The following is a 72,089-nucleotide window of genomic DNA, read 5'->3' as shown; positions in this document are numbered from 1 at the left end:
TGAATTGAAACTAATAAAGTCTGAAAAGCCTTTATGTAAAAAGCTTGATAAGATGACTGCCACTATTTAAGACTATTTCTTTAGAAGGGCAAAATCAATTAACTGTTCTATGACGGCAGGCTGAAGTCACATAGAAGTAACAGAATATAAGAAATTCAGAGAAAACGTGTACAGTCTATTGGGTCCAGGCATCAGAAGACTTATTTAAATGCTTGGGCACAGAAGCTTCAAATGGCCTTTTAAAATCTATGTTATCACATTGATCAGTCTAATTTCCCACCAATGTATATAACTTTCAGCAGTAAGACGGAGACCATTGATGCTGTAGTCTTTTCCTTTTGGTAATGAGGGATGAAACTCTGCAGCCAGAATGCATTTTCTTGAGTGAAAATGACGACACAGTTCGGACACAGCAGAGTCTAGTAGGTAGTGGAAAAAAAAAAATTAAGGATAAGGAGTCAAGACTGTTCTAGTGATCTAACTCATCATATGCATAATTCATGTCTATACCAATTGCGATGGCAAAACAAAATGGTTTAACAATCCAGGAACATATTGATTATACAGAGCTCTGCCTGCTCTTTAACACTTTCAGAGGACCACTGCCTTGATGAATTGTGATAGCGTGTTGCTCAGGCAGAGACTCTAAGAACCGAGTACTACTGCAACTTGAGCAGCGCTGTGTGGGCATCCAGCAGCACACCGCTGTACCGGCAGAAACCTGAGTGCTGGCAGGCTTCAGGTTTCACTGGGGAGTTTCTGAAAAATGGCAGTGATTAAATACGAACATAACCCTCCCTGGTTTACTTCCCCAGGTACAGAATGGGAACAGTAACTAATACTAGTTTCACAGGATTGTTATTTGCATTAGCAATGGAGAAGTTTTCAGACATTAATGTAGTGAAACCATAGCAATAGCCAAGAGAAATCTATTTCTATTTAGCCTTTTAAAACAACTTTTAGAGAGAATTTAAATGGTCAACTTCATTTCTAGCTGTTAACACATGGAAACACAGCTCTCCTGTTGTTTGCCCACATAACAGTGAGGTAAGAGACCTAAATTGTTTCCAACTTTGCCATAGACTCAGTCACTCAAGGTATTTCATTTTTTGCATCTTTGTTTCCCTCCCCCATAAAACTGGGATAACAGTATTTATGAGAATGTGGTTGTGAGTCTTTGTTCATCAATATCTCCATGTAGTTTGAAAACCTGGAAGTATTACGTAAAATGCAAAGTGGTACTTAATCCCACTTCATTCTTCAGTCTGCTGCCACAACTTCCACCAGCAGTAATGAAAAAAGCTCTCCATGCCTTAGCGCACTCACGTGCTTATTGAAAAAGCCACCTAGAATTTTTCCCCACCCCAGCAGTGATTCTCTTATCCTCCATCCATACACTACCAGAGATTTGTTTTGCATAGTTTTCCTCACAGATATGTTTTCTGCTTTTGAGGCGCTCTCTGTATTTCGGAGACATTTTGAAACTGCAACTACAAAGACACATTTTTAATAAGAAATTCTTATTTTTTAACTTAAAAAAGAAAATCAGTTCCATATCTTGCTAGGTTCCTAGTTAGGTTGTATATTTGTCTTTAAAACGTACTGTCTGATGAGTTTATTCTTGATGACAGTGAAACACATATGTTTTTAGTCTAATAAGAGATTGAATTCATTTGCTTTTTAGGAGTTATTGATTTGAGTAGCAACTATTAAAGCAGTAAATATGTACTGCCAATCTAAAAATGTTGCATAAGTTAGATACTTTATTTTTAAAATAAAAAAATTAAAAATTTAAAAATTAGGCATAATAAGCCAATTTTGCAGATTAACAAGCCAGCAAAAAACTTAGGTGTTGATATTCATTTTCATGTCTTTGCAAAAGCTCTCCTACAGATTTATATCTACAGTACACAATTTTGCTTCATCAATACATTTTAAATCTGAACTTGTGGAATTACACCCACTCTTTCTGAGTCATCTTTAAATCTAAGCAGTATTAATTTCAGCTAACTTGAGGAGGACTTGTGCTTACTAATGAGGCCCAAATGCTGGCACTAAGTAAACAAGTTAGCAAGAAACTTCATTCATTCCAAAAGCTCTGGGTTCCTGGTAGGCATTTCCTGCATATTCAGTTAGTAACAAAATCTTCAATTAGCACTAGAGGGCATTGGAAAAGAAAATAGAGAGTTAGTGTGCACTGAGAGGCAGATGCTTTTAGCAGTGAAAAGGAACAATTTCATGCCAGCCTGCACCAACAACAAGCTGCTTTTTTTTTTTTTCCCCACTGTTAAAGATTTACATTTTAAGTGAAGGCTTGAAATGTTAGCAACAGGGTTACATTATTTATTTTCACTAATGGATCTGCCTATAGCACTGATCATCATCATCTCACCAGTAACAAGAACATTCATATTTTACATTTACCTGTCTTTTATTCTTCCCAAAATAATTCTCAGCCTGTATGCATTTTAGATCTGGAGTCAAACGTCAAAGACCTTTTTTTTTTAAAAAAAAAAAAAAAAAAGAAGCTTCTGATTAAATCAATGATCAGTGTATTAGCTTTCCCTTTAGTCAAAAATGTGCTGACTTCTCAATAGAACTTGCAAAATACGCATATTCTGGCTTTTATGCATAATTTAGGCCATGAAGGAAGAAAAGAATAGAACAGAATAAAGTTTACAGAAGCAAGATCAGCTGGGTATGCTCGGTAAAGAAGCTCTCATATTGAATTAGCTTAGATGTATATTTGTCCTAATTCACTTGCTGAGGTTAGGATGAACTGTGCGAGATTTCCGGTTCAAGTTTGGAGGAGTTGCCTGAACAAGGCGCTAACTTCTGTACCTTAAACATACTACCTGGCAACCACACAGGCTTGTGACCTGAGGGTGTGCAGAGACTAACAGCAGGTTTTTCGAAGGGATGAGCTGTATGAATATTTACTCATGTTGTAACCAGAAAGTTGGGGCATTGATACTGAAAACCTTGGCTCTGCAGGACAAACGCAGGCCCTGCTTCTACTGACTTTAAAGTCAGTTGCAAGTCCTCATCACTTTACAGAAGTGACCCACCAATTGGATGGATGGCAGAAAAATGTACCAAATACATCAAAGTAGAAAAAACAAATGGGAAAATAGCTTGAAATAGATTATGACCAATACAGGTTTTAATACATGCACAATGTTGACATACTCAGATGAGTGACTTTTTTCCATATTTGTACTACTCATACTACAGTTTCATACTATTGCATCCTTCTTAATGTGTACAGCAAGAAACTGTAGTAAAAAATGTGGTAAAACAATGTCAAGTCTCAAGCTAGGTCCTTAGTTCTTATAATTTATCTTTATATCCCCCAGAGGTAGTCTCTACAGCCATCTCTTCACATTTTTTTTAACCATGATGCAGAGCTTGATAAGGATCTTTGCAAAACCAAAATTATAATCATAACTGATGCTTCTTTTTACATATTGGGTAGGTGAAATGTTTTTTAAAGTAAAATTATAGTTGTTTAAATTCAAATGAGAATGTTTTTGAGAATTTTGAGTTAATTTCCTTTAGTTTTGAATTGCAGTCTTATCTGGCTGATTCAGTGACATAAATGATATTTTATTTCAGAGCTAGAGCTGGACTAAAAAGGTTTCCAGGAGAGTTAGTGACTCACAGGATGCATCTACAATAAATTAATTGGTTTAACAACCAAGACAAAGCTTTACAAAAATTAATTTCCATTTGGTCATGATGTATCCTGTTAGTAGGTTACAAAGTGTGCAAGTGGGAAGCAAGCTATCCATTCGAGGATTAATGAATCATATGGTAGTAATGCATAACAGTACTTAAGCAGTAATAACATTTGCAAACCACTCACATATTTTTACTTTCCATCATAACACTTACATACAGTAAATGTGGGTCGAATACCACTCCCACATTACGGAATGAAAGAGCAAGAGAGAAAGACTCCTGTGGTTTGTCAGGCAGTTCAACTGCATTTAAAACTCAGTCTCACATGTTCTAGCCATATCTGCTTGCGCTGCGACATGAAATGCTAAATTTCTTTTAACGATGAGTCCACTGATGGATTTCTTTGGAGAAAATAAGACAGCAATTTTCATTCAATATAAACCTATGTATTTGTCACTGCCTAGCTAGCTTAATCTACATGAGGTGCAGCAAACTTATTTTAACAAGATATGACTTTTGATATTAAGAGCATCTGGAGTGCTCTTCCTATTTATGTTCTTAAACGGTAAGCTTATCGGATACAGCCCTTTGTATTTAGACATGAATTATTTCATTGTGGCACCCCAGGAACAGATGGGGGGTATGTTCTGACCATTCTCATTCAGGCAAAACTTTCACTGTGTGTAGCGTATTTTCAGAAAGCATGTGGGAATTGGAAAATTTAGGAAAGTTGATACTTGTTAATCTTTAAACTGTTCAATATTTTTTAATGAAAGCAGTCAGTGTGCTTTAACAGGTTTTGAGTGAGTTCCATATCCAAGTAAAGAAAAAAATGTACTTTTATTTCATAGTTTGATGCAAATAACTGATTTCCAAGAAACTATGAGAGATCAATTACTGGAAAGATCTTATGCTGAAACTCAAAATAAACATTACGCTTGCATCAAAAATAGCATAGTTGGGCTAACCAATGATTTTTTTTTCTAATGAATAGTAAAACAATTCAGACCTCAAGATAAAGTTAAATAGATCTTACAAATAAAACATGGAGTTTATTACTTTGGTTCAGTCACTCCATTTCAAGACTGAATAAGGAAGAAAGAGATTGGAAAGTTGTGGTAGTGACATTTCTAATTTATGCCTGCAGGTTCAAGTCATTCACTTTATACTGGTATGTCTTTTGTTGTAAGCTGAGTGATTTTATGATTTAAACAAACTACCTGCAAAATATGATTGGTTAAAAAAATAGAAATAGCTAGGCTGCATATAGAGCCAGACTGAAATAACTGTTGGTCATTAGTCAAAGAATTTGTTTGCATGGTTAAAAAAAGCAAATATTTGGTAAAGCAATTAGCCAGAGCAGCACTCCTTCAAGCCCGTTCCTTGTCATGGCTGGCTTTGGATTTTGTTCCCCATGGATGAACTCCAGAAAGCCCCTGTACATATCGCTTGTGCTTCAACATACTGATTGCAAAGAAAGCCAGAGGACTACACTGTTGGAGCTGCAGAGGGGCCTGTATTTTCTACTGTGGCTCAAGGTTTTGGGGCCAATTGTTTCCAGTGTGAATAAAACTGGTGTAGGGGAGAAGTAAATTCTCTGAGGTTTCTCTTACATGCACAAAGTTGGTGCTTAATTATTCTCTTAGGAGCTACTTTACCTGGCACAGAGAAAGTGACCCCTGAGATAGACACAACCCAGATCTCTCTCCTGAGTCCAGTTATGGAGCACAGGAACTTTGAAGAAGGAAAAGTTTTACTATATGTACTGGAAAGCACTTACTTACATAAATATCACAACCATACAAATACAAATAATAACATTGCTAACATATATCATGATCTTGAAAGAGCTTGGTAACCTCCACGTGTCATGGTTTAACCCCAGTCGGCAACCAAGCACCATGCAACCACCCGCTCACCCTCTCCCTCGGTGGAATGGGGGAGAGAATCAGAAGAGTAAAAGTGAGAAAACTAGTGGATTGAGATAAGAATAATTTAATAATAAAAATAATAATAATAATAGTAGTAGTAATAGTAATGAAAAGGAAGACAACGAGAGAGAGACAGAGAGAGAAACAAAACCCAGGAAAAACAAGCGATGCAACAACTCACCACCTGCTGACTGATACCCAGCCCATCCCCAAGCAGCAATTGCTGCCCCCAGGCCAGCTCCCTACAGTTTATATGCTGACCATATGGTATGGAACATCCCTTTGGCCAATTTGGGTCAGCTGTCCTGGCTGTGCCCCCTCCCAGCTTCTTGTGCACCTGGCAGAGCATGGGAAGCTGAGAAGTCCTTGACTTAGTGTAAGCACTACTTAGCAATAGCAACTAAAACATCAGTGTGTTATTAACATAATTCTAATACTAAATCCAAAACATTATAGCACTATATAGCACTATAACACTATACCAGCTACTAGAAAGAAAATTGACTCTATCCCAGCCAAAACCAGGACACCGTGCAATCTTCTGTATATCTTGAATCCTCCGGCTCCCACCTACTGACAGCTTTTATAGGTGCCAGAAAGCAAAGACACGTTCCCCTTCTTACAGTAACTCATTAGTTACACTTTTTTTCCTCCAAAGCCCATGTTCTACCCTTTTCTTTTTCTGAGAAGACCATACACCTACACTGCATTGCTGGAGACACCACTAGAGTGACAGTGTCAGTGTGTCCAAAGTGCCTCAGCCTTGGAGGGCGCTCAGGAGGCTGGTGCGGAAGAGCAGTAAGAACATCTATTCTATCAGAGTTTTCTCAGAGTAGAGGAGTGTCAGTGAGACATCCACACAAAAGTTTTCACATGTGGACACAGCTACAGGAAAAACCATCCCACAGGTGATGGCCTTCTGCCTTGAGTAGACTAGTAAGTGTATCATCATAGATAGTGTACTCTACTGCCTGGACATCTGATTCAGCATTTCCAGGCAAATATTGATTCTGTCATTTCCACATGACTAAAACCTGCTTAGCAGATTAGCATTAAAACCTGAGGTTTTACCATCCAATTATAATGTGCTTGGATGACCAACAATTGCATTCAGGAGAACCTATACTTTTCCCTCAGCAGCCACGGCAACCTGTGACACTTCAGGCACATCCTGAAGCTGCTCTTGCTTGACATCTTATTTCTTACGACCATGAGTATTGCTCAGGACCAGACAAATGGCCAAGAAAAAATGGACAAAACAGACTTCAGCTACAAACAGGAACACATCCTTTTGGCTCAACCTTCCTCCCTGCACTCATTGCACTGGTATAGTCAGCTCTAGTGTCACATAAAGCCCTCACTCTTAATGCCTGCAGATCATCCCTGTGCGGGTGGTTTATGGGTGATCCAGTGTGCCTTAAAGGAAGAGTCTGGAGAACCTGGAGGCCACCAGAGATCCACTCAGTGTTTCACCCTCCACCCCCCCCCCCCCCATCCTTGTGCTACAAGGTTCTGAGGAGCAATGGTGTGAGGCAGGCAGGTCCCTAAAACCCAGGCCACATGTGGTCACAGGTTGTGTGTGTAATGGTTTAACCTCAGCCGGCAACTCAGCACCACACAGCCACTTACTCACTCCCCCCACAATTGGATGGGGGAGAGAACAGGAAGGGTAAAAGTGAGAAAACCTGTGGGCTGAGATAAAGACAGTTTAATAGGTAAAGCAGAAGCCACGCACACAAGCAAAGCAAAACAAGGAATTAATTCACACCTTCCCATCAGCAGTCAGGTGTTCGGCCATCTCCAGGAAAGCAAGGCTCCATCACACATAATGGTACTTGAGAAGATAAATGCCATCACTCTGAATGTCCTCCCCTTTCTCCTTCTTCCCCCAGCTTTATATGCTGAGCATGACGTTGTATGCTGTGGAATATCCCTTTGGTCAGCTGGGGTCAGCTGTCCTGGCTGTGTCCCCTCCCAGCTTCTTGTGCACCCTCAGCCTGCTCGCTGGTGGGGTGGGGTGAGAGGCAGAAAAGTCCTTGACTCTGTGTAAGCGCTGCTTAGCAGTAACGAAAACATCTCTGTATTATGAACACTGTTTTCAGCACAAATCTAAAACACAGCCCCATACTAGCTACTATGAAGAAAATTAACTCTATCCCAGCCCAGTGTGGTACACAGCACAGTGTGGTACACACTGTGTGGTACACACAGCACAGTGTGGTACACACATAGGCCATGCATGGTACACACACACTTCAGTTGTTAGTGCCTGGGAGGAAGCACTGGAAGGGCCTTGCTGAGATAGCTCTAATAACCATGATGACCCGTGGGGAAGGGGTCAAGTTGTTACCATCTGTGGGAGGAGGAATATGGGGATATAATGACTTTGATTATACATCTGCTTGAAGGCCAGATGCCGAAGGGCCCTTGAAGTGCCTGTCCCTCAGGAAGGGCTACTTCATCTTCACTAAAGCATCCTCGCAGAGCAAACTGAGTGGAAGGAATTTCCTCTAACAGAGCAGCTTTCAAAAACCCCAAGCCAAACAGGCAAGATGGATAGAAAAAACTCCCTGATAGGTTTATTTTGCTGACCTTCCTCTGAGGATACCTTTGCTCATTTTTACTTACATGGAAAAAATATCTTTCTATATTAGATGAGGCAGGTATAAAAACACATGTATTATTTATACATAAATCTTCTTTACTGAAACCTGTGGTTTATGCAGCTTATTTGTTTCCCTGGCATTTTCCTTAACTTGTTTTTTTTATTTTGTCTTTAGAAAGAAAACCAATACTATGTTTACTGAATTTTAGTCTGTATGAGATTAGCACATGACATTTTGCTACGTTAGGGAAAACAGGTAAAAGCCTACTTAGTAATTTACAGTTTAAATAGATAAATAAATAAATAAAAGCACATTGCCTCTACTAAAATGCAAATGCAAATTGCCAGCAGAACCAAACATCTCTGGTGTTAGACTGTCTTTGAGGGAAACATATGTGACAATACAAATAGAAATTATGTGCTAGCATAACTGAAGGTTTCATATAGGAGAACTGAAAAATGTGCAGATTTGCTGACCACACCTCTGTTTTCAGCTGGCTGTCCCCACAGTACACTCCTAACACAGCTAAATATGTGTGTTGCAGACAGCCTGGCCTCCCAGTTTTTTGAATGCAGATTGTCTACATGTCTTTGCTTCCCAGTCCTGTGGAAACCTGGCCTAAGGTCCTAATACTGTGTATTCATCAGGCATCAAATATCAGGGTCTGCTTTTTTCACATTGCCAAAAAACACTCAATTCAGTGTTAATAATAGATACTGCTTGGGTAAGAAACTCTAATAAATTAAGTCTGTATGTTCAATCTCAAGTGCTTTGTGAGATGAGTCCCCTTAACTTAGATATAAAATTAACTAAGCCCAAATTTCTTTTCTTGCTAAGATTACATTTGAATTTAGTCAAAACAGCCTTTGACATCAATAAACATTTATGTCTATAGAATGTGAATGTGAAATGTGCGCAATAAATAAAAAGGGAGCCTTATAAATTCACAAAGTATTAATTTAATTGGCTGTTAAGATTTTACACAAAGAAGGTAAAAGTCAGTCCCTTTAATTTATCATATTAAAGGAAAAGCCCCTGCACAGAGCATTGAGACATGTCCTAAAGTTCAAAATCAGACTCTCAAACCAGTTTTTGGAATAAATTTTCAATTTATGGCTTTTAGTAAGCTCTGCATTTAGTTTAAATTTGGAGATTGTTTATTCATATCAAAACTGACGCTGACATGCTAGAGCATAAGGAAATAGCTAAAACCAAAGACATGTGGCTTTCATAAAAAACACCATTTTAGCCGTGATTTTCCTACATTATTGAGAATCAGAAGCAATTGTTGATATGGATTTTTTTTTTTCTGAATTTGGAAATAAGTTAGAGGCTAGTACAAATGACAAATTACTGTCATAAGCTACTAGAAAGGAATATTGCTGTGTGTGCATCCAGCTACATACTACAATAGCTTAAGTTTTCATTGGTGCTTACATATTCAAACCCCAGAAGAGTACTTTGCATCAGTACTTCTACCTTCAGACAGTGTGAAAAGTTGCAGAAACCTCAAGCTGAATGAAAAGTGGCTGTAGAAATATGCTTGAACGTACGTTTGTTGTTTGCTTGGTTGGGTTTTTTCCCATGGGCTAAAGAAATCTGCAAATTAGGGAAAGACAGAAATACCTTACACAACTACATGTTCATTTGTACAGGTCAGATTCTATTGAAAGGATCTTCAAAAAGAATAGTAGAGAGCAAGCACTATTGATGAGAGAGAAAAGTAGATAACCAAGCTTGTGCATCACCATGAACAATGTTTGTTTTTAAGCTTCTTAGCTGTAAATAAATGGACATGATCTTGCAGCCTCTGTCGTCTTCATCACAGTATTATAAAAAACTGCTAGATCACAACATCCCAGAACAGGAGAAGATTTTTTGTTTAGAATTTGTGAGCTGTCAGACTTATTAACACTCATGTCTGTGTGTGTGTTTTTTTCTTCAGGCTGAGCAACATATCATTGTCTTAATAAAAACGCAGTGACATTCAGTTTAAAAGTGGTTGTTTACAAAGTAGACACTTTATTAAACACTAAAGTATGAAACGTCCTTCCAACAGAGGCAAAAAACTTAAGTTGTTTTAATCTGATGCAAGGTGGCACTGCGATGGTTTGAGCAGGCAGGGTGGAGCGCAGGCTTGGTACCAAAGAATAGGTTAAATAGCCATGTCCCGGACTTCTGTCTTCAGTGTTTGAGAGAAACAGAGATGTTTTAAATCATTCCTGATCCTGGGTTTACCTCAAACGACCTTCCTAGGGGTAACAATCAGGACAAGATCAATCTCAGCATGTTGTGACTGGCTCCAGTTGACTAGAGGAAAAAAGCACAGTATTTTTAGGATGCCTCACTCATACAGTAACTGAAAGCTTTTCTTCCTGATAAAACACGAACAGCTTTTCCTAGGCCTCTAATTCCATCTCTTTAAAATGTTAATTTACAGTAATTTTTCTTAATATAGGGCTATAATGGTGGCTGTAACGACGGCTTCATGTTTCAGTGAATACCAGCTTTGTCTTGTTCCATATTCAATCTCTCTGGATGATAAGTTTTATTATGCACATTGACAGAAGTCAATGTCTGTTTGTTATTTCAGTTTTATATGTTACCAAGCCTGAACACAGAGAAATTAAGTTGTTAGCTCTATTATGATGCAGTTTGGATTTGAAAAAGAAAAGAGAGGAAAGTAAAATGGGCCAAAAAACCACAACAAAAATACATAGCAACAAGCATTAGGAGACTGACTGTAGCTCAAAGAATGAACAAAATTTGCAACACAATAGAAATGGGAGGAAGCTTTATAGGGGCATTGAATTTAGAAGAAAACATTTGCAGGAGAAGGAATTAAATGTTCTGAAGAACTTCTGGGACAAAATAAAGAGAAACACTGAGTGCAAACCCTTGTCAGATTCAGAGATATATTCCAACAAGTATTCATATTAAATGCTCGGGGAAAGAACTCAGGGAGAATTTAGGTCAGAACAGTCAGGGGTGAGCCAGGCACGAGTAGCTTGTGGAAGGACGGCACCTGGGAAATGCAGTGGAAGAGGAAAGTGTATCGCAGAGCTGGCATGCATCATTGTAAGTCCCGCAAAGTAGCTCTGTCTTTCCAAAATAAAGGAGATTTTACACTGCGAAAAATTTAAAAGATGCCTAAGACAAACAGGTGAGGAACTATTGCAGCTGAACAGTACTAAATATTGTGAGGTATACCTTAATAGGAAAAGATTGGACAAGAAAATGTTATCATTATGATTACTTGTGTTGTGAACATAACACATCCCTTGCAATCTACACAACAAATATATAAACCTATATATAAACCTAACTCTATTTTCAATGTCCATGGCCTGCAGGGAAACCTGAATAGACTCCTGAATCAGTGATTCAATGTCTCTTTTCAGTTCTTTTTAATTATTTTTTCTCTGCAAATAATATAAAGGTTCTTTAGTATAGTATAGCCATATTGTATATTTCTTATAATAATAGTTTGATCAAGCTATTTATATTATTTAGATTATTAGATGTAATTAGTATCAAAACCACCAATAATGAATATCTGTGTATGCCTGCTATCTTGAGGCAGGGAACATAAGCTTCTGTTTCAAATGAAGGTTGATGATGGCAAATGAGGCAGCACCAGCTCAGAAAAGAGAGCAGAAGATGGCCAGTGGTTAGAGCTTAAAGCCCATGGTACAGAAATGCAGGAATTAGTGCATTTCATTTTTAGGTTTGCATGGTATTAAGAGTGAAATCAAAGCTGGAAAACACAATCTTCTGTTTATTCCTCTATAGGTACTAAACTCTAAAAAGCCGGGCATTCAGGTAGTCTCTCAATGACACTTACAACCCTGGAAGTCATTAATTGGGGAATACAACCTGCAAGTGGCTCTTTGAGAACTGGCATGGCCAGGTGCTGAGCCATGGAGAATGAGGTTGCCCCCCATCAGCAAGGTGAAGAAAAGGCTACACATGACTTCAGCATCCCCAAATTTTCACAGTTGGTCAACTAAATACTACTAGGTAGCAGACAGGATCACTCCAGGCTGTATGATAGCATTGAAATAGTTTGTTTTCCTGTTTAAGAGAAGGTTACTCACTAAATTCTAGGGCACCAAGTAACTTGTTGTACAATTAGGGTGCTTGTGGACACAGGCACTTTTAAAGCAAGCTAACTACAGTTGTCCCTGTATAGCCTCCTTAAGGAAGGAATAGAATGGTTTCTCTCAGTTAATCCACTTCTTACTTTCTGGTTTTTGACTGCAAGGGAAAACACTTGCTAAATTGGCTTAGATTATATTGCATTTTATTGTACTTTTAAAATATTACTTCAATAAACGCTTCATCTGAAAACTGGTAATCGCTTCTGCAACATCATCTGAAGTGAGTGAGGAGACAGTGCTATCAGTATTAATTATTTTCTCTCCAAAGCACCCTGAATTTTTAAGTGCACTTCAAACAGAAAAGTTACTGCCCAGAGTACTGGCAAGCTAGTGAAGGAGCCCAATCCCTAAGAAAGTGGCAACACAAGCAAGACACAGTATTTCAAGGCACAGTATTTGCTGGTGTTTAGCTGCCCGGGCATCCACATTCTGCTCCCATTAGATTGTACCTTAGTTATTTAGTTTTATGGAAGATGTGTACCCATTCTTAGTCAGAAAACTTGTCTGCTTATATGTATCATGCAAACAGAACAGTTATAAGTAATAAAGATGGAGTGTTAAGTACTAGTTTGTATATGGTTTGCAGAGATTTAGCTATTGACTGAAGGACAGTGGAGGCTTCTTGATAACCTAAGTTCCCTACTAAGTTGAGTAACTTTGTTACAGTGTTGGGGAATAAAAGGAAGAAGGGAAATACTATGCTGTTTGCTGAAAGACTTATTAATAATATTCATGAATACAGAACGCAATAACCCATGATTTAAACATTTAAAAATGCAGCTGTGAAGCTAGGGTCCATTTTTTATTCTAACTGGTGCTTTATCAGGAAGAGGATGCAGAGGATTTGAAAACATGCCACCAATAATTCAGTACCTGATAAAGAAGAAAAGCCCTCAGAAAGTGTAGATCTCTCAGGTTTCAACCAAATTTTAGCAGACATTGAGATTTGCTGTTATAATCCACCCCCTATACTTCTGGTAAATGAACTGTTGCAGAAGATGATACAAAAATATCAGCTGTCAGCTAGCTATGGCATTCAAACACTACATTTACTTTTATAAAATCCATTCTGTAAAATACTCTCCGTTCAGTGCAGTCACTAAGGTATAAAAGATATGAATATTACTTATGCACCAATGGAATCACATTTGGAAATTAAAATTCTGCTGTGTGACAAAGACAAGCTACGAAAAAAAACAGATTTATGAAGGACAAATAAACAGAGAGCAAAAAATAACATTGCTCCAAAGATTTACAAGTATCATATATTCAGTAAAGTATGTTATAAAATAAAATGATCCAACATCAACAAAAACCAACTAAGCTGTGTTAGTTTTACACAAATCTTTCTTCTCTTAGGCCTTGCAGTTTGATTTTGCTACACATTTTAACCTCACTGCTTTCTCCTGTTGAACCACTCATTGAGCAAATATTTCAAAGAGCCTTGCACTAGCCCTCACGGGAAGAGAATGAGCAATAGGAGCATTTTTGTGAACCACCGCCTTTTTTTAATAAGCACCTACAGTGGTTGCTATGCTTTTCCTGGAGATAAATACAAAATGTCTGGAAAGGTGGAGCATAGGTGGGAAGCATTTTATTCAATAGATGAATGTTTTTTCCAATTCTGATGACCGCTATACCAATATGTGAATTAAAGCATCTATAAAGCATGCAGTGAAAACTGATTTAGGCATGCGAGTAAAAGAATGGCACAGAACTGTAGTCGCTGGAGCGAGAGGCAGGTCACAATGTGTATTTATAACCCATTCCTAGCCAAATAATTTTTACTGTGTGGGTGCAGAACTCAGTGTATGACCCAAGGTTGAGAATGGTCAGCCACCCCTGCTCTGATAGGGTCTGTGTTAGTAAGAATTCTGAGATACTTTGTCTTGCCAAGCACCTTTCCCAAACCTAATGTTCTCAGACTAGTATCTAATATTTATTGCTGAGGAGAGACCATTGGCCGAGCTATCTGCACTTGTTCTGCAGGAAGAACAAAGCAACACCTTCCTTTGGCTCCCCATTTTTGATGCTATAAGAAAAGCAAAAAGATAAAGCTAAGATGACCTTTCCAGAATTTTTTTCTTCCTTTAACCTGGCTGGATGGGTATCTTATACCATATAATGCATCCATTGAGACCATTCCGGCAACCAGTGACAGGGAAGATGTGCTGCCCATTTAATTTCCAAATTGTAAAAATCCAGTGCTATGTGAAGGCACCACACATCTTCCAGTGTTTTCAGGCACCAACTAATTGTCAAATAAGAAAATTGCCAAAACAGGATACATTTGGGCCCGTGCATGCCTTCACTTGGGGTACAGCCAAACTACACTCCAGATCACTGAATAGCCCTGCAGCCATGCTGGTTATAACTCCAACCATTTTCATATTTTCAACTATAATCTGCCCTATTTTCCCTCTAATCCCTCTCTGTAGGAAAACAGATCTCCCATGGATACGTTTTAAATGTCGTATGACTAACAGATTACTAGAAAATTACTAGAAAATTAAATGCTGCTGTTATCCATAAAAGTTTTGCTTAGCAACAATCAGATAATTATTTAATTTATTTTCAAACTATATTGAAAAATATCCAAATCCAAACCTGAATTTATAAATTCATTATGAAATTTATCTATGTGTCTATTATTTTTTCTCCACTTGTCTTCAATCTTCATAGAATCATAGCATCATAGAATCATTTAGGTTGGAAAAGACCTTTAAGATCATCAAGTCCAACCGTGAACCTCGCACTGCCAAGTCCACCGCTAAACCATGTCCCCAGGCACCACATCTACCCTTCTTTTAAATACCTCCAGGGATGGAGACTCAACCACTTCCCTGGGCAGCCTGGTCCAATGCCTGACTACCCTTTCGGTGAAGAAGTTTTTCCTAATATCCAACCTAAACTTCCCCTGGCGCAGCTTGAGGCCATTTCCTCTCATCCTATCGCTTGCTACTAGGGAGAAGAGACCAACCCCCACCTTGCTACAACCTCCTTTCAGGTAGTTGTAGAGAGCAATAAGGTCTCCCCTCAGCCTATTCTTCTCCAGGCTAAACAAACCCAACTCCCTCAGCTGCTCCTCATAAGACTTGTGCTCTAGACCCTTCACCAACTTTGTTGCCCTCCTCTGGACACACTCCAGCACCTCGGTGTCCTTCTTGTAGTGAGGGGCCCAAAACTGAATACAGTATTTTGAGGTGTGCCCTCACCAGTGCTGAGTACAGGGGCACTATCACCTCCTTGGTCCTGCTGGCCACACTATTCCTGATAGAAGCCAGGATGCCATTGGCCCTCTTGGCCACCTGAACACACTGCTGGCTCCTGTTCAGGCAGCTGTCAACCAACACCCCCAGGTCCTTTTCCGCCAGGCAGCTCTCCAGCCACTCCTCCCCAAGCCTGTAGCGTTGCATGGGGTTGTTGTGACCCAAGTGCAGGACCTGGCACTGAGCCTTGTTGAACCTCATACAGTTGGCCCCGGCCCAACGATCCAGCCTGTCCAGGTCCCTCTGTAGGGCCTTCCTACCCTCCAGCAGATCAACACTCCCACCCAACTTGGTGTCATCTGCAAACTTACTGAGGGTGCACTCAATCCCCTCATCCAGATCATCAATGAAGATATTGAACAGGACCGGCCCCAACACTGAGTCCTGGGGAACACCACTCATGACCGGCCGCCAACTGGATTTGACCCCATTCAAGACCACTCTCTGGGCTCGGCCATCCAGCCAGTTTTTAACCCAGGGCAGAGTGCACTTATCCAAGCTGTGAGCAGCCACCTTCTCCAGGAGAATGCTGTGGGAGACTGTGTCAAAGGCCTTACTAAAGTCCAAGTAGACAACATCCACAGCCTTCCCCTCATCCACTAAGCGGGTCACCTTGTCATAGAAGGAGACCAGGTTAGTGAAACAGGACCTCCCTTTCATGCACCCATGCTGGCTGAGCCTGATCCCCCAGTTGTCCCGCATGTGCCGCGTAATGGCACTCAAGATGATCTGCTCCACGACCTTTCCCAGCACCGAGGTCAGGCTGACAGGCCTGTAGTTCCCCAGATCCTCCTTCCAACCCTTCTTGTAGAGGGGCATCACATTTGCTAACTTCCAGTCATCCGGGACCTCCCCGGTTGACCAGGACTGCTGATAAATGATGGAGAGTGGCTTGGCAAGCCCCTCTGCCAGCTCCCTCAGTATCCTTGGGTGGATCCCATCTGGCCCCATGGACTTGTGAGCATCCAAGTGGAGGAGCAGGTCAGTGACTGCCACCTCTTTGACAACTGGGGCTTCATTCTGCATCCTATCTCCATCTCCCAGCTCAGGGGCCTGAAAGCCCCAAGGATGACCAGTCTGACTATTAAAGACTGAGGCAAAGAAGGCATTAAGTACCTCAGCCTTCTCCTCATCCTTTGTGGCAAAGTTTCCCTCCACATCCAACAAAGGAGGGAGATTCTCCCTGGCCCTCCTTTTGTCGCTGATATATTCGTAAAAACATTTTTTGTTATCTTTAACAGCAGTGGCCAGCTTAAGTTCTATCTGGGCCTTCGCCTTTCTAATCTTCTCCCTGCATAACCTCACAACATCCTTGTAGTCCTCCTGAGTCGCCTGCCCCTTCTTCCAAAGGTGGTAGGCTCTCCTCTTTTTCCTGAGTTCCAGCCAAAGCTCTCTGTTCAGCCAGGCCGGTCTTCTCCCCCGCCTGCTCAACTTACGGCACGTGGGGACGCCCTGCTCCTGTGCCTTTAAGACTTCTTTCTTGAATAACATCCAGCCTTCCTGGACTCCTTTGCCCTTCAGGACTGCCTCCCAAGGGACATTTAGTTCTGGTTTTTTGTTTGTTTGTTTTGTTAAAGGTCAGTAATAGCCTTTATCAATCTATACATAAAATACTAATTTGGTTGAATAAGTTAGCACTGACCAACAGCACTAATTATATTATAATTAGTTATAATTAGCTACAGTATTGGTAAATTGTGTTTTATACTTCCTTCACCTGGATAGTGATAGAAGAATATGGTTGTAACCAATGCAAAGATCCTGTTGAAGCCTATGAAAATCAAAAGTAAAATTTGATAAATTCTATTTTTGTGTGTATTTCATTATAAGATATTGATTCCAAATGTATGATTGATATTTTGACAAAGAGAATGCAGCGCAATCATAGAGATTTTCACATAGTTGTAACTTTCCATGGGGTTTCCCTGAAAAAGAAACAGTAATTAAAATAATAGCAGTATGTTCTTAGTGATACTCACACATTATTGCAAGCATAGAAGCATCAAAGCCTTCCAATCTCTCTTTCAGCAGCAGTAAACCAAAAGGAGATTGCTATACATTTATCAGGTGAGGCAAGCTTTTTAAAGGTCTGATGAAATTTAAGAGCTTATCTAAAAAAAAAAACCCAGACTTCATAGTTCACTACAGTGCCAATTTTAAAATAAAATTTTTCTATTCCCACACAACACCCACAACTTGTCTTCATCATACATCAAGCTTTTTATATAAATCTGTTCTCAATTGCTTTTCCTCCCCCCCCCCCCCTTTAATTTTAAGCAACTCCTGTCCTAGGTTTCTGATGTGATGCTATTTTTCTGCCAGGTAGAAGTCCAAAGAGAAGTCTGAGTATTTGGTAAATCTTAATAAAGGTGGAATATTGATACTGTGTTGTTCAACCCAGTCTTCCTTCAGGGCTTTTATTGTGGATTTCTTTCATCATACAGGAACAACAAAACAGATGTGTCTGAGGATTGGTGTCAGAGAAGTTTGCATCACCAGACCCTCTTCAAATGTCTGAAGAAATCCTAAGAGCCAGAAATGGAGGTCTGCTCTCAGAGGACGGAGTATTCACAGTCTATTTTCATGAATGATGGTGAGTTGATCACACGGGAAGAAGTGCAAAAACTCAGCAAAAGGGTAAAACAAAAAGCAGAAAAGTCAGACACCACAGGAAAAGGGAAAGTTTATGATGATATTTAAATTTTTCAAAGAACATACCAAAGAAAAACAAAGACTACTTTTAGAAGTCCAGTTATCTGAGTATCACAATTGCAATGAGTTGTAAATAGCACATAGGTGTCCAGCAAAAATTTGGATTAGCAGTTGTGCTGAAGTATACAATGTAACTGCTGCAGCCTGATCTTCGGCACCCTCTATGTCAGTCATTCATAATGGTTAAAAAACCAGAGCATTCAGAAGTGGCTGCCTTCAGATCAAAATACTATACTAACTGTAGAGTGTGTACGATGATTTGCATATGGTTATTGAGAGATAAATATCATACATCAATTTACAACATAATTGGAGTTGTACCTGCGGTAATCAGACAACAGCTATGGGATAAATAAACAAAGGAAGACTGACAAAGCAAATTTTGTAGAAATTGATAGAGACTTGTAGAAGCTAATATCTATTTCCTCACTTAGAACCCTTGATTAAAGAGTGGGAAGAGGTTACATAAATTAATCAGAGGATACGGTACAGCTTTCACAGGTCCTGAGCTGCAGAAGACTACTGACCTGTAGCTACAGTGCATTATGTTTATTACTCCTTGCAGTATTCCTTTTTGGTGTTTTGGATGTTCAGAATAGATGGATCTGGGCACAGAAGTCGTTACAAAATTGACCATGTGGAAATCCACCATCATTTCAGCTGCAGGTACTGTAGGAAACAGCAACCTGCTGTTTGGAGCAGATTTTCAAAGTCTGTGGAACAGTTCTTACAGAACTGTTGACAGTTCATAAAGAAATAAATGCCAGCAGAAGAACAAAAGAAATTATGATGAGAGCCATAAGTGACACTGCAAAGAGATGGATTTCTTTTGACATTTAGAGTTACCTGGCAGTGTGGTATAAGACAAAAGCATCTGCATGACTCAAAAGAATTTCAGGATTCTGTAAATGTATGGATTACTACTTTGGGAAGTTTGGGAGGGAGAAGATGCTGGGAAATAAGAACATGTGTAAAATATTCCTGAGGACTATGTTTAAAAACTTTTGGTTTTAATTTATGATGGTCTGTATCCTATATCCTGCTTTTAGTTTCTCTGGTAGGAAATCTAGAGAAAATCTATGGATTCTGAAGTGGTAGTTCTGGGTTTGTCTTGGTGTAAAATGAGAGCAGAATTTTGTCCTCTGCCTTCAGTCATATGACTATATCTTCATACTTTTATTTTCCATCCCCATAATACTCCATGAAAGCCATATGGAATGGCTTGAAGCTTTGTGAACTGGTTAACAATACAAAAAAAGAAGATAAATATAAGTGCGAGAAAATGGTTTCCTTTCCTTTATATTTCTAGTTGTGTTTCACAGTAGAAAGAAATTTCCTTCTACCAGGAGGGAAATTGCTTTGTGACTAAAATGGCATTAGCCAGTCTCCTCTGAATTTTCTGAAAGCACAGAAGAGTAACAGCAAAAAAGAGCAAACAAATACTGCTGTATGAATAGATTTGAAAAATAAAACATGTTTTACAATATAGATTACAAAAGTTCTGAAGCCAGAAGGAGTTGTTAGATCTCCTGCATAACAACAGGCCTTACACCTTTCTTTAATTAATTCCTGTTTAATTAAAACTTAATAACAACAACAACCCAGTCTTGACTTAAAGTAAAAACAGTTTTGTAGAACCTGCTGCACTATTTCATAAATGGTTCCAAAGGCAATTACCATCATTATCAAAACTCCTCACTTGATTTCTAGCTTGAATTGATCTAGGGTCAACTTCCAGCTAGTGGATTTTTTTATATCTTCATCTGCTGTATTGGGAAGCCTCCTATTATCAAATACATTCCCCGAGGCACTTACAGACACTAAAAAAAAATGACAATTTATCCACCATAAACATATTTGTTTATGGATGGAGGATGAAAGACTCCATCTGTGAAGCTTATCAAAGAGAAGGTTAAGTCATTACTTTGAATAATATTTGAACCTAACATAATAACTTGGAGGAGAAAGGTTTTTATTCATGTGAGCTGAAGAACGATTTTTGAAGTACTGGTAACACGTAGAGGTTCAGATGAGTTTCAGACTGCCATTTTTTCTTTAAGTGACAGCAGCCACAACTTGTTTCTTGGAAGCAGAGATGAGTCAGACTGCAGCTCTGGAGAGAGGGAGCTGGAAGACAGTGAAGGCAATGAAAATACCTTGACCCTGTGCATGTGTTCTGATCCATGCTTCAGCCAATGGATAATGTGTGGACTGAGCCCTCTGCACATTTCTGGCATGTTTTTGGCAAAGGGTACAAAACCAACTGCCATTCACCTTTCTGACAGAGGTAGTAACATAAAGGAGAATCTGTCCACCACCTCATCCTGCCACCTCCTATGTACTTGCTTACTTGTCCCTAGCATAAGAGATGCAATGGAATAATATACAATGGAAAAAAGGGCTGAAAGGAACTGGAAAAGGAGTGGGGTTTGGATTTCTCCATTTTTATTCCTACAAGTTCTGCAGACAATAAAATCAGACTGAGTACAAGCCCCTTAGCTGTATCTTACATCCCATTAGAAAGGTGATTTCACTAAGGGTAATATGTGCATCCGTAAAGGGCTTAGCTGGAAGGAGTACCCAAGACTTCAGAAGTACTAGTGTGATTGATGGTTATGTATTTGGCCATGTTTTATTCCTAATTACTACAAAAACAAATTTATATGTACAGCAAGGTTATTATACACCTTCCAAGGGTCACTGTACCCCAGGAAATACCTTTTCACAGATCAGAGCACTCTTGGCTACTAAAGATACCTTGTTTTGGCCCATGGAATGAAGGAGCTAAGACGCACATTCTGAGCCCTTTGATACAAGAGCGTTATACATATCTGTCTCTTCTGATGCTGCCAGCACTTATCATAAAATAAGAAGTATATAACTCTGTTAAGACAGGATGCTGTCTATATTACAGCAATAAATATGTGAACTCATAGATAAAGAATCTTTGTGCAAAACCTTTGGCTGTTTTTAGTGGAAGACAGAATAGGGAGCAGATTTTTCAAAAAATAAAGGAATATTAATTTCCAGGATGGTAAAACAAACAAAAAATAAAAAGTGAAGCAGAGCATGTAAGATGGACATAGTACTTATCACTAAAATCCTGACAGTTTTCTTCAAAGCTTGTTGTAGATGATAAATGTCATATACTTTAATATGTAATAAATATCATCTCCTTCCTGCACCATCATATACATACTAATAAAATAAAAGCACCACAATAATGGCAATCCTGGACATTGTAAGTGAAAACAATAAAGCAGGGTAGAATTCAAACACAGCATCCTACGTTTGTAGAGAATATAGAAGGCCTACATGATCTGTATATAAAATTTTCTAAAAGACACAATTAATTTTTTAAGTACACAATATAAGCAGAGGATAGAATGTTTTTTCAAGGATGCCCTTGCACACAGTATGTGAGTAATGCATGATGAGGGAATCGGTTGTCTCTGCAAATGCCCAGACTGGAGCTTCCTGCAAAGGCTAGTGTTAACAAGGGGAAAATTAAGATTAATATCGCTTAAAGCAGAGTATTTGACCACAGTAGATAGCTAAATCTGCCCTTGTCTGTACTGATAAAGGTCCCCTGGACTTTAAAGGTTCCATACAGTCAAGTTCAAAGTGGATGCCGATGCAAATAAGGATTGTAGACTCCACATCTGGGTGTCCATATACATGTCCATGACAACACAAACAAACTCATTAATGGCTTTCTGGTTTTTGAGTAGAAAAATGTATTTTAAAGGAAATTCTGATCTGTGGTTTTTAGCTTGCCCTCTGCGTGACTGTGATGAAGAACTGTATACTCAAGCTGATATAAATTTGATTCTATCATGATCCTTAAATCCCTTTCCTAATTTTATTAGAAACAAGTGTTTCAGAAAACTGTACCTGCTTTCTTGACCAAAATGCAAAATCTGAACAAGGAGTTATGTAAGTTACTTAAGCTTTCTCTAAAATGGAATAACTCTTTGGAAGTCATTCTACCCAGTTCAGTCAGCAACTATTTATGTGCTCTATATGTCGTCATAAAAAGAGTAGTATTATTATAACAAAGTACAGTATTAGTATAATAAAAATGAAAATATTCAGGTCTTAGCATATGCTATCTGTACCAGAGGTGAATGCATACTTTAAACTACAGATATGAAATAAAAGACTAAGATGGGTACCGAGTTCCACAATAGACTATTCCCAGACCTTCTGTTTAATTCTCTGCTGAGGCAACAGTCTGTTAGGAAGATATAATCACAGCTGGCGCTCTAGGGCTATGTTATTAAGAAAATCTTGTCCCAGGCAAAAGCTGACCTAGGGCAAATATGAAAAAGGGGACATGGAGAATAATAACCACAACTGCAACAAGAGTCAGTATAATCAGGCGTAGTAAATACTGAAAGTGTCAAACTGAAAGTGGTGCTCCAAATACCTGTTCTAGGTTGAGTGTCTAACATGAAATAAAGAGAAAAAAAAAAAACAAAACTGTTGGGAACCTATGTAGGAACAGAATTTTATGGTGGCATTATAAATAGCTAAAATTAGTTTCTCTTATAGTGTCTCAAAATGTATGTGATAGCTCATATACATTTTAACTAGCTCTTTGTAGGACAAACTGTTATCATAAGTAAAACAATGTGGTGTGAAAAGCTGCCTCTTCCATGCCCACAAGATTTCTCTATTTAAGAAATTTGAATGCACTTCCAATACCATGTGACCCTCTCTGCACACTGACTGAGTGAAAAAAGCAGACGATATTGATCTGTGTCTTTCCAGGCTGGTACGAACACCAGGGCTGTTGGAGACTTACATGAATCCATTACTATTAATAGGAACAACCAATGTATAAGTTTCATTTTGATGAGAAAATAGACTCAGGAACATCTCTAATTTGAACGGCTTTTAGCTACACTAGGATGAGATGCATAATAGGTTTCCCAAAGTACTTGCATCCCACAGTTGGACACCAGCCGAAATACACTTGTTCAGCACTTTATCTCTTATCCCTCTTTTACACTGAGAAATGAGTCTGTCTTCTAATTAAACAAATGCAGATGGAAACCCTGGAGCAAGTGTGGGTTGTGGGAATGATCAATTAGGAAATATGAGACTAAAATGATCCTGTTCCTGGATGAGGGTGCTGTTTTTCTTAATGTAAAAGAAGTTTTTTGTCTATTTTCCCATTCAGCAATGAGCTCTGCTCCCATGAAACTGTCAGATAAGGCCAAGATTTTCAGTTCAGTGTTGTTTTTGATGTCTACTTGGGAGAACCAAAACCAACTCTCTCTGCTCCCCTCCACATCCTTCCATTTTGGCAAAATCCTGTACTCTCTCTAGATAAAGGGCAAAATGTTTTGCAGTAGGGAAAAGCAACAACACAAAGGTACTGGACTGCAAAAGTCTTTCTGACATGATTGGATAGCCCTCACTGAAACAGAAAGAGAGGAATAGTTTTTGTTCATTTAATAGCCAACATTTTTACTTTTCTTCTTTCCTTTTCCTTTCCATTAATGGATTAGAGATGCACTTTTATAACCCTGAAGAACTAACAACAACAATTTGGTATTCTAACAGCTTGTCATAGCTTGATATTATCTGATTTTGTGCCATGAATTTATTACATTTTAATTCAAGCATTTACCTAAGGAATGGCATCCTTACATGAATAAAAAGCAGGATAGATTACATACATAAGTATATGCTACAGTCATCAATTTAATAAAAAAGTTATCTTTTCCTTCTATGTAAATTTATAAAATACTCTTACTTCTCACCCAGTACTTGTTTGTGAACTGTGTTTGACTGGCTTGGGTGAATACATGCAACTGAAAAAGCTACTTTATTCTGACTGAATAACATGTCATATTAAATTAAGAAAGTGAGCTTCTGTAGAGGAAACATTAATTAAATCAAGGAGAACTGTGTGCTCAAACTTGGAATTTCTTTGGAACTGCTCTAGGAGAAAAAAAAAAATAAAATGAGAAAAGAATCGCATCTCAAACTGTATTCAGAAAGCTGTAGCTGGAAGCAGACACAGTCATAGTCAGAAATCTGCCAGTCTTCTATACAAAGCTTGGTATCAGTTAGATACCAGGATATTACTAAATGAATTTTGTGTTGCATTCCCCAACGTGTTTACAGTTACTTGATCACCAGATGTTCCGTGCATGTTTATGGCCATGTGAAAGTTAAATACATACACATATGAATTTATGTATGTTTGTGGTAGGGAGGGTCAATGTACGGCATTGCAATATAGCGTATATTTTATTATCTTTTTTTTCTTAACTAGTGTCAGAAACTAGAGTAACAGAAGACTTTTTCCCTATTATCTTTGAGCCTTGTTTTAAAAATAAAACTTCATTTAAAATGACATATCACTGACAAATCCATAAGTTCCTTTCAAAAGAGAATATTTAACCCTATATCACAGCTTTATAATAAGTGATCATTCAAGACTGCTGTTTTTCACTCATGGTTTTAAACTTTGAACTCTTCATGATTACTTGGCATTTAATGATATTAATTTCTCATAATAAATTATATGACAGTTACTTCCTCACTATGAGTTTCTAATTCAACAGACTGTGATATCCCAAACCAAAATGAATATGTAAGAAAATTTGGAGAGGGGAGTAGAAGGGTCTAAATGCTTAAATCAGAGATCAATATCCAGAAGTTTTCTTCAGAAGGTTCCACAGTATTAAAGCAGTATTTGACAAGTCTCGCCTCCTCCCCCTTAATCAAACTCTTCTATTCTGATAAGAATATTAAATTCTTACCAGAAGCACATTTCAGCCAGTAAAGTGGCTAACACAGCCAGTAAAACATGGCCAGGGCAGGGGGTGGGGGACACAGAGCTAAAACCCTTGTCTCTAAAATACTCTGCTGAGGTTCCAAAGAGACCAGAAGTGCAGGTGGAATGCAGGAATAGTGAAGATTAGCACATAATTTCTGATCTTTCTTTCAAAACAAGTATAGACTACAGAGATTCATAGCTAGAAACTTCAACATGTCTGTTATATTGAACAGTATCTGAACAGCTGATATAGCACTAAATCACACTGTGCCTACAAGTTTACACGGCTTACATTATGTTATTAATAAGTGATGGATGTGTACTTCCACAGCGTCACTCCTATGCTGCATACATTTAGCTTGCTAGACAGGAATACAGACAAGAATATGGAGTAATGCTAGGGTAATGTAGTAACTACCCTTCCAAAAGAGTCCTTACCCATACATAACACCAGGGTAAATTTACTGAATGTTATGCATTTCATAGATCATGACCACCACTTGTGCATTTCTAGAAAATTCAGATTCACAGAGTTGTGTGTTAGTTTTAGATATATTGGCTATTTAAAATCTCATCCATGATTCTAAAATGTTTTTTATCAAAAGAAAATGGTTGGACTCGATGATCTTAAGGGTCTTTTCCAACCTTAACGATTCTATGATTCTATGAAAAACCAACCAGAAATATCGCTGCTTCAAATGCAAGTCCATTGGGTAACCATCTTTGCTCCCTTTGAAGTTTGGTCACCATTTAAAGAAAAGTGTCTCGATTTCAAGCAAGTTCCTGCTGTCAGCAGCATGTAAACAACATAACTCAAAAGGACCAGCATGTTATGTCCAGTGTAATGAGGAAAGACTATGATTTATAGGCCATGAAGAATGAATGTGTCGCTTTACCAACGATACCTGTGGAACGAAGCGTAGACAAGACAAATTTGTAGGTGATTTAATGTCTTTGCTGTTCAATTATGAGTCATAAAGGAATTTACCAATACTTATTTTTCCCTAAAATGTCACTGTTCTATACCTTGACTTTAATTTTCCCTTTTCAAACTCCTAATAGTAATGGGGTAATATTAAACAGAGGGCATATTTAATTAGAAAAACAAACAAACAAACAAAAAATCCCAAAACCAACCCTACATAGCAGCCCAGATTTTCACTCTGGGTGCAGAAACAACTTCTCACTTTTTTGTGGACTCTATAGACTTTTTTTTTCTTTTTTTTTTTTTTTTTTAAGCAAGGGATCTTAAAAGCAAGTATGAAAACAACGTTTTCAGTTTATTTTCTGGCACTAGACAGTTCAAAATAGCCTGAAAAGAATTTCAAATTATTCTCACTGCTTTGTAAAAAGAACAAACTATGTATCTGAAAATATATTTTATCTTTATTACCTTGCACTAAACTTTTAGGCTTTTATTTAAACCTCCCCCTGACTTTTATGAAATTTTACTACTAATTTACAAAAAAAATATTTTTTCTGGTAAATAATTGTACATTAAAACAGCACATTCAGTTGAGCTTTCCTGAAAAGCCTGTATGATGCTGAGATGTCATTTTGTGTAAATTCTCTCTGAAGGAATCACTCATGTAAAATAGGTTTTCAGAAGAATATTAAAGAATTTTGCAATAGATAATTTTTCTACATTCTTTAAAATTTGTCTCATTGTTGGCATTAATGTATGTGTCCCTGCTCATTGTAAATATGAAGAAAAATCTCTCACAGGCCTGTATTTCTATGTATAACTTTTCCTCTTTCAAAAACTGATATTTGTTTGAGTTGAGCAATGTAAATGGAAAAAAACAGTGCAGCAGAAGAGACATACATTTAGAATGGACTTCTGAGAAAAGGATACACCTTATACACAAAAATGAGAAAAATAACAGTTGGTACTAATTCTATGTATAGATTTTGTTATGTTGCTTTATTTTCAGCATGACATTCTATATATGTTTTTGTACAGAGGCTATCACACAGAGTTAACAAATGGTTAGGTTCACAATTGCCATCTGGAAGAAAGGTTATGGGTTGTCTTATGCCGTTAGGTCTCCTGAGAAACTCAGTGATTTCCATTTGTTTCCATTTTTTGCAGATCCCTTTTAAGACGAGCACTGAACACTCAGAACCAACAAACCAACCATGACTTTCCTTTTTCCACCTTGCTGCCCCAAATACCAGCCGCACTCTAGTGCCCAACTCATTTTGATGCTTGTCTCCTTGCTACTGTAGAGCACAATGGAATGTCCTGTTTACCAGTGTGGCGTGTTCCACAATTTTCTCTTATCAAACTAAAATCATCTTGCTTGAAAAATAGAGAATCATAACACAAAAACAATGAATACAAACTACAGTGAAAATCATACATAAAAAACATGGAGAGAGGAGCTGTAAGAGTTGGAAACATTGTAATAGGTTCTTCCATCACATAGATTGGAAATACGGCTAAAATATTAAAATGTTGAAAATAATACTTTTAAAAGTGTGTGCATTAGATATGTAACCAGAGCTAATGAGAAGTATCTCTAATTTCAGAGTAACAGATAATATAGAAAATATAAGTAACAATCAATTTTAAAATGAATGTAATACTAATAGCATTCTTAACATTTTTAATCAAACTACAGAAGTATGCACACACTTGTATAATAGGAATCAAGCTCTGACTCAATATTCTTGACAGTTTGAGCCAAAATATTAAGAACTACAGTGAGATTTCAAAGCCTACCAAAGTATTTCAGCCAAATGGTGATTCGATTTAGAGTTTATGCCATGTGTGATCTCTGAGTCAGTTGTTTTGCAACCAGACTCTTCATCTTAATTTTTAAAAAAATAAGCTTTCCATTTCCCCTTCAGAGACTCAGATGATGTTATTCCACTTGATGCCTATTACAACTTATGTTCACTTCGGTATGATTATTATTGTTAACAGCAGCATAAGCATCTTCATCAGCGTAACAGCTAGGCACATAGATGAAGACTTCACTGTGCAGGGCACTGTGAAAACACAGAACTAAAAGAAGAAAACACCCTCCTCATAACTATTTTTGTAAATATTAAACAAGAAGTGGATGGGGAGATAGAGCTAAGGGGAACCACCAAGAAAAAGACATGTCCATTTGTCATAGCCGCTGGCCTCAGTACCCTGTCTGCTCTGCCAAGTCCTCTGGGCAAAAAGCTTTGACAGGGGAACTGAAGGCAATAACTCTTCAAACCCTTTGCCTTCCGTGCCTATTTACTGCATGCACCAGTCTGTCCCTGTAGAGGGAGTGGGAGAAAAAAAGAAAGCTTTTATCAGAGAAAAAAATAACTGGATACAGGTCAGGATTAGGGGCTGGCCAGAGGTGGGAATCAACACTGCATTGATGATAAGTGGAAGGTGACAGACCTTGAAAGGCCTTGAAAACAGAGAAGCACCTCTAATCTGATGTTACAGAAAGCAGACAGAAGTGAAGTGCTGCGTGCAGGAAATTGATATGTCAAAACCAATGGACTAACAGAGCGTTCTGTAGATCATATTAGAAGGTACTGAGCAATGCAAGGAGGCTTTGCTGGTTTTGTTTTAAAGAGAGAAACTTCTGTCTCTCCACTTGAACAAATTCTTATAGTTAAGGTTTAGAAAGCGCCTCAGATCCATGAGATCTATTGGATCTATGGCCTTAGGCACAGAGGTGGTTGCCAGAGTTATAGGTCTGAAGGTGGTACACAGCAGCTTGGTGCAGATGTGACAGCGGGGTGCCAGGGACCATGGAGGGAGGCGTTGGTGAGAGGTGGCAGCCCCCAGACTCTACACTTGGAACTCAGAAAGATTTCAAAACTGCTGAACCAGCACAGAGAAAAGTTGATAGCACCTGTGCACAAGACAAGGAGCCCGAGCAACCATCAGCAGCATTGTGCCCCTTCCAGAGGCTGGGTCTCCTGGCTTTGGCTGAATTTCTACAAATGTGCAAAAGATATACTGTGCAAAATAAAAACCTGATTTTTTTAATCCCTGTGCAAGGGCACCAAATTAATTCTCCTGAGAAAAGATTAAAAGAATTTGGGTTGCTTAGCTTAAATTAGAGGAGAGCAAGTGGGAGTGAGACAGTTTTAGAAGACCTTCTAATGCCTAATGTCTATCATGGGTAAAAGAAAATAAATTTCCTTCAGTTCCACAAAAGAAGATTCAAATTAGGTACTAGAGGAAAACTACTGAAAGGTAGGGAGACCTTTTCTTTAGAGCGCCCGCTAGTGAAGGTCTTTAGCATATTAGGAACACCTGCAAGGCAGGACAGAGACATCTCATGGGAGGGGGTGAGCTAGACGGTCGTCTGAGGTCCCTCTCTGTGCTGGGATTCTTCTTCAACCATCCCAGTCAAAAGACCAGTAGATCTATGATTTGATTAGACAAGTTTGAAAAGACATCAAGGCTTTATTTGAAGACTAAAAGGAATGGAGAATCCTATTAAAGTTTGTTCTTATCCATCTTCACTGCTAAAAATATGTCTGCTTTACCTTTCATTTGAATTATTCAAGCTTTAATGTGTAGCCTTTGGTCTTTCATTTGTTTGGTCCATCAACTAGCTTTACTTGTCATCTTGAGATATTTATAATTTAATGCTTCAAAAGATTGTATACACATACATATCAGAACTAATACCATTTTTAATATTAGTATTCATACTGGTATAGCAATATTTTTCTAATATGAAATATTAAAATACTCACAAGTTGAAAAAGTCCACTTTCAGCATTATATCCCTGAAATCTTTTAATAAATTCAGCTAGCACAGAGGAGAGTGAAGAAATAAGATTCAGCCCTGTGACTTAATACGCACCCAAAATCCATTTAGTATAAACAGCTTTTGCAGAGACAAAGATGTAATGAGTTACCTGAAGGGAAATCCTGAGGAAAAAAATTTTCAAAGCATTCTTCAATAACAGGACAAACAGGGCTGCACACAGACAGCAATGCAAATAACATCACAAGTGCGGGAGTAGCAGCTATTCCCTTAAATGAAAAGAAGAAACTCCATTTTTGCATTGGTTAAAGTAAGCAATACCAAATTAACTTTGTGACATAATGCATGCTGGAATAGCTATATATGGCTTCTTTTAATAAGAAGAATACAAGAATACAAACATATAAATCCAAGGGTATAGGCCATCTGCTCTTAATATAACGTGAAATTGTCAAATAGAGGATAATGGGGAATGACTGTGAAACTCACGTGAATGTAAGTTTCTGTGACTGAGCTTGGGACCAAGAGGGAGAAGAAAGCCTGCTGAGAATCTTAAAGAGGTCATTCAAAGAAGGAAGAGGAAAAAGGGAGGGAGATTTTGGATCAGAAAGAAAAAAAAAAATATATATTTTTCATTTTGGTAGGAATTCTAATTTCACTCTTGTCTAAATACATAAGAGCATCAAGGTTTTGTTTCACCTCCCCTACATTAATGAAAAATAATATGCATTGTTCAGATACACAACCAAAGGTACAAGCATAGTATTTTACATGCAAGGGATTATGTTTGGGTTTTGTCTTACTAAGCCCATCCATCAACTAAAAACCACTGCTATGATATAAATTAGATGCAAAAATCTCTTGATAAGAAGTTTCTTGTCCTTTCTGTCACCCTTAATTTCAACAACTGGGCTACTGGACTTTCCACTATATTATAGCAGCAGGGTCTGAAGGCTTCTTAGTATTTCCAGTTCTTATAATGAGTTGTACAACTCTACTTGAAGAAACTCTACTTAAATTTGGGAGCCATTTGTAAAACACTGCATTCAAAACAGCATAAGGATCATATAAGTGAATGATGCTGATGAAGAACTACAAAGGACTGCATTATTTCAGCAAGGCCAAGTGCAAGGTCCTGCACCAGGCTGGGGCAGTCCCCAATATCAATACAGACTGGGGGATGAATTGACTGAGAGCAGGCCTGCAGAGAAGGACTTGGGGGTACTGGTGGATGAAAAACTGGACATGAGCCAGCAATGTGCACTCACAGCCCAGAAAGCCAACCATATCCTGGGCTGCATAAAAGGAAGCATGGCCAGCAAGTTGACCAGGTGATTCTCCTCTTGTTAGACCCACCTGGAGTTCTGCATACAATTCTGGGGCCCCTAGTACAGGAAAGACATGGACCTGTTAAAGCAGTTCCAGAGGAGGGCCACGACAATGGTCAGAGGGCTGGAACACCTCTTCTATGAAGAAAGGCTGAGAGAGTTGGGGTTGTTCAGCCTGAAGAAGAGAAAGCTTCAGGGAGACCTTATTGCAGCCTTTCAATACTTAAAGGGGGCTTATAAGAAAGATGGGGACAGACTTTTTACCAAGGCCTGTAGTAACAGGACAAGAGGCGATGGTTTTAAAGTGAAAGAGGGTAGATTTAGATTGGACATGAGGAAGAAATTTTTTGCAATGATGGTGGTGAGGCACTGGAACAGGTTGCCCAGAGAAGTTGTGGCTGCCCCATAATTGGAAGTGTTCAAAGTTAGGTTGGATGATGCTTGGAGCGATCTCATCTATTGAAAGATGTCCCTGTCCATGGCAGGGGGGTTGCACTAGATGATCTTTATAGGTCCCTTCCAACCCAAACCATTCTATGATTCTATGATTCTATTTGTTTTCTAAAAAAACTATGAAAAGGTTAAGAACAAAATTCATGATGATGATCATATACTATATGTACCTATGGATAGTCTTCTAATTTAACTCTCAAGTTTACAACCACATTGTAAAGCTGAATAGCTAATATGATAATTTCCACTGAAGCCAAATATAAAAAAAGAAAAGTCATGGTAAAGATAAGGATTATTGTTAGAGATGCATAAACATTGGATTTTGATTCACTTAGTTTTCTTAGCTAATTTTGTTTCACTTGTACTGATTCCTTCAGTCATTTTCTATAAATCTTTAGTTCCTCAAATATTGCTAATCTAAATTTTATAAAATTAAAAAGTTCTGCAAAGAGTAGCTACATAAACATAGCCTGGTTTGCAATTTCCACAGCCATATTTTGTTCTTTGACAAAAACATCACATTAGTTTTCAGAAAACAAAATATCTTAATGTTTTATTTTATTTTTCCTCTCAGAAAGGAAAGTAATAAGCAGAAAAACACATGCTGGGATGTAAAAGAGAAAATAACTGAAAAAAAGGGGCTGTTCATACAGACAAACTGTTCCTGAATGAAAGTAACAAACAAACCACTGAAATGAAGTTAGCTATCCCTCTTCAGGACTCAGGAGGAATGGTCTAACATTTACCAAATGGAAATTATTTCCAAGCTGCAACCATAAGATCTGCAAATCCAGATTTCTCTCAATCTATATGTTTTTATTTCACTTCTAGAGCAATTGGAGCAGGGATTTTTATCTCTGTGAAATGTTTAGAGTTTCATCAAAAAATTGAAATTCAATATTTATCTTACTGGGCACCAAAATACTGCTTTTTGCTTCTTCATAATAAAAGCACAGAAGCTCCTAGTGAAATGATATTTTTTGATAAATATGTCTCCTGTTAATTGAAAAATATTCCTGTATCCATAATCCTTTTGTCAGACACTCATCTCTGCTTACAATATTTGTTGTTCAAGATAAATGATGTCATCCATGATACAACTCAGTACGGCTCTGATCTTGATTAGGGTCTCCATTGTAAAGGAGGCTTTGAACAATAATACTTTGCAGATCTTACAAAGCCGTGAAAATATAGTGGCCCTTGCATAAAGCCTCTGGCAGTAGTTGAAAAGTCCAGTGATCCCAGCACCCTCTAGCATAAAAAGCTGTCTGTGTAATGAGTGGAGTTGCCTCAGTTCAATAGGGAGTGAAATCAGTGCCTTCATACTTGGAGAAAGTCTCCAATGGCTGCAAATCCTCTATTGCCACATTATTCATCTCCCTCCCTAAAAACACTCTTGCAGCTGTTTCATTCACTCTGCGGAAAGCCTCTTCTCCAGATGGCGTGGGTAGCCTACCAGAGACTGACGCCAAGTCAGATCCCGTTGCAGGAGGTCCAGGGCTGAGGAAAGAGTGAAAGAAAAGTCGGTCTCCTCTGAAAATGTGGAACGCCCTTGTGAAAGACACAGAAGGTGATTATTATTTCAGGGAGAGAGTTACTATTCTAGTCTGGAGCATAAAAACATCAGTGAAGGGTTACAGCACTTAATTTTCTCTTTGCTCTTGCTTTTCAAAGTTTGCATAACTACTTACATTGGGTTAGATGAACTAGAGCTGAAGTAGATTAAAATTACCTTGTGTTTCTTCAGCGTCAGTCGGTCTATGGGGATAAAGCCTTTTGGCTTCACTAGAGGTATTGGGGCCAATTCTGCACTAACCTGTGCCCTGTGCAATTGCACTGATGTCAACAAGACCAAGCAAGGTGCGTGCCTGGGAAGACAGCGACGTCGATGCTTGGTTATGCAATGCTCTTGGGGAGGTTTTTCACTTGCCATAGTGCATACAGCTGGGAAGGCCATTCATTAACAGTATTTCTTTCAGGATCCCTCTGAACTCAGGATGTCTTTTCTTTTTGGAGTGGTGAAAAAACAAGTGCACTATTATTACAGTTGTTGACACTGTCTTTTACTGGCATGAATAGAGATTATTTGGACAGCAGCAGTAAATGATGTGCAGTAAATCAATCAGGCCAAATTGGCAGAGATTATTAACTGAAGAGACAACAGTGTTTTTCATCTGAAAATAAATGCACACAATGTGGTAGCTATTGTTGTTGTTTGCATGGGGTGAGCCTTTTCATGGTTTTGGTCCGTGAACGTGAATGGGGGAGCATTTAATTGTGGGATGCCTTTTACAGAACGCACATTTTAAAACAACAAACATTTCTCCTGGTAAAACAAATGACAGATTCTGTAATTATTTCTTCATGTACCACTGAATGCTCTAATAAGGAAGTCCTTATTTTCTGCTGCAAAACATGCATCTAATGAATATCCCAGCTCCTAGACTTCACGTCCTAATGTTCCTTAATAGAAATTCCTTCAGGTCCTAATGTTCCTTAATTCCACACAGAATCCTATATTTTGTGTATTAATCTAATGGTGTATTTTACTAATCTTTGATACAGGGGGACATGGAGAACTTGCTGCAGCACTAGGACTCTGCTTCCAAACTTCCCATCTTATGACACAAAGGTACCTGTTTAACTGGAAAAGAACCTGCCAGCAACCAGGTCCATTTGTCATTTAACTGAAAGAGCTGCTGGTTTTTCCTCTTCTGATTTCCTCTGGGTTTGGAATCTGCTTAACAAAACTTACAGGTCTGTGTAGCAGTTGAGAATATATTCAATACATAGTCTTTTGGAATAGTGAGGATAAAAGTAATTTTTTTTTTTTTTTCTCTGCACCTAAAATAGACATAGCAGGATAGTTAATTCTCACTATTAATGAGGTCCAATGTGCACGATATACCATTACATCAGTGCAGCAACCTCAGCTCAATCTTGTATCAGCCACACACTGTGGTCACTGATTCTGCTACTGGAAACAAGGAATAACGATCTTCATAGCTTAGCCATATCCCCAAACACAAGAAGCTATGCCACAATAAAGACTTTATTGGCAATATACTTATCCAATTGTTAGCCAAGCAATTCTTTTCACATTGCTCAGTGATGTAGCTACTCTGGCAAAAGATGTTGGCACAGAGCAGGTCTGAGGAGTTAACGCTACAGCTGGGAGAAGAATCCTGAGGGAACAGCGCTGCTTCTGATGTACAGAGCTAGCCTCCCTGCGAACAGTTTTCCTGCAGGATTTAGCAAGTTGCCTTCAGTAGTTAACTCAAGGAAAAGATTTGTTTCATTATGTTTACCACCCTTAGGTGAATATATATATTTTTCATGAATAAATGACCTAACTCTCATTATATCACACTAACCCTAAGATAAATGTTTCCTCAGGAGTCTTAATGCACTACCTCATTCAGTGACTGCTCTATAAAACCTCTTTTAATTTTCCCCTGTAACTCAACTTGATAGCAATTCATTCTAAGCAATTTTCTTCAATCCATTTTCTGTTCTAGGAAACAAGTTTTTATAATGGTGCACTTGTTCTTTGTGTCATTCAGACACTTGAAAATGTCAATCTGCTAATGTTCATTTTTTGTCATTAGATTCTTTTTTCTCTACCGTTTCCAATCAAAAATACTTCTTTCATGCAGCTCAGCACCTATTTAAGTGCTACCTCTTTTATTCTTTTGAAATAGAAGGAACAAGTGATTAGAAACACATATTAATTATCCTTGTACAGATGAGAGGGTAGAACCAAATATAGGCTTTACAATAGGATGGAATTATATTAGGAATTTTTATCACTCATCCTTCTATTTTAAACTGTTGTCTAATACTACACTGAATAAAAAATTAACTCAGTCAAGGTGGAGCTTTCAATTCCTTTCTTAAAAATCATACTTTCTTCTAAATTTTTACACTGTGACTTTAAAAAAATGCTATTAACAACCTCAAATTTTGTATGAAGTTTAGAAAGCATCGAGTCATCCTATGATGTTGACCACCTCCTAGCAGACACTCGCACAATACACACTGATATAGATATATAACGAAGATAAAATATCGACTTACTTCTGAAACCAAGATTCCAGTAATAATTGTCTTCCTTTCATTTCAAGGAAGAATTGAATGGGCAGGAAAGGATTTCAAATCCAAAACTATGGAAGCGTTCTCCTTTTTCAAGATTAACAAGTTTCTTAGTTACCTGCTCATCAAGAATTAACCCTGGAAAAATGAGTATGCAAAAAACTTACTCAGTAAATTTCCCTTTCTCATTCCCTTCCTCAGTCAAAAAAACAACAGCACATAATTGAAAATGAAAATCGCCTCAAATAAATATAGCACCTAAGTCTCCATTGGTTCTTAGGAGATAATTTCAAGTAGATTACTGTATTTAAGATATCTGAGGCTGTTCTGCAAATTGAGAACTATCAGTAAGCTAAGGATATTGTGATTTCAATTTAGCTTAGGCATGTACTATAGGAGTGGTAACTTGTAGTTTCTCCTCCACTGACACATGCCCAGCCTCTTAAACTGCCTATAGGATTTTTTTTTTCCTCATTCAAGCCTGACCACAACTAAATGGAGAATGCAATTAATGTGTCTTCAGATACAAGAGAAGCAGCTAAGCCCACTGTTGTGCCTGACTCATTACACCTGAACTATAATTTCCAGCTAGAAAATGAAAAGAACACCACTGAAACAAAAACCTACAAAGCAAGATCCTCACTTCATATTGTGAGCGTTCTCTTTTACAAGATTAGGGCAAGGTACTACTAAGGTAAACTTAGATGAATGAGCTTGGTATCAGCACATTTGCAAGGTTTTCCTGGGCTTTTTTTTTTTTTTCTTTCCTTAGACAGTCAACGATTTTTATAGCTTCAAACTGCAGCTTGCCATGCTGCTGCTGGCAGCACCAACCGAGGCCTGAAGGTCTCTGGCATAAGCGACACTCTTGCTCCCTGGCAGTGGATGACAGTTGACTGGCTGTGGCCCTACAGCGTGTCTCTGCAAGGAGACTCAAAAATACATGGATTACAACACAATACTCTATTTTTCCACCACAGCTCAGGCTTGCACATCTGCGCCCAATGTTTATCTTCGGCCCCAGCTGGCATACCAGAAATGTTACTGCTGACTGTGTTTCCTTCCTTGTCCTCTTTAGACCTCAGTTTCAAATGTCGATTATGGAGTCCCTTTGAGGTTATGTATAATCTGCATTTAGTATCTGACTGTTTTAGTTTAGGAATCCCACATTCTCAGCATAATCCTGTTTTACTCGAAACCAGGCTTTGGAATAAAAAAGAGAAAAAAAGATCCCACTTTTTACGTTCTAGATGAAGAGAGAGAAAAAATAATAGATGTAATGAGTTTCTGTTTAAGGATAAGTAATTTAATTAATAAATGATAATGTACACCTAAGCAGCTATATTTAGGGTTTTTCTGAGGCTGATTCTAGAAAATGGCCGCTGCTAAATACATGTTACCTACCTAGGTGGTTCTTTATGTGATGCAATACAGCAAATTCTTTATTTTTGTATAGTGTTTTACAATGCCTTAACATTCTTCTCTCCTCTTTTTTCCTTTTTTCTTTTTTTTTTTTTTTTGTTTTTTTTCATAGGAGTTCTGTCAAGTCTCTTCTATATCTGTTTTTGTTATTTCACATTCTGTCATCTATCAAGGCACAGTAAAGCGCTTCAATATTTATTTCTTTTTGCTGATGTTGCACCCTTCACTTTCTTATTTCCCTTCCTGGAAAACTAAATCCTAGAATTTTAATGTTTTATCTGCAGGGAGCCTCTGGATGTCATCTTGTCCAATGTCCTGCCCAAAGCAGAGACATCTTAAAAGCTAGCTTAAATTTCTGTTAGTAAATTTTGCCACATACTTCCCAGAATATTTGAACAAATAAACCACTAGACTAATAACTGAGTGAATGATTTCTACCAGAAGCTAACTACGTTTAAAAGGAAGAGATAATACAACCTTAACAACACCGTGCAGAAATTTTAAGCTAGATTCACCTGTATAGAAAGAAATTTAAATGTGTCTAAGTTAGCATGAAAATATTCAGAAAACCTATTGTTCATAGTGAATTTTGTTCCTTTATATTACCAGACGCTCTTAACTCTGAAATGAATTGGCCCTGTCAGTTACCTGAATAAGTGTCCCATTTAGTTTGATCTAATTACTAGCTCCTGTACTATGATATTCCTTTAAGTTCTTTGGAAGAGTGTCACAATATTAACCTGGACTAATCAAGCTCTCAAAATTAGAACTCCATTAGAGGAGAGGTTAAAAAAAACAAACCACCACACAGCACGTCTTTGTCACAGTATTTTTCAGTCCACATGTAAGGAATTTACCAGTCACAACTTGTCCTCAACTTCGTATGTTCTCACCTGTCAGGAAAAAACATCTATATCAGCCCTTAGAAGAAAACATTCCAGAATTTCTTCAGAAATATTTCAGAACTATTCAGAAAAACATATCAGATGCTTCATGAGATGCTAGGTGTTAAAAGTTTATCCCTTGATATTAACATGTCCATCATCAGTTAAGACTTTGGGGGCTCAAAACACTTGGAAGGACTTTGTAATGTTGAAAATAACACAGCAAACAAAATTGTGTGTATCTATCTTTTCATAGGGCTGACAAAATTAGTAAGATAAAAGCCAAAGCTGGCATTTCAATAGCTGGTAATAGGATGAACTGGAGATGTTTTAACCCACAATGTCCAAAAGGTTCCAGTACGGTAAGAGATTGAGTTCAGGAAGAGCCAGTCACAAACTATGTTCCCCAACCAATAAAGAATCCATCCTGGAGAGGTTCTCATTAGCTTCTTTCTTACAACACTAAAATGGTTATTAGTTGTTTGTTTTGTTTTTTTTTTTTTTAAAGACAGTCATTATGGTTCATATCTGCTCTGTAAGGAGAACTCTATCTCAATCGCCTTTTAGTATAATTTCACATTGCAAAATAAGATAATTATAATGAAAACATCCACTATTAATGGTTTTACTGGGTGAAAAGGCTGACTGATTTACAAAACAATTTATTCATTCTCTTGTACATTTCCATTTGGCTTTATTGCTTTCAGATTATTTCCTTTTCACCAAACAGCTTTTTAAAAAAATTATTATTCCCTGGTACATTTTCTGTTGGTTGGAATGTCTCCTTTCCCTTTCTGTGGACTGATAGAAATCCATAAACTGACATTTTTAAAAGAACTTTTAGCTTTTTAAGCAACTATATTACATTTTTATGTTGCCTTCTGTCCAAGGTTTCTAAGTGTGATTATCATCTAAAGTAAAACAACTTACTTCCTATGCACTTCTTAAATGGCCCAATTCAAATTTAATAGAGGATGTTAATGTGCAGATTTTTAAAATGAGACCAACCAGTGAGTAGGCTCAGAAGGAGCACATTAGTTAAAAAAGGAAGCAACTTTTTTCCTGAGTATCCCTTCTAACCTAAAAAAAAAAAAGTCCTTGTAGAAATGACACTACCCTAAAATGTCTGATCTTACTCCAGTCTTTAAGGATTTTCAAGTCACCCATGAATAAAACAATACTGAAAAAAGTTTTGGTTCCATTTTTTAATAATAGGTAACCTGATTGCATTGTGTATCTGAGGAACATTTAATAGATAAGAGAATGAAAATTAATGTAAGCCTTAATGATGCAGAGAAAGTGTAATGTCAGCTGAAAATAACCCATTATTATTATGTGCTAGGAGTAACTAATTGATTCTGTATACTTATTTATCCAATAAATTATAAATTCATCCCAGTATTTATCCAAATTTACTACTAAAACCAGGAACATTGAATTAAAATTTTATGGTAATAGATTTCTGTGCTATATGCATTTTCTGTGTTGGAAGCTGTCAAAGTGCTTTGGGAGGATGGGAAATGCAGTGGAATACCCCTATGCCATGAATCAAAACAGCACACTCCTGCAAACTCTTGAAGGACAAACCCATTTTATTCCTTCACCATGAGCTGGACCATTGGGAATGACAGACAAAACCCTCTAAATGATTACTTTTATTTGACAGTTCTTTTATTTGCATACTCAGAAGACTCTAGGTGTGGACCAAGACCCAACTGCAGGAGCAGCTGTTCATTAAAACCAGAAATATACTGTTATTTCTAATAGTTAGCTTGCCATCTAGGTAGAAGATGAGACATAATACAAAGAATGCACATGGGGCAATAGCAAGAGGCAGTGAACTCAACATGTCAGTTAAGTAACTAATTATTAAATTAAAAAAAAGTGTTATTTTTCACTATACATCAAGAACAAGCAGAGCGTTTGAGTCATCATAAGGTAGTTTGATGGATGGCAACAAGGTGCTTTCTTCCCCCACATGGGAGGTACAGCCTGGGAGATGCATGAAAATATCATGAAAACTTAAACAGTGAACAACTGAAAATGGTATAATTCTTCTTTGAAAGGCAATGGATATCTAATTAGAGGAGGACAGACTGTTTAGGGCCTTGAATGGCAACACACGTTTCTCACATTCAAAGTGATCAGGATTTTCAACAAATTCTCACTAAATATGAGCAGCCCAAAACTTTATTTATAAAAGACAAAGGAAAAGGATGTTGCATAAAATCAGGATGGCCTGGATAGTTTTATCTGGTTGTGTGTATAAAATACGATATAAGCCAGAAAGTATCTACAGAATTTACATGTGATTTGTATGTGAGGAACTACACTGGCATCATAGAAAAATGCCAAATGGTCTGCAGTCCTGACTGACAAGTAATGACTGAGGAAGGTGGTAATAAGGAGAGATTTGGGTGGAAAAAATTAAGACCTCTGATACAACAGTTGTGAATTTGAGTTGATGCTGCAGTGACAGGAAGGGAGTGGCAGATGTATGATTCACAATCCTAGAGGCAATAGTTGAGAAGAGCAACGCATAAGAAATAAATTTTACAAAAACAAAAAGAGCCAGGACAGAGCCATGTGAGACCCCACAAAACAGCTAGAGGGGGAACTTGTAATACTTGCTGAAGGAGTGATTGCAAATAGATCCAGGAGGAAAAGCTGCAGAAGGCCAGGGGATTGAGGATAAAGTCATCACAGGCTGAAGCGGATGCAGAGTTCTCCCCCTCTGCTCAGCACTGGTGAGGCCACACCTCGAGTACTGTGTTCAGTTTTGGGCCTCTCACTACAAGAAGGACATTGAGGTGCTGGAGCGTGTCCAAAGAAGGGCCACGGAGCTGGTGAAGGGTCTAGAAAACAAGTCTTACGAGGAGCGGCTGAGGGAACTGGGGTTGTTCAGCCTGGAGAAGAGGAGGCTGAGGAGAGACTTACAACTACCTGAAAGGAGGTTGCAGTGAGGTGGGGGTTGGTCTCTTCTGCCAAGTAACAAGCGACAGGGCAAGAGGAAATGGCCTCAAGTTGCACCAGGGGAAGTTTAGGTTGGATATTAGGAAAAATTTCTTCTCCAAAAGGGTAGCCAAGCATTGGCCCAGGCTGCCCAGGGAAGTGGTTGAGTCCCCATCCCTGGAGGTATTTAAAAGATGTGTAGTTGTGGTGCTTAGGGACATGGTTTAGTGGTGGACTTAGTGCTAGATTAATGGTTGGACTTGATGATCTTAAGGGTCTTTTCCAACCTAAATGACTCTGTGATTCTATGATTCATAATGTGCCAGGCGTTTGCACAAAAGCAGCCATTGAAGACTTTGGCATGAGTAGTTTCAAAAACCTACAAGACATGCATGCTGGATTAGCAACAGCCTATGATTGAAGGAGAATAGAGAAACTCTGTTATACAAGCTTAGAGATGATACCTATGGTGTAAACACAACACCTATTTTTCTCAGTTCTTCAGATGAGATCTATTGGGAGGGGGAAAGGAACGTAGGAACAGGAAGAGGTTAAGGAAAATCAGAAAGAAAATAAGAAAAGTAAAAATGTTAAATCAGTAGCTAATGTGGGGTGATCATGGTGTGCTGAAAGAAGAAAAAGAAATTAGATAAAGAGTTTCTTATATACATTATAAGAGGGGCTGTTCAGGGAATGGAAGAAACCTTGAAGGACAGGGACAGGTTATATTTCTCGGTATTCTCCTGGAAGAAATCAAGATCCTCTGCAGAGAGAGAAACAGAGGGAAGAGGAGGGAATTTTGAACTTTTAAACAGTAAACTGGATTATAAACATGAATACAACTAACATGGAGAAGTTCGGCCTGGAATCTGGCAAACCTGGAGCCTGCATTGACAGATGTGAACCAGGAGAAATCAGCATGAGGAGAGAATTTCCACAGAGACGTTTTGCCTCCTGAGCTGGGAAACCCTCAAATCCAGAGCTGCCAACTGAGAAGACAAGAGAGGCAAAAAAGATTAAGAGGAGTAAACACAAGGAAATTCACAGTCTCTGCAAAAGCAGGAAAGGCAGAGACTTCTTGAGGAGTCATCAATACTGATGATGGGTGCCCGGAGCAAGGGAGGGCCCTTGGGGTGATGGTGAAAGAGAACAAGGGACAACTGGAAGTGGAGAACTGCATTGGTTCCACCTCCCTTTCCCCTGCCCAACTACAGCAACCTCAGCAAGGATCCTATCTTAATCTTGCCCATGCACAATGTTAATGAAGCTTTCCAAAATGAAAATTTAAAAAACGGGGGAAGGGTAAGGGGAGAAAGGGAAAGAGAAAGGGAAAGGAAAAGTGTAGTAAAATAAGGTAGCTAAATAGAGATAAACAAGCGTGGTTATTTTGCCAGTTTTCAAATTAATGAGATTAGAATAAAAAGCCCAAATTACAAGCCAAATGGCCTAATATCTTCTCAAATATCCTTTTTATAGACGTACAGTTTAACAATATATGACTGCAGTTAGCCTGAGATATTCAATATTGTAGCATTTGTGTGGTTTTCCTCTCTCTATGCACAAAGGTAGTTTTCTTTCTTTTATTTCTCTTGTTTGGAGTATTCTCTAAACATACTGCTAACAGTAGTATCATCCAGTTTGCTTCTTCAGACATACATATGTGGATGCTTTGGATACATTACCAGATCCTTGGCCAGGTACAATTCTCAACACTGTTACTGGAGGGAGAATGGCTGTGACGGAGGGAAATGCTGCTAAACTAACCAGTCATACCTCTTCAGTCTGTAATGCCAAGATACACTCTGCTTCACACTGCTGACTCTCAACTATGTAGACTTTTTGTGGCACTGAGTCTAGTTAAAATTATTTTGACATTAGTTTTATCGGACACCGTGCTTTATCATGCTTATTTCAGTTTTATGCTTTCTCTTAATTTCATGGTTTTTTATTAGTAAATCCTGAGATTAAGTGATTTAAAATCTATATGTATGTACACATACACAGGGAAAAAATCCATGGAAATTTGTCTTGATAAATTAAATAAACCTTTCTGTTTGTTTCTCTCTTAAAGTTAGCTACCAGACTCTTGAAAAGCTATGAGTAATTTTATCTTTTTATAGACAAAACCTTAGTCAAGTTTTATAGCTATTTTTCAATCTCATCTTCTCCCAAGGACTTTGATATTGAGGGGTGGCAGTGTCACTTATGCGTCTATCCTCTCCCCAAAAGAACTATTTCCTCTTATTGTGTGTGTTTCTCAGGCACTAAACACTTTAGATTTAGTTTAAATAAGGGTGTTTTAATCTGAGATCTTATCTTCTGGAAATTCAGACTTTGCAGTTTAGTCCTGATGAGATGAGATCTGAAATACTTTTTTAGTTCCCATTACACACTTACATGGATTTAAAAGGAGCGTGGCCACATTGTAAGTATTATAGGTACCTTCTTAAATGAGCTGAATCCCCCCGTAAAGTACCAAATTCCCTCTGCTAAGTGTCATGGCTACCTTATCTCACCTATATCAGAACATGGTACAAGTGAAATAAAATTAACAAGCTCATGACAACATAACATCCATCAAAGGTATCTTTGTAGTGTTGATGTCGTACTCAGGTCTGCAGTCATACCAATTAAGAAAATTTGAGGCCTTATCTTCTTCTCCTTGGTAACCTTTCTAAAAATAGGGACAATCCTCAAAATGAATAGATCATTTAAATTGCTATGCTGTGGAAATGCCAAATGTCCAAACACAAATATGAAGTTTACGCAGTGTTGGAAATTTTCATCCTGGCCCAATGAATAATGGCAGGCTGAGATTTTTTGAAAAACCACCTTCACCAGGCAATTTGCCCTGTACCCATCCAACACCAGTCGCCTCATCCCCCTCTACAAGAAATTAAATACTCTGGAACTCATCCTGTGGCTATGTTGGAGTTCTTTATGGGCTAAGGCCTCCGATATCAGTTATATATTCGTAGTGCTTCTTTATAGGGCATTTTATAAAGTCATAAAAGAGAATGTGTGTACTGTGGCAGGGTTGCCAAGTTTTACTCTGACAGCTAATGCGCTGCAGTGTGATCCATAACTCACTTTTGGAAGAGGCTTAAAATGAGAGAAAAAAAATCCCTGTAGCTTAGTAGAAAGTTTCCTGAGATTAGTTTTATGAGACTAGAAATTCAAATTGCACATCTTCTAACTGCTATTCAAATTTCCAAGCCATTCATCACACATGTTATTTAGAAAGTCCACAAGACATAATTTAAAATAGTTATAAAGAGCAATTTTCCTATTTTTCATTAGGTTCCAGGTAATTCTTTAATCTTTCCTCCAAAAATCTACTCCACCAGGCAGAAGCAGTATTTCTTGGAGACAAGAAATGCCATACTTTCAAGAAAAGAGCTGAGATTTTACTGTCAAAACCAAAGGCCTGCTAGTGGAGCAGCAGTGTGTTAGACTGGGGATGACTTCACGAGTGGTATCATTCTGGTGCTCAATGGCATGAAAAAAAGACCCAAGCCTGAAATACAAGGATTGTTAATTGATTTTCTGTGCTTTTAAGAAGCACTTCTCAAGAAAACGGCCTGCCACTTGCAGGAATAGATTTCCTTTATAGTTACTCCCCACCCTTTTGCAACTAAATGCATAAAGAGTGAGCTACAGTGAATTAATTTTCAGGATCCTCTAAATGTGGTAGTTGGATATACAAAATGCATGGGAGCTTAGTATTATAAATCCTACATATCAGGTTTTCAAGCACTTTTCTTCTCTGTTCAACATGCGAGGAGGGTCAGATGCAGAGCAGCATCGCCACATTGGTGTGTTGTTGCCACTGTGACACAGTGAGGCTCCATTTGACACTGAGGTTCAATTACAACTTAGGAACCGTACTAAAAACCTTGCAAGATAAGCGAAGATAATACACATACTCTCAAGGATTACAATTATGAAGAGGAATTTGATTAAACTAACTAGTATCATGTGCTGCACAGTGCTGTGGTAACAGCGGTTTCACCTAATTCTCCTTTGAAACAAATAAAGTGTACACCGATGTTTCTGCAGCTGATGTAGGAAATGAGCTCCTAAGACTGATTTGTGAGACAGCAGTAACCTGAGTTTGCATTTAAGACATAGGATATAATCCTCCACCACCAACCCCTTCTTCCCCACACACTTTCTCTTCATCTTAGTGATAAAAAGCCTGAATCCTGGCATCAGTCAGGACTAAAGCAATAAGCCAGAGTGCCCTGGCCAATCTTACATGGTTACAGGTAACAGCTAACTGCAGAGAAACAGATATCCCAGAAAATCCCAAGATTTTGAAATTTATCTGTGATTATGGACCCATGATTATGGATCTGTGATTACAGAGATACTGGTATATGAGAAGGCAGGAGCTGTTATTTGGCACAGAGTGGCCCAGGATAAGGCTTTGAAGAGTGCATATATTCTTTTCATTCACCTGCAGGTGACAAGCTAATGAGTCAATGCCACTGTGAGGACTCCAGCTAGTTAAATCACAAAAACCTTCCTCTTTAATATCTCTGCGTGTGTTTCTCATCTGCAAAGCCACCAGGGGCCTTGCTGCGATTAGAAGCAGAGGTGTCTGCACAGCAGTGAAACCGAGAGGCATAGCTAAGGACTGGACATACAGTTTTTCTTAGCAAGAAACGTATGCACTTCTTACTTTGCTCCTCACCTGTGAAAGACACATAGTACAGATAAAAGGAAGACAGTAGTTAAGAGGAATGGTTTTCTGTGAGTGCCAGGATGAGGGCCTTTTAGAATTGTTATTGTGCGTGCAAGTAATTGAGCTATCTATCTATGCTTTCCTTATTAATGGGTAAGAAGTCACACTGAGTACACCTGCAGTTACCACTAACCAGTTGCAGGCATTCAGCATATCAGAAAGTTTGGCCCCAGGAGGTGTGCACAGCAATTTGGATTTCAGAGTTAACACCAGCGATTCATGGGCTAATTTATACATGAGGTGGTAGGCAAAAGAAATCTCAGTTGTGCTTAGATACTTCACAAGAAAGCTGTGCTGAGCTGGTGCTGTTGAAGAAAGCTTTCACAACTGGTGGAGCAATGCAGAAGTCTAGTTTTCATTTTACTTATGAATGATGTTTTAAATCAGAGGAAACTCATTCCCAGAAGAAGCACTTACATGGTTACATGGTTACATGGTTACACTTACTACCATTGGCATATGGAAGATCCAGATCAAGTCCAGCAATGAAGTCAGTGTGAAATTATCTGCCAGATTCAATTACCAATAATATGCAAATCAGTAAGCCAAATAAAAATTTCTTTGCACCACAGACAAAACAAACTAAATATAGAGGTTATTGTTTGGCTTCAGTTAAAAAATAAATAGGGAGAAAAATTAAAACCAAGAAAGCTACTTAAATTCAGGTTATATAAAACATGCAAAGGCAATGAATATTTTAAGTGAGGTCTTAAACAGCAGCAACTGTTTTCTTCCACCTTCATTACAGAAGAGCAAACTGACTCAGAAGCAAAATGTATTTAATGTAACCATATGGTCGAAAGGATAAGAAATACAATGCTCTGAAGATGTCCCTATGAAGACTCGGAACAGCTTTTGGAAAAACAGGTGTAATACTAATCAGAGTGTCATTGGGTTTTGTTACTAAAAGAAAAGCTGGAAACACTTCACCTTCTCTTATAAAATGATCTTAAAATCAAATAAATTACTTGCTATGTCTATATTTTCTTACTGTTTCATTTGACATATTTAATTTTTAAATGCTTTAGGCATACTGCTGGCTCTTTGTATAGTGGGGGTTTTGACGACTCAAGCAGCTAGTATCCAGATTTCTAATAATAGAAATTAAAGATTTTGAGTGATAGAAAAACTTTCTTTTATTAAAATATATTGTGTTCCCCTATATTTTCCTTGTTGTTATTCCTTATCTTCAAGCATGAGCTGTTTCGAACACAATATTTGATCATGATAACAATAATTTAATTTTAGACTCCACAGTTTAAAAAAAGGAGGAACCCAATCCATTCATCTAATTCATATCACATAATACCCTCCCCTGAAGAACTGCTTTTATGTAGATTTCTGCCAACTTCACCATTGAAAACCTACTTTTAAATTCCTGTCAGGTGCTTTCTGCTTGAAGGGCTCCAGTGTGTGGGTGGCTGTTTTTCTTGTATGTGCCACGATGAGTCTCCTCAGAGAGCTGGGGGAGGAGGGAGGGGGGAGTGTTTTTCCTCTTTTCGTTTCACACCACATTTGTAAAATGAGAGACAAAATGTCCTACCTCCTGAAAAAACCTGTCCTGGAAAATTTTAATGTTCCAGAAAAAAACTATCCATCTACGTTACGTGCTGGTATTTAATACCATATACCTCACCTGCTATTAATGGCTTGGTAATTTAGATCATTGTCTACAAATCTGTAATCTGGACCTGTTCATGTGTTTCCTTCTTCTAGGCGAGCTGAAGAATGTAATTTGCTCTTATCTACCTGGAGATCACAAGGCAATATTATCTGACTTTGGCTTTAAATGGGATAGAAAAGACTCCACATTTTAAAGAATCAGTTGACAAACAGGGATTTTATAAAACTAGATCACACATAATTTTCTAAATAATAAATGTCGTTGCCTTTTTATTGGTTTTATCTTAGCCTCATGACAGATTAAATGCCCTGGTAACACGCTGTATAAATTCCACTTGGCAGAAGCTTCTGTAATAACATACCCTTTAAGGGGAGAAATCTTCCTCTATAAACAGGCGTGCAATTGAAGACGTACAATTGGAAATTTTTAAAAACTTTCCCTCGTGAGCCGAGGGACCAGCCAGCCCTACTTCAAGTTCATGAGCTGTTCCCATTCACAGGCTCTGAACAGGGAGTCGCATTGGGGTGCCCCACCAGCAACAAGGGTGCAACCACCCTCCTCTGCAGTTTCAGCAGTAGCCCTGTGCTCCCTTTGCGCTCAATAAGGTTACGAGGTGCCTCCGTCTGCTGCTGCTCCTCTGATCCTCACCAGGTCGCTGTGTTTAATTTGATTAGCCATTAGTCAGAGGGCCTAACACTTTTCATTTTTTCCATGCATAGCATTTGCTTCAAGAGTTAGGTTCGTTGCATGATGTGGGATATAAACTACAATAATATCAGCTTAGAATGACATTTTCTTCTGGCTTACAGTATTAGAAAAAGTACTCGTGTCACACTAAATGCATAACATTACTGTTCCCAACGTTGTTTCAACACTATCTTAATTAATGCTTTCCTGCATGTGTTTTCTATCACCGTGACATCTTCTATTTCAGGCTAACAAGTTAATGGTGTAGAAGAAAAATGAGTCTCAAAAATGTCAATTGCAAAAAGGCAAAAATCACATACTTTTTGTCAGTTCTGGTTCACAAACCAAAGCTGTCCCAAGTTAGCTGTGCTCCCACCTTTACCTCTGCTGACTCCGAACAGTGGGTACTGTTCGTTCAAAAGACGTGCTGTTGAGAACTGCCTGGGTGTGAAGAGCTGTTAGCACAGCAGAGGGTAAACGCGCGATTCCCTTCTGCTCGTAACAGCTCAGAGGTGAATTTTGGGTCATTGGTTTTGAAAACATGGAGGCTTTGAACGTCAAAGAAAAGTAGTCTATGAGGGCCAGCTCATCTGTGTCTTCTTCCCACTGCATTTCACCCCACTGCTGTGTTCGTCGGTCCAGCTGGCTCCTTCTCCAGCCATCTCCCAGCTGGAGGGCTGGAGGCGGCTTGCAGCACCTTCCTTCTTCCTCTGTCCCATGGTCCAAGCTGCCCTTCTGGTTTTACCAAGCAGCATGTACTCTAAGCCAGGCCTTACTTATTTACGTTTTAACTCCAGAACAGGTCCAGCTGTGCACTTTGCTATTTGTTTGTGGCATGCTTTTGAATGCCTAGCTTGCTCATGAAAATCATGAGAAACAGTCCTTCCTTATTGTCTTTTTTCCCTAATCAGCACTGAAAAGATGTTGAAAACCTCATGGGTTAGTTACAAGAAGCTGGGGCAGCAATGTGTGTACTTTCTTACAGTTGGCTGGAGAGTTGGAGACATTCTCCTCCTAATTAAGGAACATAAACTCTGCTACCTTAATTACAGCAAGGAGTAAACACCACCAACACAAGCACCTTCATACTGACATAGCTGTGTCCACTTGAGGGACTGCATTAATATCATCAGACAAAGAAGGAAAAAAAAACCTCATGCCCTCTGACAAAATATGCTTGTGTATAGTCCTTCTGTAAATGGAGCCTCAGGCTTGTTCCTCCCAAACAGCTGCTCCTGGCTCTCTTTGTGCCTCTGCCTGATGCAAACCGCAGCCTGTCAGTGCAAGGATTGGGATCCCCTAGGTAACACCTGCAGAGTGCAAGCAAAAGTGCTGGTGGCTGCACATGCCCACGTGCGCTGAAGATGGTGACGCCCAGGTTAAGCCAAGAGAAAAACAAGATTTGTTCTCTTGGGCAGCTTTGAGCTTTGCTGCTCTCTGGTACTAGGGAAGGGGGCTGATGATGTACAAAGCCGGAAGCGACAATGAAACAGATATTGGCAAGTCCATCTTGAAGTGAGTCTAAGGAACTCACTGGGGCAAATGAAATTTTTGGTTCTTCATCCTGTTGTACTGAGCCTGCAGTTAGGGATGTTGCAAGGGCTCAGATTCAGCCAAGCAATGCTGTCCTCCGTCAGTGGGAGCCACCAGGTGAGCACTCATCCTGCACGCACCCCTTTCACCACGGGACAGAAATTGCCTGGCACAGAGATGGTCAAGCTCAGGCATCATCTGCACTTGCTGCCAGCCCAAGGCCCAGCAGGGAAACACTCCTCCCTGCTCAGAGGCCGCGGCAACAGAGAAGAGATGGCTGCGAGGACCATTTCTCCTGGAGTTAATGCCATCCAGATGTGCTTGGGGGAAATCAGGCACTTCCTTGCGCAGATGCTGTGAGGGGGCAGCGGCACCTCCTTGGTGTGCTGGGGGACGCTAACAGCTTTAGTGCTCTCCTGCACCACACTTCAACATAAAAGCAAGTGGCAGCCACCTGGTTTTGTGTGTTCTCAGACACAGACGAGAGACACATGGGACAGACCCAGCTGACCACCAAGGGGAGTTAATCCCCTCTCCTCATCACAGGCTGGTTCTGACCACAACAGCTTAAGGGATGCACCAGGGACAACCTCTTGGCAGGGTCAGCTCCCACCCAGCTGCTGCACTCCCCAGCAGCTGTGGGACAAGGACAAGAAAAGCCCCCTCCCTTTCTAATAGCATAGGGAGGCCTTGACCAACTCCAGATACATTCCTGTTCAGCACATCAAAGGATTGCACCTGTGGGATGCCCAAGGTCCCAAACCTGATTTTAACTGATGTCTGCCTCTGTATTTGTGGCACTGATACTCTGGGAATGATATTTCATTTATTCTTCCCAGCTAGAAAGGTGTCAGACAATCCTCTGTTAGGGATTTTAACACCTACCTTGTTTTTCTCACCTGCTTTATTTTACCTGCTCTTACATTGCAATGTTATTGCTATAATAGTATGATGCCTCAGGATGTTTAGAGATTTGTCTGAAAAATGGGTTATGGGGTAAATTGTATTTTAAAAGAGTTTTCTTTGGCCATTCTCAATCGATGATACAATCTTTCTCTTACAACATATTCATTCTCCCCTCTCCCTCTCTCATTTTCTGAATAGCCTGTTCAGAGAAAATACATGTAAACTAAGGAGAGAAAAAACAGGCTGTAATGGCAGTGAGTGAGCAATTCATCTCCTGGTGCTTAGTTCAGCGAACGAGCAGCCAGTCTGATGCTGAAGATGATGGGCCATCCAGAGTGCTTCCTCCTTGTCTTCCTCGGGAAACAACTAATTCTGTCCCATAAGCATGACCATACATGAACGCTCACATAAAATCAGCTGAGAACATGGCCTGAAGGTCCTCCCATTTGCAGATGAGTAGCACCTGCCCTATAGCTCCACTGGAAAGCTGCCTCCCCAGGCTCTGCACCCCCCTCTCTGGTTTTGTTACCCAGCTGGGGTGCTCTCATGCACCTCCGCAGAGGATAACCCCAAAGCAGACTTCTCCATCATTAGTGGTTTGGGGTTAACGATGAGAAGACTAGTTAGCAACCCTCTAAGCACTGTCCTTTATAAAACAAAGCCAGCACATTGCAAGGGGTATTCTAGTCAAGGCTTTTTCTGTAGAAGAATTAATTGTGGGAAGAAATCAAAACGGCAGTCCTTCACGCAGAGTGACTATCAAGGCAAAAGGAGGACAGCATAATCTGGCACACAGAAAAGTGCATGGAAGTGGGCTTTTTGGGGTTTGTCAAACCAAATTTTAGACAGTTTAATCATCTACCTTCTTTGTTATTGCTGTTCAGGAGGATCTAAGATGATATTCATCATAAAGCAAAGGTTCACACCGAGACATAATGTAGAGCAATAAAAGTGTTACTCACTAGGGCTATTTGAACCTTTTTGAATGTGGAAGCTTCTTTAAAATATATATTCCCTATTTCGATGAAGTCATCTGTTCCAGTAAATTACTCACATTACTCGTTCTAAACATATACTCACAATGAATCTCCAAAGAGATATTTATTTGAATATGTGATTTTCTAACTAAGTGCTGTTCCATATTTCTGGAAATATGTTTAACGCATTTAATATTTATTTCAGTAAAAACTATCTTCTATATTTCAAGGCAATTCAGAGTTATTGTATGTAGATATACTTCTTATTTTAAAGGAATATTTCACCTGATGCTTCAAATATTAGGCAATATGCTAATAGATAGCCATCAAAATGAAACTTGTTATGGGGACTAGGCAGGTCGGCTTAAGTCTGCCAACTACAGGAATTTCTTCCTCCTCTGAAAGCTCTGGAGCTGACCACCATGGTGGATGTTAGATGTGAGTAGTCACGGCAGTTTCTATATTATTGTGTGAGTAAGAGAGCTGTGGCGCCAGCCAGAGGTTTATAGTTCCTCAGTTTGATCTTGCCTTGGAAAGCATACATAGAATAGAAACCTCCTATAATCCTTGCTAGAGACTCCCGCAGCAAGGAGGAGTTGCCCAGGTGAGTTGAGTTATATATAGCTGCACGTTTGCTTCATCTCTCCAGCTTTCCTAACTTGTGTCAGAGTAGAGCCACACCTGGATTTTCACTGTCAGCTGCTCTTCTGTGGTTGTTCTTTTATGTGAAGGGGTAAGGGGAGCAGGAGAATCAGCAGTTACTACATTTTACAAAGCTCGGGTTGAGTCAAACAAATTCCCTTGTCCTTGGGATTTTCCCAGCCTGACAAGGAAGTGGACATAGTGTATTTAGACCTTCAGATCTGCTTTCTTGCCTTGAATACAAGCAGAGTTTATGTAAACCAGGTTTATGTTTATATATTTTTATAAATATACACACATACATACATGTATATATATACATGTATGTATATATATGTGTGTGTACATACATATGTGTGTGTGTGTGTATCTGTCTCCTCCTGAATTCCTCTTCCCCTGCAGCGCAACAAGCAGGGAGCAGGGGAGCAGGGAATCTGCTAAATAGCTGCAACAGATACAGTATCTACCCAAGGTGCTTCTGGCTGAGGCAGTGTGAAGGGTGTACTCACCTCTGCAAGTAGCATTTACTTTATCTTACCCACAATAGCATGTGTGTCTTAAAACACTCCTGGTCTGAAACGAGTGGTTAAATTCAGATGCCATGTTTCAAATTAAAGATCAAATATGATTTTATTTCCCCCTGGAAGACACAGAATGCTTACCCTGACATGCAACACGTTTCAAGGTACAAATTACATGCAGACTGCCTGGACTGGTAATACAAGTATTCTTGTCGAAGGTCTGATTTAACTGTATATTTGTTATTTCAGTTCTGAATTATTTGATTGCCATGATGATCCTTAACTAAACCATTGCTCTGGATATCGCTCTGCCATTTTGTGAATGGTTCCCCTTTTTACAGTAACAGATCTTTGAAATAAAGTTTATCAACCAGCCATTTAGATTAAAAGCAAGTTAAGACTAAATGTTCCTGTATGCCCAGACCACGTTACTTGCATATACTTGTAGCTACGATAAACAAGCCTGCCTCTTAGTGTGTATAAATGTAAACATAAAAAACATGTATTTATGCACATCTTGAGATGTGAAATTCTAAAAATACTGTAAGAACAGTGAAACGGGAAAATAACTTGTTACCCAGGAGTCACAGGATGTCATGATCTCACAGTGTGCGTGTGTTGATTAAGTGTGCAATATTTAAGGCTAACAGTAGTTACAAATTTACTTAACAGAAAGATTATCTGCAGTATATTTAGTTCTACAACTAATGAGACTTATGGCTATAAATCAGTGCTCTTTAAATGCTGCCTTATTTCTTATAGGTCTCACACATCCTTTCCCTGGATGATCTCAAAACGCATTAAAAAAGCTGATGTATTCTAATTAGCCACAATCGACCACTGGAATATATTTCAATTTTGGTAGAGTGTCTCAAGCCAAACAAGTCAGAGGACAGGATCAAATAAATTTATATTAGTTAGAATATAGACTAAGTTTTATTTAAAAGCTCTCCTACACAGCAATAGAGCAAATATTTCATTATCTCGAACCTCATGCTGAATCTAGGCAGATTTCCTGAAACATTATCTTAATGCTCACACAAATGTAATTACTACTAAATCAATATTTTGTATTCGAGCCTAATTAAAGCACATGAATTAGAATGCTACTAAAGAGACGTGCAGTTGGCTGGGTAGTAGACTTTAGCTGGCTGATATTAAAACTGACAAAGGATCTCAGCTTTGGCTGCCCTGATGTGAGTATACAATGTTAGAATCAACTTTGCTGGTTTTGATAATTGTCACATGTACCGTATGTCTACAGAGAGCTACCAGTCTTACTGTCCCAAAATAAATACTCAAGGAAAACATGACTCCTCTTTTTCAGTTGGCATTCACATTTCTGAAAGGTACAGTTTTCTTTGTAATATTTGCAGAGAAGGATTTAGGACAGAATTTCTAATAAGGGCTGAAATGACATCAGTTGCAAATAAATGAACTAAGGTGTTTTAAGGGCTTTTTGCTTTGACATGTTCCCTATTCAGTTGTTTGTTCCTAGCAGAAGTCATTGTAACGTCCCAATTCTGGGATCTCAGATCTGAGCTACCAAAGCAGGAGATGCAAATTGGAAAGGGCAGGTAGGACTCATCTAACTTTCCAGTAGTTTGTCTTCCTAAGAACTCCAAGATCAGAGCTGCGCAGAAAAAAATGTATCGCCTTAAGAATCACACTCAAATTATCCTCCCTTCCAGTTTCAGACAGGTTTGCCTCATTACAGTCAGCAGACGCATCACCTTCCTGCAGATATTCCAAGCACTACAGTGTGGGGAAAAAAATGTTCATTTTCAGGCATAGGAATTAGACTTGATCATGGTCAGAAATTCCTAAACTTCTGTACTATTTCCCACTCCTTATTAGCAATCTTCTCAGTATGTGTAGCTCCTGCAGGATCCTTGTCCTGTTATAAAATATTCCTCCCAGAGGTTACTCTGATGGCGTGTAATGAGTGTTCAAAGTAATTACGGCTTCAGTTTGTGCACTCATTGGTTGTCTTTTCCACAGAACCCAAACGCATGAGGACCGCTAAAGGCATTGTCTCCAAGCGGCACACAGAGAACATGGAAGTACCCTACTGGTGTAACCTCCCTGTCTTTAGCAGACTTTTAGTGAAATTATTTTGGAAAGAGATGGAGAAATGGAAGAGAGTGGGGGTTCTTTGTTTCTTTCATCACCTCCATATAAAAATATGGAGAAATATGAGGCATCCCGCATGTATTAAATTTCCATTGCAGTTCATTACCTGACACGAACTCTAAGAAATGAGGTGGTTGTTATTAATATTGAACAAGAATAGAGAAATGGCATTATCTATGTCAAAATCTAACAGTCAGTTTTGCAAACAATGATGACAAACTGGAGACAATAAAAAGTAGGAGTGCAAGAACAACCTTGAAAATAACCTTGTTCTGTCCAGTGAAAGACTGAATGAAAGACTAAAGCACCTCAAGTGGTGAAGTTTAAGAGGCAATTAAGTCATGAGCCATTTGTTCCATATGAAAGGAAAATATCTCATAGTAGCAGACTTTTCAATCTAGCCAGCTCAGGCTCTCCAAGAGATAAAAGCATGAGTGCTCAAGTAAGGATTAGATTGCATTTTTTAAGATTATGTTTTTAAAATGAAGTTAACAAGCTGTCAGAGCAGATTACAAAGGACTGTGCTAAGTTTTCTGCTATAAGGGCTCTTTTGGTCAAGACTGGATGTTTCTTTAAGCAGTATGTTGAATTGGCTTAATATGGAAATCTCTAAAGATCGTTTTCTGGCAAGTAGGAGGTCACGAGTAAGTAAACAAAAGTTGGTTTTTCCTTGAGATCTATGAGCCTTCTGGACTGAGAGACAGATCTTTTTAGTATAAGTACAGAGGACAGTTACTTTCTGCCTTCAGACTCCAAGATCAGTGCCAAATCTTACTTCTTTTTAAAAATGTGTTTTATGAGCTACTCCAGGAGACATGGATGGAATGCATTTTTATCTCAACAAGCACTGTATTTCCTTCTGGTTTTTTTTGTTTTTTTTTTTTTTTTTTTTTCTGACTCCAGGAATGGTAAGCTCATTCCTGTTGGTTGGCTGGGTAAATGCTCTCACATTAGAACCTTTTCTCCTGTCTCTTACTCTTGACTGATTCATAGTCCACTATGGAAGCAACTTAAAATTCATATTGATTTGCTAAGTGTCAGCAATCTGAAGAATTCACAGGTCTATTTCTATGCTGTTCCAACTTGATTATGAATCACCAACAAAATGAAGCATATGCACTGGGCATACTTTTTGCCTGCATATTCAACATAATATTATGTCTCTCACTGAACATGTCCTTAGGAAGAGATGATTATTAATTCTAAAATAACCAGCTTATCCCTCTAGAAAAGCTTGTGCATCCTGTTGTAGAGTACTGTGGGATTTCAGGTCTTCATTTTTCACTTCATGCTTTAGAGGCATTACTTTACAATTTTTCTTACATATGCTTTTAGAGACAAACACATATTCTGAATTCTATTGGTTTGTTTAAAATCTAGTACAGCCTGCATCATAAAGCAAAACCCAGATCCTCAGAGTCGTTATGTAAATAAACATCATGGTTAAAATCTGTTCAGTGCACATCCAGAGAAGCCTGAAGCACCATTTCTTCAAAGAACCACTGATTCTGCTCATTCTGCAGTGAATACCAGAACAGATTGGCAGCAAGAGCCTCTGGGTTTGCCCTGTAGGGCTTTCAAAATCATGTCTTTCTTGGCAATAGTATAATGAGACATCTAAGCTTCTCTTTGCCAGCTTAATGTTTTTGGCAGGAACAACCGTATTTAGCATAAAATACCAGTAATCAAGGTTGAGCAGCTTTGTATTTTATACATTTTCCCTCTTTTTCTGCTAAAAAAAATCAGAAACTAAAGATCAGAGACCTTAAAAATGTCTGCAATGCCAGCTCACCTGTCTTGGCACAGGATATTCTATTTAAGATAATTTCCCTCAGACTTCTTTCCTATTCTGCAAGATTTATACTTCAGCACATCAAGTGCATTCTCTTTGGAGTGAATAAAAAAAAAAAACAGATTGCGACTCCCTATCAAGGTTATCCTCACAGACATCAGTACGAAGGCAGAGGTTACTCATACCTCATTTGTAACTTATCCAACCAACTCAAGGTAATTTTAAAGAACTTATCAAGAAAATCTCTCAGATAGATCTGTGAAAGGTGCCTACTTCTCAAATTTAAAGCCTCACCACTTTTCAGCACTCAGCTACCACCCATGCCTAGGAGCTGCTTAGGCTTTCTAAGCATCTTTCACTGGGAACTTCAACATCTGGCTTTGGACATAGCACAAAGTACATAAATCCGAATTAAACTGAGCTTCAAAATATCCAGCTTAAATCTCAGCCTGTAATCGTGCTTTTGGAGGTGTTTCCATGTTAGTGTGACTCCGAGTATCCTTCTCAGGTTATCATCACCATGTCCAGCTGCTTAAGAAACACAGGCAATGTCAGTGTAGTTTCACCCCCTCATGTAGACAGCCGGAGACCTGAATTATGTTCCTCTCTCCCCTGGGGGAACCCTTTATTAGATTATGCCTTCTACATAAGTCTAGCACTTTGGTGCACGCTTATCCCATCTTGGCAGCCTGTATTAGGAATCAAGTCCTGATCCACATTTAAAATCTTTAAGGCCACCAGCTAAATACTGAGCAAAATTCAGTCACGCTGCACCTACACTGTCTGTCAGGAATAAACCGTGGATCCAAGCTATGTTTTGAACAATGCCTATGTTTTCTCTCAGAGGGAGCTCTCTGGCTTGTCCCAGACAGAAATCAGAAACAAACAAATGTGTATGCGGTTGGGCAATGAGAGGATCAGAGCCCCAGAGCAAAACAGAGAATAATCCAAATTGACAGGATATTTGCCCCTAACGCAGCTGCTCCAGCTCCTGTGGTGTACTTAACTCTCTGTTGGACAAACCCAATTGAGGAAAAGCTGAAGCTTGACTCTACGAGATGCTCATATCAGAGGCAGACTTGGGTTCCAGTTCTTCTTTTGCTGACTACATGAGAGTTTTCTGTCCTGTCCTTAGAGCCACTGGAACAGGAGTGGGTCTGGCTTCTCTTCAGTGTAAGTCACCAACCTTCCTGCACCAATCCTATCCAGTGACTGTTTAGCTGTTTCTTGCAAAAAGGAGCTGGTTTTCCAGAAGACATTTTGTCTCTGAAAATACCCACCAGCTCTAGTGATGACAGTTTCACCTGCAGGTTGGAGAAGCAATTTTTCATAAACTTTTTTGCACAACAGAAGGGGTGAAACCAAGGTTCCCTGTATTCAAAGCAAGTGCTTGGGGTTTTTTTTATTTTGTTTTTTTTGGGGGGGACGTTTGTTTGTTCGTGTTTATTTTTTCTTTTTTTTTTTTTTAATTAAATCTCTTCTAATCACTGAGCTATGGGATAGAAGGGCACTATGTGCATTTTTGTCTTTTTGCAAAATGGCTGACATAGACACCTAAATCCAGGAGACCACACAGGACTGTGAATCTGGATGAGAAGAAAGAGCATCTCTGCAGCCAGACGATGTAGGAGCGTACAGTGGAAAGGGACCTTCTGGGTTGCTGAATCCCAATCACCAGCTTTCATACATAACAACACATTTTCATGCTTTTGCTAGTAGGGTGATCCAAAAGCATGTATTTGAGCTCTTGAACCCTTGCCTGAGGTGATCTTCTGTAAATGAGGAACCTGTGGTCCTCTGAGAGGTTGTTTACTGCAAAAACGGCTGTTCCGTAACCACGCTGGCCCATGCACTGTCTGTGCAGGGCACAGCCCTCTGACCTGACTGCCAAGAGGATCTGCTGCTCTGAAATTAGAAATGTTCACCAGCCACCTTAAATTTATGCCTTGCCGATTTTCTCTACTTGTTCTGGTGCCAACATTGTTTTTTATAAGTAAGCAGCTTTTAGCCCTCTTGGGAGGAAGCTCTTCTCCCCCTTGTATTTCTAAACAGCAGTCACATACTGCCTCAGCTTTCATTTCGTTATGTGAAAGAAGCTGAATTTTTGGAGTTTTCTCTCATATGATATCTTATGAGCCTCTCAGTTCAGAGCAGGAATTAATGAGCAACTGCTAACTACATTTTACAGTATAAGACAAGGAGGCAACAAAGGAAATTAACAGGCAACAGGCTTAAGGGAAAAAAAAAAAAAGGTGATTCTTTATGCAATGCTTAGTTAAACCATGACCATTCCTGCCAAGGATATTATGGTTGCCAAAGTTTAGATGAAGTCAAAGTAATTAGATAAGTTGCTGGAAAGGATATGAAATGCAAAGATATCATCTGTTTCTAAGGGAGTCCCTGCCCCACAAACTGCTGGAGGCCACAGGAGTATCCTAGCGAAACACACTGTCCGTGTAATCTTCGCTCTTTATGGGGCATTCCCTATCAGCTGGCGCTGGAAGCAAAACAATGGGTCCCCCTTTGATCTGCTGCTGTCCTAGATCTTCCTTCTAAGTGCCTTAAGTGCCTTTCATTTTGTGCTATTCAGACTTATTTCTATAACTCCAGTCCTCAAGCACATCTAGTTCTTTCCCTGTTTCATCTTCATTTTTTTCTTAACTTTGCATCATCAAGTTAATTTCACCAGGACTTTTCTGCTTCTTGTATCAGGGTCATTATTTGTCTATTAAAACAGAACTGATTCTAAAAATACTGATCTTTGAAAAATACAATTTTGGACTTCCTCTTCCAGTGTAAAATTTCCTTAGGTACTGCCATCTCCTTCATCCACATTCCTGCCTACCTCACAGCTCCTTTGCTGTATGGAGGAAACCTCCTGCAATTTATTCACCAGACGTCCTTGCAAAACTGAACCAAAATATACATTGACTTTTTGAGTTACATTGATGTTTTGAGTTACAACTAAACCATCATTAATCACCAATTCCACATTTTCATGTTCAGTATTCATATATTTATGTATGGGGAAAAAATTTGGTATTTAATAGCTTTTGGAAAATCTACTACAGGTTGATTTTTCTTAAACTGTTCTTACTCTTTCTGACCTCTCTTAAAGCTTCTTCAGGTAACCAGTCCTATTACTTTAGGTATTTCTGGTAATCTCTTCACTTATTTCAGATGGCTTTCCTAATGTGAGTATGCTACCAGTGGGGACTGGAGCAAACGCTTTTAATAAAAATCTCTGCCAAGTGTAACTTCTTTGCCCAAAGAAATCTCCCGGTCTCCTCCAAATTCAAGACTCTGCACTCCTCCAACTCTAATTAGTTCCCACAGGTGACATCCACCCTGCTAAACTAAATGCCCCAAAATATTCCTGTGCACTCAAGCTAACGAGCATGCAATAGTCTCTGTCTATTACAGCAAACTTTCCTAGATGCCAAAATGTTGTGACGGCATACAAAACGCAGAATGGGAATGATCACTGGGACATTCCCATCCCTAAACTGTCCCTGGGAATTGTCTGGGAGCATGCCTGGTTGGCACCAGCCAACAGCGTGCCAGGGACTGCTGTAGCAGTTTAATGGGATAGATGATGAGTCTGGTGCCTGGGAACATGCCAGGCACTGCTGGATGGATTAGTACGGAGCCAGCCTTGATGTGTCACAGTTTGAAAGAGAGACCCATAACTGTAAGGCTGCTTTTGTTTATCCTTATGCTAAATTTATACTGAATCAACTCATAATCAATGAGTACAAGGTCACTCTCTACAAGTTAGTATTCTCAGAGATGTCATTACTTATAAAATAGTTGCTGGACAATCATCACCTAATAGTGATTCAATGATCCTGGAAATGCCCCATGGGTTTAAGGTGTTTTAATGCTCATCTGGACATTTTTCATTCAGCAGGCTAGCACTTTTGCATCCTAAACATATTTTAACCTTTGTGCATTTAAAGCCTCTTCCTCCGTCTCCTTCTGTCTCATTTCATAGTGACTGTGAAAAATAAACTCTGAAGCTGTCTCAGAAGACTGCTATTCTGGGTATGCTGCCAGTCATTGGTAGCATAGATCACCCTGTAAGCAGGACGTCTTAAACATCTTCATGTCAGTCTAACTTTCGTTATAAAATCTTCTGATGAGACTTGGAAATCGCCAGGGAAATCTTAATTGACAAAGGCATGTGGAGAAAAAATCTGATAAATGGCTTAGAAGAGATTTTCACTGTTCAATTTCGATACCAGGCATACTGAATGTTCAAAAGATAAGAAGATGGTTCATAGTGAAAACTATGCAGGATGCTTTCACCAACCTAATCTGTTTTATGGGCATGCCTGATGCCTGAAGTGAGGTGGTGGGGTTTTTTCTAGCATAAGAAAATGGGTGATTATCTTTTCTATTTTTTCATGGAAGCTGCATAAAGTGAAATGGAGAAATGGACAGACAGATGGGTACAGGAAAGGTTACAATTTCTGACGGCTTACTGTTCTCACTTGTACATACACAAGTAACAGCCCAGCCCCAGTCCTTCTTGCACTGTTTTTATAATCTATCATTTCGTACATGGACCATTCTGCCTTCACAACTACAGTGTCTGGAAGCAGGAAATCTCCTGAACTCTGTGCCAGGATATTTCTCGCTTCAGAGAGGACTTGTGTTCATTGAGGTCTTTTATATAAAAAGTGACAGTCATCCAGCCCTGCACTATTACATATGGCTTACTTGTGCCGAAGTACATTTTCACCAAAACTGAGAATATTAGTTTAGTTAAGAACAATAGGCTTTTTGTGCAGCTCTAAAAATTGTAACCCATAGATAAAAATTATTCTTCTTAATACAATGATTTATTATTTTATTAGAGATCAGGTTAGACGAGCCTTTGAGGTGAACGTGATGCAGGTTGTACTGCAGTAGAATACATGGGATTTGGAGTTTATAAAACACCTTTTTTAGGTCAGCTAAATTCATTTTTCCCAAAGTGATATTTAGTTTAAAAAGATGGGTAAGGAGCTTCCGTCAAGAGGAATGGTAGTATATTGTCCATAATTTTTATTAACAGCTCTACTAAAGAGTATCATGATTAAACCAGGTCTCAAGTCTGAATGAACCTGAAGGAACGACAGAAAGATTAACTCCACGTTTTGTGAATGCTACATAATTTATTTAATAAAGTCTCCAAATAAGCATGGAAATTACAGGCCTGACTACAATTGAATGTATCTGAAATAAGACACTTTACATGGCTGATTGAACACGAGCACACGGACAAATGGAACTGGAAAGCTTTTTTAACATGGAAAGTTTAAAATTTATGGTTCTTACTGTCATTTATAACAATCACTAACATGTAAAACAACACAAAGGGCAATCCATCTTGCAGACAACATAGAAGCTTCTGAGCTCAGTCATGGCAAGAAACTAATTTAAGAGCTAATTTTCATACATCTAGGTATCATAGTTTGATTTCAGAACTCAAACGCTACCAAAATGTACTACCTCCTCAAGTTCAGAGTAGAAACATACAAAAAATACTTATCTGGCAAAGACCGAATGATTCAGCAAGTTCAGGCACTTGCAAAATAAGCATTTTATGTTTGCAGCTGCATATTTCTCTGAAGGACAAGCTTCCAAAAAGAAATGAAGGACATATTCCAAGAAGCAGCAATGCTATGCTAAATAAAATCAGTAGCATAAGATGCTCATGGGAAAGGATTTTCTTTTCCTCAGTTATCACCATTGGAGTAAAAATTTGTTTAGTTGGAATAAGTAGTATCACCAGGTGGAAGCTGCAGATATATTTCTATATCTTACTCCATTTTTCATTAAGACAACTTAGAATCAATGATTAATGCCTTAATATTACACACAAAACAAAAGAGTATATATTCACATCAACACAACCAGCCTGCAATGTCTCGCATTTTATTTCTCCTATAGCTTCGTTCATTTGTCATCTCTTATCCTCAGCATCCTAACTTGCATGCTTAAGTCTTCACTTAGAGTGCCATAAATATTAAATTATTTGTAAAACACTGTATATGCCTCAAGGTATTATATATATTAAATGTTGTGTCTGAATGGCATCATTAATCATTAGTTAATGGCCACAGAGGGAATGTTAACAGGTTACAAAACAGGTTTCCAATGCAAAGACATACAAAGTCTGGAAGATTTAAATCTCCTCAGCCATAAAGATCTCAGAGGAATTAAAACGAGAAACAGCCAAGCACCTATACATACAAATGACAGTATCTGCAGAGGGTTTCAGAAATATACCCGTGGTGTCCCATGCATCATCTTTTTGTTCCTAAGAGGGAGAAAAACAGTGTGCAAGATGTTTCAGACACAAAGACAATAATGGATGAAAACTCACATCAAAGTCAAGTAACAATACTATACTGCTTCTCATGACCCAGTAGGGAAAGGATCCTAAATGATTCAGTGACACTTCTTTGGGCCGAAAAGAAGTCTATTACAACCATCAGTTTTCTTCAGGCACTTTGATGGTAGGACTTACATATATGAATAATTCTTTAGAATCTGAAATAAAACATGAGCTAAGCTCTGTAAGGTGACGACTTTGATGAGGACATCTACTGTAGAAGATCTGTTCATACTAGAAATTGCAAATGGTGTGTAATGGTGATGGAATTCTGCAGGAGGAGGAGATGGAGCATTAATTCACGTGCATTTTGTACTGATCCAGAAAAAACCCTGACACTGCTAGGTTTGATGATGTAACTGAAAGAAAAAAAAATCGTGCTAATCTGCTTCTTAAAGAAATTTGCTTTGCACTTCATCGCATGCTCAATACCAATACTTATGTCTTTATATAGAATTCAGTCAATTAGGGCTGATTCTGCAAAAATCTCTCTGTACACACTCTGACCTTTAGAACAGGATTTTCTACTCAGAGGAAGACAATTGCGGACATGGAAGCTGCTTAGTTTCCCTTCTCATTAAGGGATGCTCAGAGGCAAGTCAGTTTTTTAAAAGGCATTTTTTCAAACACCTTTCTGCAGAGACTCTTCAGGAGTGCTCACTCATATTCTGCACTGTTCCTTTAATAAATAATGCATTTACTCTTTTCCCCACTGACCTCTGTTTCTGTAGCTGCACCACAAAGAAAAACGTACAAAACAAGTGAACAAGCACATCCACATGGAAATGAAATCAGACAGAAAACATCTATTATTACATTGGGCAATTCTACCATCTATCTACACGAACATAGGAACATTTTCCAAGGTATCCAGGTGGCTTCACTGATGCCAACCAATGTCATCAGAGCATGTAATAGCAGAGGATGATTACAGAGAAGATTCTTTTCTTTTTTTACAAAAAGCTGCAGTGAAAGGAAAACAAGTAAAAAGATAAAACTTTTTGGAAAAACAAGCCAAACAAAACCTCACCTAAACCCTCTTGCAACAGTTCCTCATGTCTTTCTTCTCTGCTATAGCATGAAGCATTCTGTATTTTCAGTAGAAAATAGCCAGTGTCTTAAAAAAAAAAAATACTGGCTTGACTGATAATCCACATTCCCCTCAGTAAACACTTGTTACCAATTTTAGTTAAAAGCTTTAAAAAAAACAAACTCTGAACAGTATTGCCAGCAAGGAAAGTAAAGAAAAACAATGACTCTAGTTAGCTGTTGAAGTCTTGACTTTAAAATACAAAGCAAGCCAGCTGAAAAGAAACATAAACTCCTCATTTGGAAAGAAAACTGTCTAGTTTATCCCAGATTTGGAACTGATTTGATGCAGGCAGCTGGAATGGGACCTGGATTTAGCTAAGCAGTAAGTCTGACCCATAGCAATTTCAAAAGTAGCCTAAAATAGCGAATATCCGGAAGCTGGATAGGTCTTAAATGCCAAGGGCTATATTCAGTGTCTATACTCATTATGACACCTTTCTATGATTCAGCTACACCACAAAAATCTACTGAACCTCTAACTTCAAGATGAACTTAAGTGCTATTTTATTTACTAAGCAATGTCGTAGTTTCAAGTCATGGCTTCAAAACCCCATCCTATAGTTACACTGAAGTTTGGTTTGCATTCTCCTATCCACGCTTTTGTTGCCTATTGCTTCTAGCAAAACACATTTTTTTCTACAGATATTTAAAAAAAGCAAGGAAAAAATAAAATAGCATAGATGGGGTGATGTCACATTGAGCAGTTTTGCTTCACACTTCAATTATTTGTATCGCTCCTAACTTAGGTTTGTGTAAGTAAGTGATCAAAGGATACCCTTTAAAAAAGAAAAAAATAACACAATTGTATTATTTGTATATATATTCTTATACAGGTCTGACACCGCAGGAAAATCACTCAGCAAGCCAATAATCCTGTGATTTACATAGCATATTACCACATGCATAAAGAAAGGCTGTCCACATACTATAATCTTAGCTAGCATCTTATCAAAAAAACCCACCTACATTCTCATGATCCTGTCTACTGAGAAGTTTACACATTTTCTTTTATGACAATATATAATGTCATAATTCATAAAGTAGGGACTTTCTTTGCCCTGTGAGAAAAATCTCCATAAAATTATTCAGCCAGCCACGATGGCTGTGCTTAGTTTTCTGGAGTGAGGGTAAATGTCGAGTTTCCTCTATGCTGAGAGAATGTATGATTATTTTATATTAAAGCAAATTTTCAAAAGTTACATTCTGAATTTGCTGAATATGGATGGCTGTAGTTCAGGGCAGGAAGAAAGCTTTTCAGAAAGCACGGACAGGGGAAGGAGGGGACAGCTCTCCCCCTCGGCATCATGTTCAGAGTGGAGAAAGTTTTTGCATGTTGGCCATGCTAACAACTCGGTTTTGCTAGCATGAGCACAAGCGTGGTGATCCCAGGGGAGATCACTGCATGCCGGCACACAGACGCCTGGCAGGTTCAGACTTGGTCCCGATGCCCCAGCTTCCCTGGACTTCAGCGAGGCAGGATCCGACCAAAGCATATTACCTCACTCTCCTCAGAGCAGCCTTTGCCCCTGCTGTTTGAGAACGATTCTTTAAGAGGTGTGAGTCACGGGACATACTCATCAGCTGAATGACTTTGAATGACTTGGGCAACATCTCAAATCAGCATGCAGGATATGCAATGTTACTTTTTTTCCTCAATGTGCTAAAATCTCTCCCGATGATAAAAGATCAAAAAGTAAATTACAAGCGTAAAATGACAAAGACCTCCTATAGAAAGCAGCTTATAAGGTAGACTAAGCAAAACCGATGAACATCTCCCACATCTAATTGTGGATCTATAACATTAAAAAAATATATTTATATTTATATATTTTTAGGTCCCCTAGAATAAGCAAGAGCATACAGTGAAAAAGAGTGAAAACTATTCCTGTGGAAAACAAGTACTTTAGGTAAGTATAGCCACGCGGAAGAAGAAAATATGTCGAGTAAAATCCTGCTCTCACTGAAGATAATGGATATATAAAAACAGTTTATCACATGCTTTATTTTTATATTCAGAAGGTGCAGATTTAAAGAACACGGTAATGCCACAGATACAACCAATCAATAGAAATTGCCTGAAAACTGTCTGCCAAGCCTACACTGTGAGAGTGATTTCCTATAGCTTATACTACTCGTTTGTCTATGCCAGTAACAAAATAATATAAAATGTGGACAGAATTTTGCCACAGCACCCTAGCAGTATATATTACTGCACAATGTTCAAAGTAGGTAGTGTAGTATCCAGCCCTGTCAATGTCCAATATTTTCTTCTGGAGCCATTGACTTCTTATAGAGGTTTTGATTTAGAAAATCAAGTAATAACTTACAAAGAGTAATGTCTTGTTTGTCCTTGTTGATGTAATGTTAGATTTAACCAAACCTGAGCCTCTCAGATCAATTGTGTGGATTTTTAAATAGGTAAGACAGTGTAATCTGAAAAATTAAGCATATACATGCATATACATAAACCCATCATTCCTGCTGCTGAAGTGAGAGGCAATAACACATGCAATAGCTTTCATTTCACCTTTTTGTGTAGGCCAAAGGTGGTGTGGAAGAGCCCGTTTTTCTCACAGAAGTTCTGTAGAACTTAATCCTGTCAGTGAGAACAAAGACAATCACAGGAATTACACCAGATTTTGAAGTTATGGGGTTCACTGTTGATTGAGTCCCATGGGGTCTCATACTGTCCTATGGAAATGTAGGATTCCATATTCATTCAAACTAAAGCTGGTAAGGCACTTGCTTATCAACCTTCCTCTCGCTACTGGCCCTACTATGAATTATTGCTGTGGTTATCATCGTTTTTGAGTATCGCCTTATCAAACTCAGCACTAGTTTTACTATTGCATTTCCATATTTGTGTATGGATATGTATACATACATACATACATACATACTGGAACATCCACAATCTTCATTTTCATATACCAGCAACTCCACTTACTTATTAACACATAGTAGCTGAAACGGAAGGATGAATTCCAGCTACAAGTAACTTGTATTAGCTGCCAAGCCACTTAGTTCCAAATTTATGTAAACATTCTTCCAACAGTTTTGTGAAATCATTAAAAACAACAGTAACAAATATAAAAGCAAGCACCTGAGTAAAAATCATGTAGTTTGTATTACTGTATCTTTAGTCATTGTGATAGTATAAAAAATATCTACTCGTTCAAAAACAGAAAAATATTTCTGTGAATATTCCGCTATTTAGGAGTATGAGGTAACCCAAAATGTGTTTGTCATTTATAATGAAACTCATAAGGAAACCAACTACCAAAAAATACTATGTTATTTGTAAAGCATACTATTAAGTGAAAGAGCTATGGCTTGACCACTTTAATTACATTTGTCTCTTATCTCAGAGAACACGGTGCTGAAGGGCAGGCGGTAACAATACAACTTGAAAATTGGGTAAAAAGTTGTCATATGAAAGCCTCCAAGTATATTTTTAACAAGATGCTCCTGATGCTTCAGTAAAGAATATGCCAGAAGGACTCTAGGCTGTCCCCTTCTAAGAAGCTAGTACATGTATGCATTACTAACAGTAAATGACTCTGGAAACAGATTTTATTTTCCAATTTTAAGAACTGTTTACCATAAACTAAAACATAGAATTATAATTTCAAAACTGCACTAATGGGTTTTTAAAAGAAAAAAACCCCAAACAATTGTGAGTACATTTTCTATCCTTAGAAAACAGGGATAAATCCTCTCTGGTGTCTCTTTTGGATGCTCCTTCACCTTTTAGGATTGAGGGGGGACAGAAGAATGACATAAAACTGCCTCTCCAACCCCAATTTCAGCTTTGCCCACCTGCTTGCCTTCTGTGCACGGAAAGAGGCAAAGGAGGCAGCGTGGTCCTGCACGGCTCATGGGATCCACTGGAACCCCCTTCTTTGTAGTATTTCCCCCACCTCCAGATATGAACTAACTGAAGACAATTTCAAGGGGTTGGTCTAGGCACTAATATTTAGCAGCCCTTTCCTATTCTATAAGATACATTTTCAAAATTAGGTTTGGAATCTTTAAAGCAAATAAATAAAAATCCATTTTAATCTAAATATGCATTTCAAATCACGGTCTTCAGTTGGAAGACTAGTAGGAGTAAATGCTTTAACACAGATAAGTCAATCTTGAAAAAATCAGCATTTGTTAAAAATAATGACAAACGAAATGTGAACTTTTTCTCTATGCCTACAGCATGTAGTAATGGTCCTTTCCTGTTGAGTGTGCGTCGTAAGTGTATTGTGAGGAAAAACTTTGGGCAAATGCTACAAATTCATTCACTGGACAACTTTGTGGAATTAATGCTTGTCTTTTAGGTGTAAAGAATTTTCTTACCACTGAGGTAAGTAAAGCACTGAGCTGTCTACAGAGGTAGCCAAATTTTCATTAGCAATAAGAGATGTACAAAGGAGACTGATAGAAGAAGAGTGCAGTGGACAATGCCACTTGAATTAAGGGTTTAGCTTAGATGATCTAAGATGTCTTTCCCACCTTTATCATCACTGCTTCTTTAATACAGAGACATATGCAATGAGCTATAACATTTTCAATGACTGCCAAATCAATTTTTTAAAAATTATAATAAGTATTACATATAGTAATTATATTTTCTATCTGCCTACCAAGCTAAAAAGTATGTATCAGAACTAACTGCATGTGGTGGGGCAAGAAGGAAAGAAAGAAAGCGCATCACGTAATATGCCCTAACAATAAGATTAGGGACTGTGGGAAGGCCTCATGACACGTAAAAACTGCAGGTGAGTTAGATCTGTAATTCTCAGAATTTTTGTATTGTGTGTTACTACGTTTTATTTTTTTGCCACCTGTTTACAAAAAACATGTTTTAAAGATTTCTTTTTTTCAAAGAATATCAATTCAATACATTTTATGTTAAAGGACTAAATGACTCTATCTGAGTCTAACTAAGCTGTAATCATCAAAGTGATATTCACTACTTTAAGGAAATCTCTAAAAAAAAGATGCATTACGACTATTACAGTTACTTCAGGATACAAGGAATTGACACCTACTAAATGCAAGTAGGAATTAATTGAGACTCTTTATTATGAAGTTGTTATCATTTCAACTTCCCATAGGTCCCCAGATATTAGATGTAGACACGCTTATCAAACTTCTTTGGGGAGAGAGGAAAGATAGCATTGAAGATAGAAAAAAAGAACAATTTTAGGGCAATTTTACCATTGATCTATATGAAGCAGCCCCAAAGCAGAAATTTCAGGAAGACCAATAGTAGACATAGATTGAATGAAATTTGTCACATAGGTGCCATTAATGTATGCAACTCCCTAACTCTGTTATGTCTCACACAGGTATATAGTACTCTCTATTATCTACAAAAACTGATGCTAGGGAAAATGTTCAAAGTTAAGCCCACAGCTAAGTCATTTGCTGAATTTTATTCTAGGTGCTTGATATAATATGAATTCCTAAGATAATTTGGACCTCACAGATCTTTCGCAGCAAATTTTTGTGATCCCATGACAGCTTAAATGAAAAGATTTAATAAACAATAAACTTTGGTACTGTGAAACAGGTCTCAGTAGCCTCTAGGGATACCACGCAGAACGGCTGCTGCTGATTCTGTTTTGCTGGTGACCACTTTATTCATGTAACTAACTGTACCAAATGATAGCTGAAATCATGTATTGTATTTTAAAATACAATTATTTGTGCACGGTACTTCATGTAAAGATATTGTCTACATCTATCAGCCAAAGAGGAGGCTGATACCCCAGAAACGCACTCTGTTAAAATGTGTAATACATTTAAATAAAAATATTGACGCTTTCACATTGCAAACCTCTTCAGACTCAATTTGTTTGCTACTACAGTGGACTCTTTGTTGTACTAGATCTCTAGTAGCAACACTACTAATATATACCTAAAATACTTGCCATTTTTCAGGTTCTTTCTCTGCTTTGGATACATCAACAATCTGTTGAAGTAAAAAAATACTGATTCAAGCTGACAATTTTTAAGTAGAGTTACTGATTAGATACTTAACCTACTAGCGTTATCATCCTATCACACTGCCATTATAACCATGATCAAGAAGGTTACATTCCAGAAATACAATTATATTGTTGGCAAGAAAGTTACATTACTTCGTTTAGCGATAAAACAAACTACAGTAAATCCACCCTTGAGTGACAAGATGATTTGGGGGAAGATTTATATTCTCCTTGCAAAACTCTTCAAGGAAATTTCATGTCTGTGGGGACAAACAGGTTTGCTCTATGTAAAATCTTAGGAAAATACATTTATAATAAATAAGAAACCGGATTTCAATAATACTAAACAGACATTAAAGGTCTTTTGCCTTTTTTAAGAAGATTTTTTATGTATGATTGAAGTTTATACAACACTCCAGAAAAGCCATCATGTGTTAGATATTGAAAAATAAAATCAGAAGCATTTTCTGTCATATAGGTATACATGAAAAAACGGGAACGTTAATGTCTTAGAAAGTGTATGTCCAGCTTTGTACCGTTACTCATTTAACAAAGCAGAAAATAAGATACTGTACTGTAAACAAAAAGCTACAGTAAAAGGACATTTTGAAATTTACACAAGTTTGAGTTCATAAACATTTTGGTTGCTCCATAACAGTTTTCATATAAAATGAATAAAAAAACCCTTGGACAGCTTTCATCACTCTTGACTACTTTTCACTTAAGTGCACACAGACATACTTTATATAGCAATATACTGATGTACTGTAACATGGATATTAAACTATGATTACTGCTTTTTAACTGAGATGTGTATTATCCAATCAATATTATCTGTAATTGAAATACTCATACATTATGTATTCCCATCATGTTGTTAAGTATAAAAACATGAAAATATAACTTTACATTATTTCAGTTATATACATCAGTTCAGGCTTGACAAAGATTTTTTTTACGCTACAATTTTTAGAGGAATAAGCCCAGAGGTACAATAAATAGCTTTCCACTGTATACAGTAATGCAATTCTACTTTTTCAAAAAGTTTAGATTACCATATGAATATTATTTTAGTTTGGTCATTCTAGCATCAAACATTAAAAATCAGAATGCATCCCCCAACATTCCTGATGAGGAGTAATGCACAGAACACCTATAGGTTACAGATGCGTCAAGAAATGGTTTAGTTTAATTAGGGGGAAGTTACTGGTAAGTTTGACATTGAAAACACTGTATATACCTCTTTTGCTGGCTGCACTGAGAGTATACACTGTCTTCACATGCTTGCAGAAACAGGCTCAGAGCTTGTACCACAAGAAGGGATTTCAAGTTTCTGATAAATGCTCTGTCTTCTCCAATGTTCAGTAAACATTTTACTTAAGCCTAAGAAATGGATTCCAACTAAAACTGCAAGTCATATTTCACATTTTATTTAAGTCCAAAATAAAATAGAGATTTACCGATACTGCATGAGGCAATATATCCACAATGCAGAAAAATGTAAGCTTTTCAACCAAATGTATGGAATTTTACCTACAGGGAAAGCTAGAGAAACACAATGTTGCTTTGATTTGCATTAGCATTTAAATTAATGTTATTGCACCCCTCCTAGGATTCCTTTTTGCTTTGTAAGTAGAGTTACCGTTTTTAAATATACATAATTAAAACGTATGGTAACTTCAAGATAGCAAAGAATATTCATAATGATTAAGATTCAGGAAAGTTTTTCTGTTTTCATCAGTATAGACTTGCATCTAATTCGAGTTATTATCGATCTTAATTCAAAAAGACATTGCCAAGGTTTTGGGTTTTTTTCATAACAAAGAACTTTACCAGCTACTACTTAGAATTACCTTTTAACACTTAGAAAACTGCTTCCTTAAAGGAACAATTTGAGAACTGCGTTTATTTCATACTTTAAAAAAATATTTAACATTATTTTACTGCTTGCCATTTATCAATTTTTACCGATAGTCTTCTCTCTCTGTACATGTATTTATGAACGCAATTGTACAAAAGTAGAGATAGATATGAACCAGATCTTTGGATCGTAAGTCCCTGCACG

Source organism: Platalea leucorodia (assembly GCF_965183815.1).
Source record: "Platalea leucorodia genome assembly, chromosome: 6".
Taxonomy (NCBI): domain Eukaryota; kingdom Metazoa; phylum Chordata; class Aves; order Pelecaniformes; family Threskiornithidae; genus Platalea; species Platalea leucorodia.
The sequence above is the reverse complement of the archived record's forward strand: the minus strand, read 5'-3'. Positions refer to the sequence as shown.